Here is a 72,089-nt window from a genome sequence, read left to right as displayed (position 1 = left end):
GCGAAGTGCATCATAGTATTATCATAGTACAGTTTTGTTCTAAAAATCCTGTAACATTTTTTTAATTTCATAACACCTTGTTGCAAAAAAAAATCATGAAAAATAGAATTTTCAGAGTAACCTATTAAAATAAAATAAACAAGGGCTGTTTGTAAAACATGCATGCCCCCCATATGGGCTCTCCGTTGTAGTGACAGCCATTGTGTGAATATGTTTTTTGTCAATGTGACCTTGACCTTTGACCTAGTGACCTGAAAATCAATAGGGGTCATCTGCGAGTCATGATCAATGTACCTATGAAGTTTCATGATCCTAGGCCCAAGCGATCTTGAGTTATCATCCGGAAAACCACCTGGTGGACGGAGCGACAGACCAACAGACCGACCGACATGTGCAAAGCAATAAACCCCCTCTTCTTCGAAGGGGGGCATAAAAATGATTTATATGACCTTAGATATTATTTTTGCAATCATTTTTCATCAATTACAAATGTTTAAAAAAATTATTGTTTCATGCAACTCATGGTACCAGTTTTTTGTCAGAAAATTAATCACATTTTTTAAAAATGCATTACCCCTTGTTGCCAAAAAAATCATGAACAATATAATTTTCAAAGATATCCTTTAAACCAAAAGAAAATGCCTTCTTAAACCTTAAATATTATTCCTTCAAGCATTTCACATCAATAATTTATGTTTGAAAAAATCATTGGTTCATGCTTAATACTGTTTGATATACTGTAAATAATGTAACTACACATCCAAGTAGTGAGTCCATCAAACTATTGTGTCACACGTTCGGTTAGCGTGTGCTCTTTCTTATGAGTGACCGATTTGTTACTTTCACGTTGTTTCCCCAAGTGCGCAGGATAATGAAAGACTGTAAGTCAGAGCAACATTAACTGTAGAACTTTATTGACACAAACACACAGCAAGATGGCAATAGAGCAGAGGTCTTGAACAAATGCTATTAATTGTTAACAATACATATTTTACAACTGAAAGTATTCAATATCTAAAACATCAAACTTTAGGGAATAACTCGCTCTTAGCAAGAGGTAACTGAAGAATTTTAATATATAAAATAATCACCAAATATTTAGACTTGCATGTAGAATGAACAATTGTAATACATACAAAATACTGAACTTATATTACGTATACAAGTAAAGTAGAAATAAAATAAATGTCTTACCTGTAAGTCAGAGCAACATTAACTGTAGAACTTTATTGACACAAACACACAGCAAGATGGCAATAGAGCAGAGGTATTGAATCCATTCTGCGTTTGGCTTATATAGGAGTTGGTTGCCATCTGCTGTTGTTATGGTCACATTTGGTTTAGATTTGCTCTGACCCACAATTAGGTAATGGCAACAAAGTATGTTGTAACATCAAAAGGGAGCTTTGATTAAGATGCCAATAACAGGCTGTCATTTAAGATCTCAACATGAATAATTTGTTTGTGACTTAATTTATGTTATGTTATAATCTTTTACATGCATTGTTGACAATATTGGAATATTGAAAAAGTGTTACAGCAAAACTGTAGAAGGATGTAATGTTGATGCAATAATCTTTAACAAGCATTGTTGCTTATATTGGAAATATTGGAAAGGTATTTGATGATTCTCTTAACAATAAGTGATGTAAATATGTTGTATAATATTGCATTTACAACTAAGATTGTGTTACCCCTAAATATCATATTGCCAGAGATTGACAAGAAAACAGACATCAAGTGTAGCTGTACAAGATCATGAAACCCTACAACAATAAACAAATATACAAATGACATATACTATTAAACAAATATTGAAATGGTCAAATAACTATAAAACTATTACTATAAAATCTTCAAATATGCAAATGACTGCATATATAAATGCAAAACAATATAAAATCTTCAAATATGCAAATGACTGCATATATAAATGCAAAACACTGTGAAATCTTCCCCTGCGCTGTGAAACCAATGCTCCTGCATTGTAAACAAATCAAAGAAACTGTGAAGTATCAAGTTAAATGAACAATTTAAAATGATGACTATATGATGAGGTTAGGCAATATTTACAACAACATGAGAACAACATGAAAAAGAACATTCTAGACTGTAAAAAAGGTTATAAGTTAAGTAATTAACAAAGTGTTCTTACTCAAAATCTTGCACAATTGCAGCTCCATTTAAATGATTGTTACCAACAATGGAATGAACAGGAAAAAAAATCCCGTATAGACAACATTAGGCCTAATTTAGAGTTATTGTCTCTAGAATGGGTTGTAGAACCGTGCACTTAGTTCTTAGCACTTTATTCATGATGATCAGTCATTACTTTAAAATTAACCCACTGTAAAGACAAACTCAGGTTGAGGTTTAATATTGAACCAAGAAAGGTATGCCATCTTAACAAAAATGCAAGCTTCATCATTTTAAATGGAGGCAATGAATTGTTTAAATGGGACAATTAAATTTTAATTAGATTACTGTCATGTTACAAGATAACTCTATATTAAGAATCTTAAAGGATCAACATAAACCTAGGTTATAACCCAAACTTACTAACAAACTAATGACATAATGAGAAAAACTAAACACATACAAAAGGTGTGAAATGACAAAACACTACATATATCAACTATTCAGTTTCTTCTTTTCTGTCTTGGTAGGGCCCTACATGGAAATGCGAGAAATCTAACCTCTGATAATTTAAAAACAACCCCTTTATGATGATAAAACTACTAATTATTGACATCTCTTTCGTAAACACACGCCCAATCTTGAAAAAAAAGGTTCCCTATGTTATGTTTATTTTTGTATGTCTGGTATTTGGAAGTGTAGACATTCTTATAATGTCTAATGTCTGTCTAAAAGAGAAAAATACAACCTCAGAAAATGACTGGCAGATCCAGTGTGAAAGTCCTATCAGTTGTTCCACACAAACATGGTTTGTCACCTATGCATGTTGGAGTACATCTACCGTGAAGTTTAGGTAGAGTCACTGACAAAAGATAGCGACCTGACCGTTTTATATGCTGTAGAATTCTTGGAAGTTACAAGATCATAGATCATTTTTTTGTAACATAATATTCCGTAATTCTACAGTTAAATGGTCCTTACTATGATCATAATCATAGTACATGTAGACTGCAAATCCTAATACCAGACTACCATTATCAGAATGAAGTAAATTAAATGATCTTTTAAACTATGGTTAATAAATGTTAGGAACACCTACCATTAAACTGACAATATATTTGAAAAAAACTATCACTAAAATACAGGTAAACATAATATGTACACAAAAACTGTTTCTTTGTCCTTTTTTTATATAACATTTTTCCTGTTTTTTTTTATTGTTGTTTGAATTTAGGCTATATACAGTTTCAATTCATAATTTACTTTTTCTATCATAAATTTTTCTATTTTTGTGGAATTTTACATATTTTTAATAAATAAAATTTAACCCATTTTATCGGTTATTTATGCGATTGATTCTTTTGACAAATTTCCCAAAGTAAACCCTTAGTCGGTAAGATTTCTTAGTCAATTCGATGTAAAAACTGGGCCTACCTTGGTATCTTGCCATTCCCTAGAATGTGGAGGGAGATGTTTGGTCCGGGCTGTGGAGGTTGTCTGTGGTCGATTGTGGTTGTCTGAGCTGTGGTCTGGGTTGACTGCTGTGCTCGCCTCTGTGGAAGGCAGTGACTGGTCCCGCTGTAGACGGCTGTCTTTGATCCGAGCTGTGGTCGGCTGTCGCTGTCCCAGCTGTGGTCTGGTCCTCTGTTGCCCTTGTCAAGGATCTGAGTAGATATGGTCCTGGCACTGATGGAGTCCTCTTCATGGGATCGTCTGATTCTCACCACTGTCACACGTTCGGTTAGCATGTGCTCTTTCTTATGAGTGACCGATTTGTTACTTTCACGTTGTTTCCCCAAGTGCGCAGGATAATGAAAGACTGTAAGTCAGAGCAACATTAACTGTAGAACTTTATTGACACAAACACACAGCAAGATGGCAATAGAGCAGAGGTCTTGAACAAATGCTATTAATTGTTAACAATACATATTTTACAACTGAAAGTATTCAATATCTAAAACATCAAACTTTAGGGAATAACTCGCTTTTAGCAAGAGGTAACTGAAGAATTTTAATATATAAAATAATCACCAAATATTTAGACTTGCATGTAGAATGAACAATTGTAATACATACAAAATACTGAACTTATATTACGTATACAAGTAAAGTAGAAATAAAATAAATGTCTTACCTGTAAGTCAGAGCAACATTAACTGTAGAACTTTATTGACACAAAAACACAGCAAGATGGCAATAGAGCAGAGGTATTGAATCCATTCTGCGTTTGGCTTATATAGGAGTTGGTTGCCATCTGCTGTTGTTATGGTCACATTTGGTTTAGATTTGCTCTGACCCACAATTAGGTAATGACAACAAAGTATGTTGTAACATCAAAAGGGAGCTTTGATTAAGATGCCAATAACAGGCTGTCATTTAAGATCTCAACATGAATAATTTGTTTGTGACTTAATTTATGTTATGTTATAATCTTTTACATGCATTGTTGACAATATTGGAATATTGAAAAAGTGTTACAGCAAAACTGTAGAAGGATGTAATGTTGATGCAATAATCTTTAACAAGCATTGTTGCTTATATTGGAAATATTGGAAAGGTATTTGATGATTCTCTTAACAATAAGTGATGTAAATATGTTGTATAATATTGCATTTACAACTAAGATTGTGTTACCCCTAAATATCATATTGCCAGAGATTGACAAGAAAACAGACATCAAGTGTAGCTGTACAAGATCATGAAACCCTACAACAATAAACAAATATACAAATGACATATACTATTAAACAAATATTCAAATGGTCAAATAACTATAAAACTATTACTATAAAATCTTCAAATATGCAAATGACTGCATATATAAATGCAAAACAATATTAAATCTTCAAATATGCAAATGACTGCATATATAAATGCAAAACACTGTGAAAATTGCAACCGAAACACCTGGTGTGCCAAAGCACCAGCCGAAGTCAAATGCCTTCTGACTTGGTGCATTTTACTATTTATATTTGTATGCATTTGTATGTGTTTGAAAAAATGTATAATCTTTAATGACATCTTCTGACCATGCATGTCCTAGATTTAAAAATCCAGGCCCTGGTCTGACACATTGGTAACATTAATGTTAAACTGTTACCAGGCTTCTGAATTTAATTAGCCAGGTCACAGGAAAAGGGCAGTCTAATATGTATCCAATTAAACTATTTTTATCCCACTTTTACACCGAAATCGGTTGATTAAAGCCCCGTTGATTAAATTTCATCTATAATCAACGGCAAGGCTATAATCAATGGCACGAAATGACGTCATCAACTGCCGAACCGGGACTACTTTTTCCCACGCACCTCGTCGCCTGTATTTGCCAAGTTCATCAATAATAAAAACAATCTCAAATGTTTGTCAATCTTAATGGCCTTAAAACAAATAAAAGTAGCAAAAAAACGTGTTTTTTGTCATTTATTTTTATTAAAACCTCTAGTATTATGTAAATTTAACACTATGTTGCAAATAGGTTCTGTTGTTGTTGCTCCCCTTTGAAGAAGTCAGTTCGAGTTGCTCCCCTTTGACTATAGAACACAATCGTCTGCGAAATCGTAAACCCCTCAAAATGTCGGACGAATTTGACAAAGTCAATTTCTCATTAACTTGGGATGAATTAAATAATGAACATGAGCAACAAGCAACTGAAGTGGAATTAACACTAAGCCAGTTCCAGGAACAATATGGGTTTGATCCATCTATTTTGTTCACAAATGAAATTGAATTGACCATTGAAAATGAAACCAGCCCCAGTAGTAACGCACCATCCAGTAGCAATGTCTTCCCCCCAACTTTAGATCTGCATGAGAATAAAGAGTTCTTAGATGTTAACCTCACTGATGTTGGTGATTTCATTGTCCAAAATGAAAATAAAAAGACTGTATCGAAGACCTTGTCTGACATAAACAAATTTAAAAGGTTTCTTATGTCAAAAGCTGAATCAAAAGAAATCCACCACATAGAACCAACTCTTCTTGATGAGTATTTGGCCACTTTCCTGTTGTCCCTTAAAAAGTCAAATGGCACAGATTTTGAACCAAGCTCCCTCCGTGGCATCATTGCTAGTGTTGACAGGTACCTGAAACGACATCGCTATGGATGTTCAGTCATGACAGGGACTGGAGCCCAATTTGCACTCACAAGGGACACCTACAATGCAAAGAAAAAAAGTCTTAAGAAACAGGTAAAATTGAGATGAACGGTTATAACTAAAAGAAATTTGGCAAAAATAACATATTCAACAGAAAACGTATCATTTATGACAAAATTGGGAAAAAATCCCAAGTGTAGTCTGTTCGAAACTAATACCCTGTCGACATAAAGTTGCAGTTAATAAATAAAAGTCTGAAAGTCACATTAAAAGTAATACTGTAAGCCTACGAAAGATAGAATACTCAAAAAATAAATTTAAATTAAAAAATATAGTCGAAAAGTTAAATGAAACAGTATAATAAATATAAATCACCAATTTAGGGTATGGGAAACCGTCCTAGGGAGGCCCATCCGCTGAGTGATACCGACATCGATCTGCTCTGGGAGAAGGGGATCCTTGGCACGGAGTCTCCGAAAGCCTTGTTAAATACAGTCTGGTTGAACAACTGCCTTCATTTTGGCTTGCGAGGTACAACGGAGCAATACAATTTGCGGTAAGAAACATTTTTACACACAAACACACAAAATATGTATCAATTTTTCTCATTATTTGTTCACCCCATTCACTAAATACATCCGCTTCAACTTAAATGCTGTATTTCATTATTGTTCATATCTGACATTAAATTAAGATTCTTGTATTTTGTTAGGTGGGGAGACGTCCGCCTCCGTGTAGACTCGAATGGTGTCGAGTATCTCGAGTTAAACGAGCGGCAAACGAAAACGCGCACAGGAGAGAACATCGCTGACATAAGAAGTGTCTCCCAAGATGTTCGGCACTTCTGGACCAAGAAATCCCGTGTTAATTTACAAGCTGTACTCGAATATGCGTCCATCTGATTTTTCTTCAGATCAGCACCCTTTCTACCTGGCAACACGCACCATTGACACTGCATCCCAGTGGTTCTTGCGTCAACAATTGGGTGTCAACAAGCTGGGTCAGATGCTGAAGGCCATGGCAAAAGACGCCGGCTTTCCCGAGCACAAGAGAATAACCAACCACTCAGTTCGCAAATTCCTGGTCCAAAAACTTCGAAATGCAAACATTCCACCCACTGAAATCATGGCCATAACAGGGCACAAAAATGTTCAGTCCATAACCAATTATTCCACCATATCTGTTGAACAGCAGCAAAAGTGTTCCAACATTCTTGCTCAGTCCAGTAAATGTAACAAACAAACAGCTTCCTCTTGTTCACCTTCATGCACTGAAATTATGGTCGAAATGCAGCCTACACAACCACTGTCTACCGTTGAACAAGTTGATCTTGATTTTCGTGCCACCCAGTCACTTCACCAGCAAATGTCTTTCTCTCGTTCGAACAACTTTGCCTCACAATTCTTTGGTGCCACTTTCCACATTCAAAATTTTAATGTGAATAATTAGATTAAATCCAAGTTGTTATTGTTATTTCGTCACGAAATAACCACATATTACAACAAAGAAGCAAATGTTTTGCACCTCGTGTTCTAGTTGATAGTTTGAACATCGAAAGTGAATTGTGTGTGGTGTTAGGCTACGTTGTATACAAATGTAGTTCCTTGTATTGAACAACTAAATGTTATATTAATGTTATAAAACTTTTAGATTTGCAATTCAATATGAATAAAATTGTTATTAGTAATGCATGATTCTTTGTCACAGAACGATATTCTGATTATTTTAAATGACAATTTGATCAGCGGTTATTTTTGGAACGCGGAGTAATACACTGATCTTGGTTACACTACAGTCATTATCAAAGTACGACAAACACTCATGAAAACTAATTTTGTTAAAATAAAAAGGTTTACTGAATAAAAAAGTGGGATAAATAGAATAATAGGTTAGTGTTGATTATAGATCAGGTTTATCATGCTCGGCACGAAAACGAAAAAGCACTCGCCAAGGCTCGTGCTTTTTGTTTTCTAAGCCTCGCATGATAAACCTGATCTATAATCAACACTAACCTATTATTCTCTATGTCATTGTCAGAAACCGCTCTTATGCAAACAGCTTTCAAGCAACTGCAGGCTGAACTGGATCTAAACTGGCCACAATCGCCTCAATGTCTCTTTTACTGGGATATGGTTCATTTAACTTTAAAGGGATCTTTTCAAGTTTTGGTAAATTGACAAAAATTGAAAAAAGTTGTATCGGATTTGCAAATTTTCATTTTAGTTATGTTATTTTTAGGAAACAGTATTACTGAACATTTACCATGGTCTAATATAGCCATTATATGCATCTTTTAACAATTTAAAAATTAGAAAGCGTTGCAACGCGAAACGATTGAATAATTTGGAGAGTTATGTTGTTGTTGTTTAATTGTGTGAAACTACAAAGATTGCTTATACTAGTTTTAAAATACATCAACCATTTATACTTGCCAGAATAGTCCAGCAGGCTAATGCGTTTTTACTCCAGGACTAAGGGGTCACTGGTTCGAGCCCTGCTGCGGACTACTTTTTTTTAAAGTAACATTTAGTCTGGTATAACGGTATATCACCATTTGCATTATAAATAGTATAAAACTACCGCTATAACATGCGTGATCTCCTGGTATTCTATCGGAGATTTTCATTTCGCAATATGGTACTGAGATATTTGTATCATGCGATGGGGAATTCATTTCTGTGCATTTTGGTGAAACATACTTGATGTTTTTGTAAAACGCTGCAGTTATACGGGCAGAAAACCATATCACAACACGAAAATCGTAAATTTGACCCTTCGTTTTTAGTGCAAATTAACAACGTCATTTGAATAAATCTCATCCTCCAAAGTTAAAGGGGTGTTTACATATCGACGATAGAAAATTGTATTTCTTTGAACATGGTTTAAATGCAATATCTCTAGAACCAGTTGTCCGAATTAAATAACATTTTCACCAGACTAACAGAAATTTCGATGAGCACACACTGATACTATGGGCTTGTACAAAATCAAATGCGCGAGTTATGATATTTTGGTCCAAACGCAAATTTTCATGATATTTCCAAGTTATATGAACAATTGTACAGATAACCAAAATATTTGTATATCATTTTGTAGGCGCTATTTTGCCGAACATTTTGATATATGTGGTTGGAAATGTATTTTCTATTTCTTCGTGATACCAGTATTATACTCGCAAAACATAGTCAAAACAAGCAAATCGAGGTTGTCGCTTTAACGCGGCAAAACATATCGAGCTAATGTCGTCAAACCTTATAGTCATATTAACAATTTAATTTTCAAAATTCTTAGAATCCTGACTTGTTGAAGGTCATGATAAAAATAAATGGACCGGGGGGATTCCGACGTTTTTTTTCTCTGTTTCGTTCAATGTTTAAAAATCTCTTAGCATTAATTCCACATTAAAAACTGACCATTATGATTTTTAATATATAGATTATCTAAACATAATATTATGACAAATGTCATCTTATTTGTATTGTTTAAGTCCTGTGAGGATATAGATCTACATGATACATCGGCTCGGTAAACCTTAACATGTTTTCAGTCATGTACCCTTTAGAAGGTCGAAATAATGTGTCACTAACCTTCGCCACTTTCCTTTAATTTTTCCTTTAATCGAACTTTTTGGCTTCTTCTAAAGATATTTTATTGGCCCTGAAATTGTGCCACAAATACCCGAGGCCAACTTCTTCAAGTGCAGCCTCCATTGCTGCGCGCTTTAAGACTAGACGGGTCAATTGGGAATCCTCGACTAATTCCATATTTCCCGCCAATTTTACCACAGAACGGAGTGTAGTTTGCACATAACCAAGTTAAGAGCAGTCATAACGACCTGGTTTTCAGACAGAACGGTGATAACAATAATGCGCAGAACGAAATGCGAAAATCAGAAGACGATTTGTAATATCGACAGAACGGTTTATTAAATGCAGAAAACGAAAGTACTAATTGCATAAAACAAAGTGGTAGTTTTATTGAAGTATAAGTGCGTACAACCAATTTAAATCTGTACAGAACTAGTTGTATAATGCACAGTACAACACGTAATACTTACATAACAAATTTGCAGAAGTACAAAACAACAAGCTCTTTGCAAAGAATAACATGTTTTGTGTACATAACACAATAAGCTTTATACGGAATAGACTTATAAACACACAAAACAACATGCACAATATACAGGACGGTATTGTTTTTGTACAGAACAGTTTTTGATACGGACAAAATACAATGCGTTGGTCACTAGACAACTTGCTGTTTAGACACAACGATATTTGAACTGTACATAACGGTTTGAGATATGCAGACAACGGAAATTATAACATAAAGACAACTACATAACGGAGTGTGTATTGCACAGAACAAAGTGCGCTTTGTAGAGAACAACAATAAAATCGGATAAAACCAATTGAAATATGTACATAACAATTTGTATATTGCACAGCAAAACTTGTCATACATACATAACGCATTATCTAAAGCACATAACGATGTGTAATTTGCACACAACAAAAAGTTTTTTGTACAGAGCAAAGTTAATTCTGAACATAATACAATGATTATTGCACCAAACAAAATGCGAACTTTACAAGACGGAATTTTGTTTGTACAGAACGATAGATGAACTATATATAACACAATGCAGATTTCACTCTACAACTTGTTGCTTGTACCTAACGATATTCGAATCCCACGTAACGACCATAGACATGCAGAAAACGAAAATAAAAGTATATAGGCGAGACAGCTGAGGCGTTCCATACTGGGGGGCTTATATCCTACCTGTCATTTCTACTGGGGGGCAATTGTCCAAATGTTCATTTTTTCATTGGGGAGTTTTTGTCCTGGGGGGCTTATGTCCTACAATCAAATCTCCGAACAATGGTTTACTGCCTTTCTCAACAACATACATGTCCAAAATTTGTGTTTGCTTGTTCATATTTACTTTGCATTTCATCACCCCAGCTGGAACAATTACTTTCCTGCTGTATGGTTTTAGCTTCATGGTTGTTGGCATGAGGGGTTTCTTAGGAAACAATGTTTTAGCGTCATGCTGCATCATGCTGTGACATTACTGAGACACCAGACTCTGTGTCTAGTTCCATTTTAATGAATTTCCCATTAACTTCAGGAGTAACCCAGATTTTACTGCAACCTGTTTTTGGTCCAGGCTCATTAACCCTTTGCATGCTGGGAAATTTGTCGTCTGCTAAAATATCGTCTGCTGAATTTCTAAAATTAGCATTTTCTTCGATTTTTTTTAAAGAATATTATCAGAATAGCAAACAGTTTGGATCCTGATGAGACACCACATTCTGTGGCGTCTCATCTGGATCCAAACTGTTTGCAAAGGCCTTCATAATTCGGTTCCCGCACTGAAAGGGTTTATACAAAATAGTGTAAACTATCAGCAGTATCATACAAGTCTACTTGATGGATATTTGCCTTATCCTTCCTTGTACATGCTGCAACTATGCGACCCTTCTGTCGACAAATGTAGCAACTAGCATTTTTGAACCTACAATCAATGGCTGTATGGTTATTTCTGTTGCAATGGCAACACTTTAAATGTGTACCTTGTTTGGTAACATCTTTAACCACTGGCTTTGGTTTTTGAGTAGTTTTCAATTTCTCCTTTGGCCTGTTCATTTTACGCAGCTTGTTTACCTGCTCGAACTTGCCATGCAATTCTTTAACATCCTTATGTGCTGATTCCATTGAAAGTGCAATTGTCACTGCCTTGTCAAAAGTAAGCTCTGCCTCTGTTAACAACCTTTTCTGAATAGTTTCAGTCTTAAGCCCACACACACACACGTTTCTTAGGGCATCATTCAAGCTTCTCCCAAAATTACAATGTTCATCTAGTTTCCGCAAACTGACATTAAAATCTTTCAGTTTCATCAGGTTTCTGGTCCCGTTTGTAAAATCTAAAACTTTCTGCAATGGTCAATGGTTTCGGATTGTAATGATCAGACAAAAGTTAACACAACAATCAAGTCTTGTCTTTTGGAAGAGCAGGAGATGTCAAATGCAGAAGTATTTGATATGTACTGGATCCTATCAGAGCTAACAAAGCAGGTACCTTTTTATCAACTTGTGCATCATTTGCCAAGAAATACTGATCCAACCTTTCCTTGTAACAATTTCAAGACTCAGAACTATCGAACACATCTATCTTTCCGATTGCAAATGCTATTTTATTTATCCTTGTCACAAATATGTTAAGTTCTTGTATCAACTTAGCGTTCTTGGAAGACAGGAAGAGATCTTTGCAAGGGATGAAGTTCTCTGAATGAGTGTGACGTAACATCACGTTATACTAGGAAAAAGACTTAGTTATTCTGAACATTCGCAGCTTCAGTAAAAATGCAAAATGACTTATTTCTATATAAATAATTGGGATTATTTGTTTAAAAGAAATAATTCTTATTATTTTGATAACCCGGACAGTCGCTCCTACGTTATATGGAGACCCCGGATAATGGTTCCTACACTATCCATATCAGGGAGATTCAATCATAAATTCATTCATTGGGTTATGTGCCAATTTTGAGAATGGAATAAATCATAAAAGCCACATGAGAAGTTGAAATGTCGTTCTTTATTTAATTTGTATTTATGATATGATTCGCACCGTTCACTTTTGTGATCTTAAATCAACAATTACATTTATCTTATTGAGCAAAGAATATATTAATCATTGAAATACAATTTAATTTTTAAAACGTGTGTTTCTGGCAAATTATGTGGCAACGATCAAAAGGTCTAGATAATATGAAACAGCGTTTTCAATATTTCAATAAAAAACATATAATAAATAATTGTTATTACAACAATGGTAGTATCAATCGATTAATGACAACTTTGTCACCTATAATGTGCAAACCTCGCAAAACTATTACAGACTGGCATAACTTTAAAGTTAATTTAAGTAAACAATTTTTGGTCATAATAATCACATTTGACCCATTGACATTTGACATTACATGATTTCAAAATTGGCATTTCTAATACATGTATTATTAAAATAGTGTTGTTGTTGTCAAAAGCTCAACAGTTTAACATCTATTGATGCTGGTAAGCTCTGTCCCAATTATAGAGATAAACTGTCTTGTACGTAAATTGCAGTCATTTAAGGTTTGCTCTTCAAACTGCTCTTTGATACTTGTTACTTTGGCTATGTAAATAATTATGCTTCCTGTAAAAAAAAGACAAACATTTGTAATGCAAGCAATTACATAATCATTCAAAATTGCAATAATGTTAATTTAAATATTTTTTAGCTCCACTGGCCAGAGGCCAGCGGGGCTTACGTCATGGTCCTGTGTCCGTCGTGCGTGCGTCTGTGCGTGCGTCCGTGCGTGCGTTAACTTTTTTTTTTAAACATCTTCTTCTCCTAAACTACTGGTCCAATTCTGATGAAATTTCTCAGGAATGTTCCTGGGGTGAACCTCTTTCAAATTTGTTCAAATTATGCCCCTGGGGTCAAATTTGACCCCGCTTCGGGTGGTCAAAAAATTGGAAATTTGCTTATATAAGGCCTATTTTGTGAAAACTTTTAAAATCTTCTCGTCCATAATCATTGGGCCTAGGGCTACCAAATTTGGTATGTAGTGACATCTTATAGTCCTCTACCAAGTTTCTTCAATTTATGCCCCTGGTGTCAAATTTGACCCTGCCCTGGGGGGTCAGAAAAATGAAAATTTGCTTATATAAGGCCTATTTTGTGAAAACTTTAAAAATCTTCTCGTCCATAACCATTGGGTCTAGGGCTACAAAATTTGGTATGTAGTGACATCTTATAGTCCTCTTCCAAGTTTCTTCAAATTATGCCCCTGGGGTCAAATTTGACCCTGCCCCGTGGGGTCAACAAATTGAAAATTTGCTTATATAAGGCCTATTGTGTGAAAATTTTAAAAATCTTCTCATCCATAACAATTGGGCCTAGGGCTGCCAAATGTGGTATGTAGTAAAATTTTATAGTCCTCTACCAAGTTTCTTCAAATTATGCCCCTGGGGTCAAATTTGATCCTGTCCCAGGGGGGTCAAAAAATTGAAAATTTGCTTATATAAGGCCTATTTTGTGCAAACTTTAAAAATCTTCTTGTCCATAACCGTATGGCATAGGGCTTCCAAATTTGGTATGTAATGACATCTTATAGTCACCAGGTTTGTTCAAATTTAGCCCCTCGGATCAAATTTGATCGTTCCCAGCTTAAGGGGTCACACAATTGAACATATGCTTATATTGGGCCCATTTTGTGCAAACTTTAAAAATCTATTTGTCCATAACCATTGGGCCTATTTCTACCAAGTTCGGTATTTAGTGACATCTAATAGTTTTCTACCTAGTTTGTTCAAATTATGCCCCTGGGGACAAATTTGACCCTGCCCTGGGGGTCACAAAAATGAAAATGAACATATGCTTAAATAAGGCCTATTTTGTGCAAACTTTAAAAATCTTCTTGTTCATAATTATAGAGCCTAGGGCTACCAAATTTGGTGGGAAGTGATATCTAATAGTCCTCTACCAAAATTATTCCCCTGGGCTCAAATTTGACCCTGCCCCGAGGGTCACAAAACTGAACATATGACATTTACCAGGGGAGATTACTGCGGCCGTGTGTCTGTGACCAACAACAACAACAACATCTTGTAAACATGAGATAAAACCCTGTTATTCAGTGCCAATTTAGATCAGATGGTGACTGCTTACAAAGGAATTGAAGAAAGAAAAAAAGTTATGAATGATTTTCTTATAAACTGAAAAAAGTGGGTTTTATTTAAATATGTCGAAAGTGAACATATATCCGGATAAAAATATTTTGGATAAAATGTTAATTTCATGTCTTTTTTGTAGTGTTTAAACCAGTTTAATAATATCTTATTGATTTTTAAAACACAACTTCCATGAACATAATTATTTAAAGAAAAGTCAATATATGATACTGCATGGTAAACTCAAACTTTGTATCCAAGAGAAGGTGTTGGAATTAATGAAGTGCAATGTTCTTAACTATGGTATATGCTGCTTTTTAATAACTAATGATTCATTGTTTCATTTGTGAATCTTGACTCATGAATTGTGGATATGATTGTCAATTGCTCAATGATCCATAGATCTATATATTTTTGACCATTTTATAATTTTCTTAAAATAAGTTATGAATTGATCTTAGAAGTCAAATGTATTACTTAATTATATACATTTATAAATATAAAGAATAAATCTTTAGATTATCATAATATTCTCAGGCCTGTTGGTCTTAGGGCTGTGTGGGTTGTTAATTATATTCAGGGGTGGCGAAATCAAATGTCCGAGTTGCCAGAGTCGTACATTTGCTTGTCTGGGCAACTGATCTTTTTCAATTTAGTTGTCCCTGGACAACCAGTCGGGTCGAGGAATACAAAAAAATACATTGAATTAAAGCCGTAATTAATGTTTACAAAACCGGATGTTGACAAGCACTTACATTGTCAGTGCAATTTGCGGAGCAATAAAGCTAAAATACGGGCACTCTCCTGCGCAGTGATTTCCCTTATTCTATAAGAGACCGGGAGCGTGCTGCATTTTCAACATTCTGCCTGACTGTTAGACAGTGCACAGACTGTTTTTTTATATATTTTACAATCAAACATTCTATTATACATGATGGTTACGTCACTAAGTTATTGTCACAAAGATCGTTTGTTGACACATTGCCAATCAGATGGAAATAAAAGTATCGAACTAATATGATCAAAACACGGTCTACCTTATTACAGACGATCATTCTATACATAAATGGTGACGTCACTACCTTATTGTCAGTAAGACCGGAGTGTACACAATGACAGACAACTTTAACGGTAAAGATGGAACGTTTTTAAAAAAATCTTCCTCAACAGAGCAGAATAATAATAACACTAGCTTTGCAAGATTTCAAGTTTGAAAAAGTCTTTATATTGTTTTTAATATACTGCTATAATGAATGTACCATGGAAATACAACTATAACTAAAACAAGTAAATACTACTCATTTTAATTAATTCCACATTATTTAACATCAGGCTTGGCGAAATTGGAAAAAAATATGCCGGTTATCCGGACAGGCATTTCAGAAAATGTGCCGGTCTGGAGAAAATTTTGCCGGACCGAAAAAACTACATAAAAACGACATATTGGATGACGATCATCCAACGAAATATATATCATGGCATCTTATTGGTAAAACTATACTTAACTGACCAATTATATCCATTTAGCCATTAAAACAATGTAAACTGAAGTAACAAGAAGTATCGAAAATAAAATTGCGGTTAACAGACACTAACTTGTACAATGTAAACTGATAACATTTATGGAGACCAATGGCGAGTGCATGTTATAAAGATATCACTAGAACATTGTTTATATTTAATTAACAACCTTTTTAAAGCCATGTTACATAAAGAAATGCATTTTTTCATGACCTTATCTACTGGAAAAATATGTCAAAGCTATCAAGATCTTTTTTGTTAGAACGCAATTGCCGATATTGCGACTGAGTTTGAAGAAGGTGTTGTGTAACCAGTCGGATTTGCTAATTGTACGTAACAAACTTATTGCAAACATCAAAACAATGATGTAGAAAGGGGTTTCGACAGCGTGTGGCATGCAGGGCTTCTGTACAAATTGTTGAAATGCAACATTGACCCCACAAGCCTCATTGCGATTAAAGAACTCTATATGAACGCCAAAAGCTATGTTCTTACCCATGGAAGACGTTCTCATGAGTTCCCGGTTTTGCAAGGTACCCGCCAGGGTAGTAAAAGCTCACCGCTCATGTACCTAGTGTTCATCAATGGGCTTATCAAACAACTGGAGGATAGCGGGTTGGGTATGTGTATCTACAACATGAGCATCTGTTCGCAGACCATCGCAGACGATATGGTTTTAATATCCTACTAAAAAACGGGACTTGATAAAATGATGGATATATGCTATAAATACTCGAGAGTATGATGCTATGAATATAACGCAAGTAAATGTGCCGTCATCGTTTTTAATGAGCATATAAACACAGGAAACTCCGGCGTGTTTAGGCTCGGATGTGAAACAGTTAAAGAATCCGAAAGTTATTCACATTTGGGGATAACTGCCGACGTGTGGCTTTCGTCGCAAATGCTTATAGCAGACGCCTGCAACAAGCTTCGAGGTACATACCTGAGCATATGCAGCAGCGGCTTTAATCCATCATCACTCAGCCCAATCACCTTAAGAACAATTTATCAATCCGTGGTTGTTCCGAAAGCATTATACGGCTGTGAACTGTGGACTGTTATCGGTGCCAGCGATATGTTACGCCTTGAGCGCTCTCATCGGTTCTGTGTTAAATCTATGCAGCAATTTCATTCCTTAACGAATACTAACTTTGCATTAGCATCAATTAATGTAAACTCGATTGAGAATATCATTGACAGGAAAAAACTAGTGTTTTTTGGTCAATTATGTCGTTTACCAAACCAATACCTTGCCAAACAAGTGTTCCTTAACAGACTTGTACGATACCTGAATAACGACAAACAAACTAAAGGCTTCGTTCCGGAAATCTACAGACTGCTGTATAAATACCAACTGCAATCGTGTTTAGACGGGTATTTACAATCAGGTTTGTTCCCGTCTAAGCAAGCGTGGAAACAGATGCTCCAACGATCAGTATCCGCTCCGGAACATCACAGACAGTTGGAAAGTATCCGGGACGTGTGTCCCACATTGAACCTTGATGATGTTCTACACGTAGATAAGCCCTCATCCCTCTGGAAAATATCCCGGATTTCGCCTAAGCTATTGCCCTTAATAGCCACCCTGATGGCACAACTGGGAGGATTCCTCTCTAGATCATACCCAACAGTGTGCTCATTGTGTTGGATACACACGAAAAACAAACTACTTCATTCAGTGTGTTTTTGTTCGAGAAGGGAACTTTTACGTGAATCACTTTAGGATGCTGTCATTTACCAAAAGGGGTTTCAGTCTTTTATTAAATTAATACGAAAGACACCATTAGAACAAATCGTAACGTTGTTTGAAATGACGCTATCAACTACAGATGACAATCGCCTGAATAATCAATTAGCAATCCTATTGCTGAGACTAGTTTGTTAGTTTGTGAGTGTGCTAATTATGAAATCGCCTCTCTATTGTTGTTTATATGCATGTACATATATTAATATACACATATTATTATCTATTGTATACATTAATGATGTAAATACTTGTTGTAAATGTGTTAAGCTCTCCATGAATGGAGGAAATAAAGAATCTATCTATCTTCGAGTTTTCAACTTTGAAACAAATATGATTTGTTTGCATTCATTTCACATTTTGCCGGTTGCCGGGACCGACATTCTGGTTAAACCTGTCAGACCAAATGGAAATCTTCCGGTCAGGACCGGCGGACCGGCAATTTCGCCAATCCTGAACATTAATCAATTAATGCGTTTATAGTTTATATAAACAATAACGGACATGTGTAGTTCAGCAAAGGACAAGTTAAATTTCATAAATGGTTGTCCGTGGACAAGTATACTTTTTTGAGATTTCGCCACCCCTGATATTTTGAGATGATTCTTTACAAAGAAAGATGCTACTATTGTATTTGTTATAAATGTGTGAAAGGCTCTAAGAAGGAACCAGAGATTATAAACCCTTTACCAAACACTAACAGGATTTTACGGGTTTGTAGCTGACAACTTTATAAATAATTGTGATAAAAGGAGAAATGGCTCAAGATGAGCAATTTCTCCTTTTATCACAATTATTTCTACCCTACCTGATCATTTCCTTCATATTCCATTACAATTCAATTGTCGTCTGCAACCTCTTTCAAATTGGGAAAGTCCAAAATGTGTCGTTTGGTAAAGGGTTAAGGCATTTTGATTCCTATGGGTCTTGTGAATCTGTTTCAAATCAAATGCTTAGATTTGATCTTCAGCATCTAAAAATATGTGAAATAGAAAGAACAACAATATCTTTTGGCGAGATAAATGTACCTACGTTATAACCTGTGCAACAATTCCCGGGCTTTTTAGTCTGTTTAGTTAACACGGTAGTAACTTTTTCCATATATAAAAAAGCTCACCCTTCCAACTTTTAAGCGCCCAGAGGGACGAGGGATAGAAAGAGAAAGTCACATGCTTGAGTACATTTCAACCCATGCGCGTAAAAAAAACAGTGGAGCGATTCAGGGCCATTATGGCCCTCTTGTTTCCTTCCTTAGCCTTATACTTTAAGCTTACAAGGAACATAACCTGTGTTCTTAATTGTTTAATTCAGATGGAGTAACTGCTCTTTCTGTGAGTTCTGAATAAGATTGGCACAACTGCCTTTTTAAATGATATAAGTTGCACTCTGTGCATGCTTTTTAATAATACCAAATCTGACAAAATTAACAAGCTTGAGGTACATAATGTGTGGTATAGAATGTGATACAATTAAAAAATGTGAATTTGTGGCATTTTAAAACTGGCTGTCATTTTGTTGTTTATAAGAATTTCTGTAATGTTTGCAGATATTCATCAAAAACAACAATTTCCCATTTTTAGCCAGAAAATTACTCGTATATTTTCCCAATTCAAAGTGCCCTGGGGGGCAGGGGGCACTGACCATAAGTCAGTTCTCTTCAGTTATATAACATTTGTGACCTTTACCAACCATATACATGAATGAAATAGCTCCCCATGTTATCTAGTCTCATAACAGATTTAAGTGTCACCTTTTGACCACTCTAGTATCAGATTAAAGCAAACCCAGGGGCGTAGCTGGAGGACATGCTGGAGAATGTTTGGTTAAACTGCCGCGATATTTATGAGCTTTGCTCTGAAAAAAATGGGTTAACCCTTTGCATGCTGGGAAATTTGTCGTCTGCTAAAATTTTGTCTGCTGAATTTCTAAAATTAGCATTTTCTTAGATTTTTTTCAAAAAATACTATCAGAATAGCAAACAGTTTGGATCCTGATGAGACGCCATGTTCTGTGGCATCTCATCTGGATCCAAACTGTTTGCAAAGGCCTTCAAAATTCGGTTCCCGCACTGAAAGGGTTAATTGAATGTGTGTAAAGTATATCCTCCCAGTTTAGCCTGTGCAGTCAAAACGAAGTCTATTTCTTAGCAAACAACAAGTTGAGGCGAAAATCATTGTCCCTGATTAGCCTGTGCAGACTGCATAGTCTCATCTGGGACTATACTCTTTACTCACATGCATTAAAACTAGGTCCGAATTAATTGTTAGGAAAACCTTGTTATGACTCAACTCAAGAGGTCACATATATGATATAATGTAACTAAACCTTTGGCAGATTGTTTTTCTTAACAATAAGTAGACTTAGTTCAAATGTGGGTCCAAAAACTAGGTCACCAGGTCCAATCCTAAAAAAACATCATCATCACTTTAGCAATCCTTGAAAAAAACATCATTATCACTTTAGAAGCCACATTTATAATTCAATCTCGAAACATTTTCAGATTATGTTTATGTTGACCATATCCTGGCCGAGTTTAAACCTGTGTCACATGCATCAAAAAGAGGTTTTAATGTCTTAGAAAAACAATTGTTACCACTCTAGAGCCACATTTATCATTAAATATTGATAAAACATGATCAGAATGCTCCTCTTGATTATATCAATTCCTGTTTGGAATATGGGTCAAGTGAGGTAAATTACTACTGACCACCAGTTCAATTTCCTAGAGTTGGTGTGCCATAAAATCGGTTAAAGGGACATCATGGCTTTCTTGTTAGCAATAAGACTTATGACGAAAAGATCTGACTTGTCATTCCGTATAATTATTTATTAAACTCCACCAATTAACATTCAGTTTACTTCTTGGTGACTATTTTCACAAATATTTTCATTTGATTCAGAAAATTCTGTCTGTCTGTTTGTCTGTCATTCATTCATTCATTGTGTATGTCCCAAAAGTTTAACCTTGGTTAAAGTTTTGCAATAACTTTTGCATTATTGAAGATAGCAACTTATTATTTGGCATGCATGTGTATCTTATGGAGCTGCACATTTTGAGTGGTGACATGTCAAGGTTATCCTTCAAGGTCAAAGGTAAAATATATGGCTTCAAAGCAGCGCAATAGCCAGCATTGTGTTTCTGACAAACACATCTCTTGTTTTTATAAATATATTAATACCCTTTTTTATGCCCCCAGATTGAATGATTGGAGGTATATTGTTTTTGGCCTGTCTGTCTGTCATTGCATGTGTGTGTCAGTCCCAAAACTTTAACCTTGCTCATAAAATGAAAACTCTTGGGTCTATGTACTTTAATCTTCACATGTGCATGCATCTCATTGAGATCTACAATCAAACATGGTTTTAGGTCAAAAGTCAAGGTCACTGTGACCTTTACATTAAAAATTATAAGCTTGTTTCTAAAATGCTGCCGTGCAGCTTCAAAGCGCAGTAGGGGGCATTGTGTTTCACAAACACAGCTCTTGTTTCTTTTCTTTTTATGCCCCTGGATCGAATGATCGGGGTAAATTGTTTTTGGCCTGTCTGTCTGTCATTCTGTCTGTCTGTCATTCTGTCTGTCTGTCATTCTGTCCCAAAACTTTAACCTTGGTTAAAGTCAAGGTTAAAGTTTTGCAATAACTTTTGCAATATTGAAGATAGCAACTTGATAGTTGGCATGCATGTGTATCTCATGGAGCTGCACATTTTGAGTGGTGAAAGGTCAAGGTCAATGTCATCCTTCAAGGTCAAAGGTCAAATATATGGCTTCAAAGCGGCGTCAAAACTTTAACCTTGCTCATAAAATGAAAACTCTTGGGTCTATGTACTTTAAACTTCACATGTGCATGCATCTCATTGAGATCTACAATCAAACATGGTTTTAAGTCAAAAGTCAAGGTCACTGTGACCTTTACATTAAAAATTATAAGCTTGTTTCTTAAATGCTGCAGTGCAGCTTCAAAGCGCAGTAGGGGGCATTGTGTTTCACAAACACAGCTCTTGTTTCTTTTCTTTTTATGCCCCTGGATCGAATGATCGGGGTATATTGTTTTTGGCCTGTCTGTCTGTCATTCTGTCTGTCTGTCATTCTGTCTGTCTGTCATTCTGTCCCAAAACTTTAACCTTGGTTAAAGTCAAGGTTAAAGTTTTGCAATAACTTTTGCAATATTGAAGATAGCAACTTGATAGTTGGCATGCATGTGTATCTCATGGAGCTGCACATTTTGAGTGGTGAAAGGTCAAGGTCAATGTCATCCTTCAAGGTCAAAGGTCAAATATATGGCTTCAAAGCGGCGTCAAAACTTTAACCTTGCTCATAAAATGAAAACTCTTGGGTCTATGTACTTTAAACTTCACATGTGCATGCATCTCATTGAGATCTACAATCAAACATGGTTTTAGGTCAAAAGTCAAGGTCACTGTGACCTTTACATTAAAAATTATAAGCTTGTTTCTAAAATGCTGCCGTGCAGCTTCAAAGCGCAGTAGGGGGCATTGTGTTTCACAAACACAGCTCTTGTTTCTTTTCTTTTTATGCCCCTGGATCGAATGATCGGGGTATATTGTTTTTGGCCTGTCTGTCTGTCATTCTGTCTGTCTGTCATTCTGTCTGTCTGTCATTCTGTCCCAAAACTTTAACCTTGGTTAAAGTCAAGGTTAAAGTTTTGCAATAACTTTTGCAATATTGAAGATAGCAACTTGATAGTTGGCATGCATGCGTATCTCATGGAGCTGCACATTTTGAGTGGTGAAAGGTCAAGGTCAATGTCATCCTTCAAGGTCAAAGGTCAAATATATGGCTTCAAAGCGGCGTCAAAACTTTAACCTTGGTCATAACTTTTGCAATATTGAAGCAACTTTATATTTGGCATGCATGTGTATCTCATGGAGCTGCACATTTTGAGTGATGAAAGGTCAAGGTCATCTTTCAAGGTCAAAGGTAAAATTTATGGCTTCAAAGCGGCGCAATAGGGGCATTGTGTTTCTGACAAACACATCTCTTGTTTAAAGCATTTTTCAAGAACAAAAACACACATCAATTTCCCAATTTTAGTAAATTCTAAGTGATTTAACCTATTCCAAAGTAAGTGCATGATCATTAGCAAATAATTGTATGGCTACAATTGTATGAAGTCCAATGCTCAATCAAGAATGGAGACATGAGCTAGGTTGGTCTGAGGTGTACCAGGCTACACCACAATAAGCATGGCTACACCATGCAGCCAAATCAAATCAAGAGTGTAGACATAGGCTGGGGCGATCTGAGGTGAGCCAGCGGTCATGTCCACTTCAGGTGAGGCCACCTGCTAACAAGCGCACACTATCTAGAATAAACAGTTTAACACAGTCTGTACTGGATATCATACTTATTCTCTTAATGCTCCCTCCCTTATGAATGCCCCCCTTATGAATTATAAAATGCATGTGTGATCAAAATTATAGTGGGCCCCATTTTTCGTCTGTGAAGTAATTGAGCAGTGAATACATGTTTTTTTTACATGATATACCTATTTAAGTATTAAGTATTTAGGTAATTTGGCAGTAAAACAACAAAAAACACTTTTATACTACATGTACATTCTGGTTATTTGTCGACATTTATTAACTTGTTTTTTTTAAATGTGTTTTTTTGTGTAAATGAATGGGTCATGAAATATACTTTGCCTCTGTTACAGTATGGTCTGATGCCTGTTTAGCAGTCACTAACAGTTGTAACTAACATAACTGTAAGTAGAAATTTACTGTACACTTATGAACAGAGTCCTTGTACCAACTGTCAATATGATTGCATACTTAAAGCTTGGAGATTAAAATGTTTACCTGTGTAATATACTATACGTGTGTGGAATGAAAGAAATAAGCCATGCTCTGGGAAAATGGGGCTAAATGCATGTGTGTTTAGAGCATGATGTCCCAGGTTAGCCTGACTGCAGTCCGCAATGGGGCTAAATGCATGTGTGTTTAGTGCATGATGTCCCAGGTTAGCCTGACTGCAGTCCGCAATGGGGCTAAATGCATGTGTGTTTAGTGCATGATGTCCCAGGTTAGCCTGACTGCAATCCGCAATGGGGCTAAATGCATGTGTGTTTAGTGCATGATGTCCCAGGTTAGCCTGACTGCAGTCCGCAATGGGGCTAAATTTATAATGCATGTGTGTTTATTGCATGATGTCCCAGGTTAGCCTGACTGCAGTCCGCATTGGATAATCAGGCAAATATGCACCGCTTTAACTGAATTTTTCATTTACAGTTTTTTTCTAAATGCTTAACAAGAATTCAGTCCAGGCGGAAATTGTCCTCCCTAATTAGCCTGCATGGACTGCACGGGCAAATCTGGGACTACACTTTACACACATGCATTAAGCTCCATGTACCCACCGGGTTGCTCAAATAGATAAATAAAAAGCTTTGTTGTGAGATGCCCTATGTCCATTCCTGTTACATCTTGATTTAGAATACTGGTAATATGTGCTAGAGTGATATGGATTTCAATATAAGCCTTGCTTACCTTGTGTTTAAAGGGACTTGTTCTCAGATTTGAGAAATAAAAATAAAAACGAAAACTTCAGTTAATTTTTTTATACATTATATTCAAACAAGCACATTGAAACCATGGTAGGCCATTTATGATGGCACTATTTGTTTTTATGGCTTATCACCATTTTGGAAAAAAATCCATGAAATAACATGAACAAACAAGGTTGATCAGGGTTTTTTTTGGCCCGATTTTATAGCCGAAATTCGGCTATGTTCCCAATCCCAAAAAGTCTACTTTTTTCCCAAAATGTGGCAAAAAATTCCCAATTTCCCCCCCAAAAAAATGCATATTTTATCTCAATTGTAATTCAGTTACATCTAACAAAGTATTATATGATTTTGTTCTTTTAATTTGAATGATTATAAAGAGTTATATCAAATTTAGTATTTCCCTAATTTCCCTAATCTGTGGACTTTTTGTTTGGAATAAAAAGGCTAATGAATTTATTTTCACTATTTCATGAAAATGCCGATAAAATTCCCAATTCCAAAGCCATGGGCTATTTTCCCAAAAAGTGGAAAAAAAAACCTGTTGATCATGACTTAAACCATGGTTTACAAACTTAATTCATTAACCATTTTGAGCCTTGAAAAACTGTGGTGCCATATTTCACAAAACATGTTTTTTATTTATTTATGGAGTTACATCATTTCCTTATTTTATCAATGAAGGAAACTTCAATGATGTTTTCCAACTAACCACTGAAAGGGTCTTCATCCAGTTCAATAAGTGCAGTTTTTGTGTCGCCTGACTATATATATATATATATATATATATATATATATATATATATATATGGTCAGGGGACATATAGGTGTTACTTGTGTCGGCATCCGCAGTGTCACACTTTTCGAAAAAAGCTCATAACTTCGGTGTCCCTTCAGATATTGCTTTCATATTTAGTATTCATTTGTATCTGGACAACACCTTTCCATGTGCATACAATTTTTTACCCTTGTGACATTGACCTTAAACTTGAGGTCAGCGTTCAGGTTTTGAAATCTGCGACCGTGATTCAAAAAAGGCTCATAACTGCTGTGTCCCTTCAGATATTTCTTTCATATGTGGTATGCATGTGTATGGGCACAACACCTTTCCATGTGCATACAATTTCTGACCCCTGTGACCTTGAACTGGAGGTCAGCGATCAGGTTTCGAAATCTGCGACCGTGATTCGAAAAAGGCTCATAACTTCGGTGTCCCTTCAGATATTGCTTTCATATATGGTATGCATGTGTATCTGGACAACACCTTTCCATGCTCATACAATTTTTTACCCCTGTGACCTTGACCTTGTACTTGAGGTCAGCATTCAGGTTTTGAAATCTGCGACCATGATTCGAAAAAGGCTCATAACTACTGTGTCCCTTCAGATATTTCTTTCATATTTGGTATGCATGTGTAACTGGACAATACCTTTTCATGCGCATAAATGTTTTTACCTCTGTGACCTTGACCTTGAAATTGAGGTCAGCATTCAGGTTTTGAAATCTGCGATGGCGATTGGAAAAAGGCTCATCCCTACTGTGTCCTTTCAGATATTGCTTTTATATTTGGGAGGAATTTGTATCTGGACAACACTTTTCCATGCGCATACAATTTTTGAACTTGGGGTCCGCGTTCAGGTTTTAAAATCTGCAGCTGCGATTTGAAAAAGGCTCACAACTTCTGTGTCCCTTCAGATATTGCTTTGATATTTGGTATGCATGTGTATTTTGACATCACCTTCGATGCACATTCAATTTTTATTCCCCTCCCTGTTACCTTGACCTTGAACTTGAGGTCAGCATTCAGGTTTCGAAATCTGCGACGGCAATTCGAAAAAGGCTCATAACTACTGTGTCCCTTTAGATATTGCTTTCATATTTGGTATGCATGTGTATCTGGACAGCACCTTTCCATGCGCATACAATTTTTGACCCCTGTGACCTTGACCTTGAACTTGAGGTCAGCGTTCAGGTTTTGAAATCTGCACCTTTCCATGCGCATGAAATTTTTGGACTTTGGGTCCGCGTTTAGGTTTTGAAATATGCGACTGCGATTCATTAAAAACTCATAAAGTCTGTGCCCCTTCAGATATTGCTTTCATATTTGGTACGCATGTGTATCTGGAAAAGACCTATCCATGTGCATAAAAGTTTTGACCCCTGTGACCTTGACATTGAACTTTGGGTTCGTGATTAGATTTTGAAATCTGCTACTGCGACCCAAAGAAGGTTCATAACTACTACGTCTTGAGCTTAACTTTAACATTTTTAAGAATAATAATAAACGATTTGTTATTTGTGAACTTTGACAGTTATACAGATGATGGTCAACTAGAGACGTAACAGCCACCACAAACCTGTGTGGATAGCAGTTAAGAATTGAAGATAATTCACAAGTTATAGCACAAAGGACAGGGCATATTGTGTTTGGTCTGTCTGTGTGTTTTTGTCTGTTTGCTATTAGATTTACAATATTCATACACAGTTATTTAAGTCATTCATTAAAAAAATGTTGCTTATTCAATTTGTTACTAAATAGGACAAAAAATGTTAAAAGTTTGAATTTAACAACATTTAAAATTAATGTCCCATCCCTGATATAATAGTTAAAAATTAACACAGGTATGCTACCATCAGGCGAAACATCCAACATGCTGAGTTTTAGTTAGTTTTATCAATTGAACCCATTTGAGCAACATTTCATAGAAGCAGTGGCCAATAAGCGAAACAATTCTGCAACAATATTTGTGAAAGGCTGTTTCAAGGTGATAAAAACAAAAAAATAAAATAGAACACAACAAACTGGTACATATACTATGTAACTCATTTTACAACATAGATATACATATATAGTAACAGTGCACATAAAAAATTGTCTCCTTGTGGAATGGGGGCAATCCTCATTCTGCACCAATCCCCATCCACACTGTTTTGCCGCTGTGCCTGACCAAAATCCTGGGGAGATGCCTGGCAGCTTTTGCTTCCATTATTTTAGAGTTTTCTCCCTTTATTTGTTGCTTGGTGGGGGGGGGGGGGGGGGGGAATACATACACGTCTGGTTGTCTCATCATTGAGAGAGTTGGCCGCTGATAGAAGTAATGTCACTGTATCATATGGATTAGTATCGGGGAGGATGTGGCACTCTCGTAATAATGTGCACTCAGTCTTTGACAGGAGGCGACGGCATGAATGTTGCTGTCTATAACTATAAGACCACAGTGTCTGCAAGGGTGTCCGGGAGTTTGTACCCGTTTGTTCACTAGCACACGCACAGCTGACGAGGCTTCCGTTGTAAAATCATGATGTTTATCTTGTTGCATAGTCGTTTGATAAACAACCACATGCACGATTTGCAGTAATGACAACAATGGTATCACTTAGGTGAAAGCATTTTAATATAATACTAGTATTGCAAGTCAGTCGCATTCAAACATTGTCAAATAATAATTCATCTGTATAATAACATGTGATGAAATATACAACAACTAAGTCATCTAGATGAATTCAAGTCCAATTAATATCTGTTTTGATTTATTTATGTATAGTTATGTTTCCATATTTACAACATTTTTAAATTTACAAATGTATCTGTGTATAGGTAAGATAAGAAACAATGGTATTCCTTAAATGACTACATGACTGGACACTTTCTTTGCTGTCCACGTCCCGCTCTCCTATAAAAATAGCCTAAGGTGTCCATCTAAAACTATGCGCAGATTGTATCTTTCCTAAAAAAAACATGTAAATATATAAATATATATACATAGGATCTGGCATGAGCTGTCAATCATCAAACTATATTTTATGAAACGAGTTCAGGAATTTTATGAGTAAGCGAGCCTTTGGCGAGCTTATTTACGAATCTTCTGGACGACTTATAAATGAGCAAATTAAATCAATATTTAAGCAAACGTAATGATAAATCCCGAATGTTGTTTACATTTCGTGACGTCATTTGACGTTGAAACGTCATTTTAGCAAAATAACAAATATTACACATGTGTAAGATAAAAATATATGTAGTGGTTATATTTCATGGGAAACAGGGTATGGCATGTGATAAATTTATAATTGCCAGCAACATAATCCTAAAACAAACATGGCTGTGTGCACTTTTTGATTGGTCAATATTTTTGTCCTTACACGTGCTCATTGTTGATTGGCTGACTTGTTTACCTATTAAATCACATGGTAGAAAATGCTCTAAGTTACATTCTCACATTTGACCAGTTAGACAAGGCAAGGATGTATATAGTACTCTGATAACTGATCATTTTGGCATCTGTGATGTAACACTGAGACTGCCTGAAGGATAATGTTTTTTTACTTACAACTCACATTTTTGGTCTGAAACGCAATAACAAATGCGCAGTTAGGTATACATATGTGTGTTTTCTTTCTTATGTTTTGCAAAATATTTAAATCAACGTTCTATTTCCCCACTTAACTGGATTATTGCTAAGAAGAGACTTTCTTTAAACGTTAAATAGCATAAAAGCGACAGTTTTCTCCCTGATAAGGCCAGCATTTTTAATTTTTTTGTTTTACGGGAAATTTTTCAAAAAAATTGAGTCGGGGGGGATAAATAAAAATAAAAATAAAAGCATGAAAAGTGAGCAGTCTACCAAAAAAATAAAAATAAAACTGTCTAAACCGATAAAAAAAATTATTTTTGAAAATTTAAAATTCAGCCAATTTACCCTTATGTATACTTGCATTAACCTTTACGTGTTTTATATATATCTCATTACACTGTTGTAGAAGCTTTTTATAATAATAGTAAACATATTTTTATATATATTTATAGGTAAAAGCACCTTTCGCATGTATTATACTATATTGCTTTAATAGGGACTATTAGACACGCCAGGTGTGTAGTGTAGTATAGTGATTATTAAACTTTTGTTGAGTGTATATCATATGTATGTTTATAACAAATATAGCATGCATTTGACTTTAATAAAAAAAGACTTGAACACGTTTTACATTTTTTAATAGCTTTAACAACCAACTTTGTAACTTTCATCCATGGGTGGAATATGCACACTAAAAATACTCTTTAATATACAACAGACTTGCTTTAAATCATAGCTTTAACAACCAACTTTGTAACTTTCATCCATGGGTGGAATATGCACACTAAAAAATAATACGATAATTTGTATCAATCATGAGAAAAAAAAGAGCCAGTAACAGGAAAATGGACCTTAGGACGATTGCGACCGTTTTGGCTCCAAAAGAGCAGTCTGATCAGGATCCAAACATGAACTGATCTTGTTCCAAACTTTGGGTAGTGAAAGTTCTAGTACATAAAATGTGAATATTTCATTTAAGAAACCGAGAGTTATACAGTTTAATATGAAAACATGTGCTGCATTTCATTTTTTTATTCAGAGAGTTTATAGTGTTTATATATGTAAAGTGAACACAAAATATGTAACGTTCATATCCATTCATATCCATGATCAAGAAAACTATCAATATAATGATGGCTTAAACAACATACATATTATTTTTCACTATGTCCTTAATTAACAAAACAATAAAAACATGATGACTTACAAGGAACTCAATATAAGATACCATACAACAGTTTGTGTTGCAATCGTGCTTCCACCTTTATCTCCCACATATAAACATCTCTGAATTCGTAACATCTAAATTACAAAATTTGAAATACAAATCCAACAAGTGTTCCGCAGTGGGAGACATATGCCCTCAATCGAGGCCTTGACCGTGACCTTGACCTAGTGACCTTAAAATCAATAGGGGTCATCTGCCAGTCATAATCAATGTACCTATGAAATTTCATGATCCTAGGCCTAAGCATTCTTGAGATATCATCCTGAAACCATTTGGTGGACGGACGGACCGACCAACATGTGCAAAACAATATACCCCCTCTTCTTCGAAGGGGGGCATAATAATTATCAAAAATCATTTTTTGAAAACAACATGTTTGATGACAACAATACATCTCACAAAACAAAATCAATATCGAAATGTATTTAACGTTTGTATTTGTAAATGTCACTTTACACGAGTGCAAAAATTATCCTAGAAAATCCAGAGAGTAAAAGGTTGGACATTTATAATAATTGCATGCACATGTGTAATTATTTCACAATTGGTTTGATTGGTAACATGTTCTATTTTTAAATATTATGAATAATAAGAGAATATGGAAAAAAGATTTTAAGTAACAATGACCCCACTGGCCCAAAATGCAATTCATGGCTAGGTACCTGTTGTTGGCCGAAAACCTCAACTTTAATGTCTAAGTACAAAAAGTACAATATTAAAGGGGCATACTTCTGCTAAATGGCAGGTTTGATATATATTAAAGGCCTTGGAGTGTATCTTATCATGGTGATCTCGAAAACATGTATACAGTGTTAAGTATGCAATTCTAAATGTATGACTTTAGAAGAAACAAACATGTAACTGTTGCAGGCAGTACAAGTACAAAAAGAGGAATAATTGTGCAAAATTGGTTTTCAGAGTTAAAGAACTTGGTTAAACATTTCACACAATATCAACAAACATATGTGCGTTTCCATTCCATACCTGTAGTAGATACAGTGCTAAACATACAGAATTGTGCCCTGTACATGTACCACAAAATAACTATTGGGTAATATCTCTGTACATCCTAACCTTATAAGTAGGGTCCTTGCACTCAGCCCTTACCCTCAAATCTCTTTATAATTAAACAATAATCCATACAAAAAAGCAGGACAGAAGGACACACAGAAAGACTGAAAATTTGATTGCAATATTGCCCGTCATAGGCGGCATAACAAAAACTGATACAGTAGCACTTTGCTTAGCGTGGGCGCCAAATAGCAAATTCATGAGAACATGCTTAAACAATTAAGATTCATCAACAATACACTTAATACAATGCATTTAAAACATGACTATTATGAAATAATGCTTTTAAGAAATGCAAGTATATAACAATATTATCTGCTTTTTCAATATTTACAGATAAGAATAATTGTTTTATGACACATAATTAAAAAGTCTTATCATTTATTTTGGCCAAAAAACTACTTTGGCAAGATTAAAAACAAAGCAAATACATACTTATACTGCTTAGTATGACGAGATCCTTTTTGGTTATAAAGTAAACAAGTTGGTTCAAACAAAGCTTACTTGATATTGAAATGTTCTGCCACAACAAACTATTGGATTTATTATATTTAAGCAATCACTTTGACATCAATGATGAAAGGGACTTTTTCACTTTAATACCCTGGTAGCCTAATATATGTCAAAATATGTGTCAAATTACATGCTAGCATAACATGACAAATATGTATCTATTTTAAAACATGTATATTATAAAATGTTACACCACACAAAAAGTGTCAAAGAGAAATACAAGTATAAATATTGTCTGGAAAACAATTATTAATAGTTTAAAATCCTGATATGAAACAACTAATACAGTAACTGACTAGAAAGTAATTATACTGATATGGAACAATTAATACTGATTTGACTTCAGGGCTTGACTAGAAAATAATTTACACAACTAAATATGGAACAACTAATACAGTACAAAAAGAAGCAATGACTGAAAAATGAGTACTTTATATATGTCATAGTAGTAAAAAACAAACATGGAATTTGTCAGTATAATGACGGCACACAAATCCTACATCTATTTTAAAATTGTATTCTTGTTTTTTACTGGAGATTCGTATGTCCTATGTTTAAATTTATCAATTAATAAAGCTTTTAATGACAAACTTCAATACATGCCAAAATCTGAGAAAGGGCTCCTTTTATAATAATTCAAATTTAAGGACTTTCGTTGTTTCTTTGTTTTCAATGCTAAGCAAGTTTTTACAGGCTTCATTGCTTTGCATCCGACACAGATGGGCCGAACAATTCCAAACGCTTCCTTTAGTTTGTTAACATCAGCGTCATCAACCACCTCCGTGTCCCCACAATAAAAACAAATATCATCGAACTGCATTGTTTTCCCTGTTAAAATGAAAGAGCTAATTCTAAATATACAGAGAGGATTTGGAATAACAAAACAATAGTAATTTAAAGAAATACAATTTAAGAAGTTAAGCATTTATTTTGTTCATTCTTGATTATTTGATTATAAAAGACTTCACATGGAAATAATTGACTTGAACACAGATTTTAGGAAATTGACCAGGTTTTAGCTCATCTGACTCCAACCTAATGGGTGCAAGTGTAGCATTTTACATTGCCACTCACAGACCAAATCAAAATTAGTCTGCTACAATACTTTTTGGTTACATTTTATGCATTCGAATGATCCATTATTTAAGATTATATATATTAAGTATGCTGACCTGCATAATAAAATGACTCTATTGGGGAACTGCATGAGAGCCCTTCTTTGACGATGATCTTGTCTTTGTGGACGCCGGCGTGAAATAGAGGGTCTCCGCATATGTAAATTAGCTCTTCTTCGACCCGACATATGGACCTCTGCTCATCAGTCTTCAGCTTTGCTGCACTATACACAACCCTCCTCTTCCCACATTCTCTACACATCACGTTGCCCCTGACTTTCGCTGAATGCAAACATAAATTATTATTATTATTTAAACTAATGAATGTCATAAAATGTCATAATATGCACTGATTTTAATCATCGACTGTGTTGGGGGTTTAATGGTGCACAGATTATCCAGCAACACACTCTGTTCCGGTGACAAATAGTGATTCAGTAAGTGACAGCTTTGAAGAATTGTAAACAACATGTCGCTTCCCACATTCACAACATGTGATAAATGCTCCTGGCTTAAGAACCAAACTGTGATGGACTAGGAAACCCATCAAATGTAGAGTACTTGATATGAAAAAGACTAAAATTGACACCAAGATCAACTATAAACATTAACATTCGTTTAACAAATGAAACTTACTGCCAACAAGGACATTTTTGAATTTCTTGTCTCTGTCAGATGTGGTCTGAATCTCTGCTGCACTTGGTCGACCTGTGTCCTCTGTTTCTGTTCCATACTGAGTTCTGCGAAATCTGTATATTCACCATCCTTCATAATGGGATCTGGGACAAAGTGTAGGTCACTTAATAGATGTTCTGGTATTCTAGGTGGATTCATGTTGCAGTATGCACAGCTGCCAGAAGTACATTTCTTAATCTGAAATAACAAACAATAAAACAATTCTTAAAGGTTGAAGGAAATGCAATCAACTGCTCTCTCACTGTATTAATATATCAAAATGCACAATGTTCAAACCGTTCTAATTAAAATTGTGTACCGTGTCCTATCATAACATTGTATAACATAGCATTGTCTAAATGTCTGCACATAATAAAATCAAGAAACAATATTAATGCCAAATTTGCCGGTATGTTTCAGGTGTTTTATCTGTTTAAAAGTGTTTCACCCTCTTCACAAAGGCCTTAAGTATATATAACTACCAATGGCCTAATTGAAAACTTAATCTAGATGATGTTACTAAAACCTGAAACCTGATTTAAGGTCACCGTGGTGTAAGGATATGGTGTCCACCTAGCGACCGGGAGGTCATGGGTTCGATCCCCGCTGTGGGAGCGTTCTTTCGATCTCCCATATAGACACCTTGTACTGGTTCTAGGCCCAGGAAACGGACTTGAGAGCATTTTTAAAAAGTAGGAATTTCTTTCTATGCAATCGAGCTAAAATAAATAGGTTTTAACTAATACCTGAAACATGTAATGCCTTTTTCTGCTATGATCTTCAAGGAATGCTGTAAGACGTTTAGAGTTCCATGTCTTTGTATCATCCATTTTGACATCTGGATCAATGACATGTATCATGGAACTGATATTTTCCATTTCGTCAGCTGAAGCAGAGGTATGCACATGAACCTTTTCCAGAGACCATTTCAGTTTAGAAAATCTGTTCGTAACAACAGAGATGGGCTCATCCATAGCAGTTTTGTATGCTTTCTTCAATGAATTATTTCGCTCTGCAGCATTGCGCAAAGATTTTAGGGGAGACAAAGAATTAATCTGCATTTCAAACTCTGGACTCATCTTCCCTCTTTCAAGAGACACATTTTGCAGCCCAAGGTTGAGGGTGCTCATCACTCTCTCTGCTGGATTGTGGTAGCTTTGAGATGGAGCTGTTCGAGCTGCCACGATCATGTCAAGATCAAGTGCAATGAACTCACATAGTGTACTCATCTGTACACTTTTGTAGTTAGTACGGTGGTCAGGACCCCCATCAGTGTACCGTACAAGGATTGGCTTATCAACTTCAACCCCATCGTGACTAAAAAATTCATGCATAATTTTGACTGTTTCTGTGCTATGGCGAAGAGGAGAAGAACTTTGGAACACTTTGTCTTTCACCGTGACATGTACAGTTCCCATGTAAAAACTGTCTAGAGGCGATTCGGGAATATCCACTTGGAAACAGACTGAGGGAACAATGCCTGATACATGAAAGTCATGGTCCAATGCTACCACACTGTTTCCATTGGCAACTAAAGCACGGTGATGGGATCGCACACCGGTAGATACAGCATGGCCTGGCTCGCCAACAGGAACAATGGCCTTGTCATCTAGACACTGAAACTCACAATAATCACGCCAGGTCACGGCAAAGGTTTTCAAGTGGCGGAACAGTTGCCTGCAATATCCTGAATCAACATGCTGCACACGTAGAAGTCGCTGTTGTACAGCATATTTAATGTTGAATTTTCCAGTGTAGTAAGCAGCACTTTTTTTAAAAGGATTTTGCGGTTGGAAGTTCAGCCTGATCCAGGAACAGGATGGTACTGGGGTTCCAGGTGGGAGTTTTGCCTGAACTTGATCTCGTAACTCTTCAACAGATATAGCAAATGGCAGATACTGTGTGCTTGTATGTCTCCTTTCATGTACTGCAGAATTTTCATCCATGATTAGTTTCTGAAGGGCTTCCCAAAATGGATCATATTTTGGATCACATGTACTTCCATTATCTTTTCTCATGTCATATATCAGTTCACAATCCTCTGCTTCAAAGAGAAATTTCACAAACCGTTCATCAATTTCTTCTGTTTCGTTTGCACTAATCTCAAAGTTTGTAAGGTACCTGTACATGTCTCTAAGAACGACTGGCGCGATTTTTACCTTTTGGTACCTGTCAAAGAAGTCCTTCCTCATTCTTCTGGTAGAGTATTTCACAATGTCATCTTTGATTAGATTAACTATTCTAATATTCTCGCTGGGCACATTTTTGGATTTTGGCAATTCAGGGTCGGGTATCTTCCAAACAACTGTTGTGTTTCCTATGTAATTACCATGTGTGTAAGTGAAAACATTCACTGTGGACGAAAGCTCTATCTTACTTAACCACTTCCTTCTGTCCTCCTTGGACTTTGGTTCGAACTGTAATAGGTCCATCGGGATGTAGTCACAACATGCTTTTAGAGCTAAGTCTAAAGCAGAGTAGTCTTCCCTTACAGAATCTACTTTGTCACAGTTACTAGTGTCCAACTGTCGTTGAAATTTCTTATGGGTTCAGGTGATTGGTGGTTGTTATTAGAACACTTCTGCATGCCTGTCATGAATTTGTGATACTTACTGAGATCTGTGATTAAAAGGTCCATAATCTTTTTCAATCCTGCTGAAGATGGATTCTCAATCCATGGGAGCATTAGAATATCTGAAATACTCTCTATGTTTTCCTGTAGTTCTACTGTATTCAGCTGTAAAAAAGAAGTAAATCAAAATATTTTGCAACAAGATTAGTTAGTAAAACATCTATGCCCTTCAACCTGCAGCAAAGTATTCCATGTGACCTAGACCTTAGATCTCTTCATGTGAAAATCATTTTTTATAGGGGTCATCCTTTGTCATGTCTAACCAGCATACTAATAAATATGATCCTTATAACTTATTTCATTATACATTACAAGCCCCTGTGACTTTCACCTTTAATCTGATGACCTCAATTATAAGTGGCATCTTACTTTCCACCCAAGTTTATTACAACTTCACCAATATACACCAAATTGTCAAATACTTATTATATCAGTGGAAGCGAATTTCCAGTTTCAAGCACGTGTGACCTTGACTTTTAACTTGTTGACCTCAAAATTGATGTGCATATCTCTTCCTATCAAGTAATCAGGATACCATTATGGATGATTGTAGGTCAAAGCATTCTATATGTATAATGAAGAAACTGATATGAGCTTGTGTGACCTCGAAATTTGACCAGGTGACCTCCAAATCAATAGGCATCTTTACTTTCTCAGAAGTAACCATTATACAAATTTTCATGATCTTAGGTCGATGCATTCTCAAAATATCTTGCAGACACAAATTTACTATGACAAGTCCCTGTGACCTTGACCTTCCTCCCAAGTAGCAATTAAACCAATTCGCATTCTTGTACATGTATGTCAAAGCATTCTCTAGATATCATCCAGACACAAAAGGTCTACAAACCGACAGACCTACACATACAAAGCATCATACCCCTTCGAAGGGGGCATAATAATGTGACAAGCTTTTTAACAGAAAGGTAGGGTCATGACCCATATATTTATTAAATGTATCAACTTGCAATGCAAAATTTTGTCATACCAGTGAATCAATTTCATTTCTGGTAGTGAAATATTAAGTATTTGTTTAAAAATGTCCGACTGGATTTAAGAGCAAATAATTCTTTTTTTATTTTTATTTTTAAATCAAATAATAAATAAATTTGTCATGGACAATATTTGAGATCTCAAGTATGTAAATTTACTTTTAATTAATGTTTTATATCTTCAATAAGAAGATATTAAAATATGGTTATAAATTTACAAGTCATTCAAGTATTGTTTCTTACATAATCATGACATAGTCAGCATATTTCAAAACTAGCTTATGACACGTTTAATTAGTTTATACCTGGGGTATTTTCTTCTTCTGCTCTTTGAGTCTCCTGCAGCCAGTGAATGGCTGAAAGACGTCTGGTGGCGTTATTCCCCTTGTCTTTAGACGATCCCAGAAGGGATCAAAGTACCACAGACAATTAACCAACTTTCCAACCACCATTTTCCCTGTCGTGTCTGCCTGTTCCTGTGTGAAGCCCCATTGCTTTTCTTGAAATAGACGCACCAAACAGTTGAATAGCTTGTCCTTTTCGTTGTTTTCCACCCTGGATTTTAACATAAACATGACACATATTTAAAGCCACAGATTATTAAAAGCTTAAAAGTTAACAAGAGGTGTGTTTGTCAGAAACACAATGCCCCCGCCGCTTTGATTTAAATATTTTTGTTTCTGATTAATATATCCCTTCTAAAAACTATTACTGCCCTTGTAAAAATTATTTGTACTTGCCAAATGATAAATATAAATTATTTCCCTGTAAAGCTTGTTACTTCCCTTGTGTTTTTTTACCTTTGACCTTGAAGGATTACCTTGACCTTTCACCACTCAAAATGTGCAACTCCATGGGGTACACATGCCAAATATTAAGTTGCTATCTTAAATATTGCAAAATTTATGGCCAATGTTAAAGTTTTCAGACAGATGGACAGACAGACTGATGGACAGACAGTTCAACTGCTATATGCCACCCTACCACGGCATAAAAACTGAGAGGCGAGCATTATTAATTTTATACTTAAAATGTACAACAATAATTAATCAATACAAAACTTTTTTGACTTTAACAATTAAACTTCCAGAATCATATGAAAGCAATGCTTAAAATAGTGATATGATTTTCGCACAAATTTTATACTGTAACAATATATATATATATATATACACAATTTGTTATCAACAAAACAACATGCACAAATGTACAATTTTGTTTTCGAATGAATGGCGTGAAATAACACATTTACCTTAAACCCTAAACAATAAGCGTTTTATATTTAATTTGGGATGAAATGGTAGAATATAAAGATGGAAATTAATTCCAGGAAATATTGAAATGTTAATAACTTGAAGTACGCCCTCTTGTACTAAACTTCACACACAAAATCCAACAATTTACATGTATAAACATATCATGAAAATGTTGACCAACTACAAACCAAAGTGGAGGGCTTGATTTGTAACAGCGTCTAGATGTCATCATAATGTCAAAAACGTTGATGACAGGCGTGCATTCTTCCTCTAGCTCAACACTGACATCTTGAACTGTGATGCTTACAGTCCTTGATCTACAATATTAAGATATTAAACTTCACAAAACAATCATGTAAAAATATAGCAGACACGTGCAATAAAGAACTGTTAATGCCTGGGTCAATTTGTTACATCTGAATTAAGAAACACGGTATCTTATCGCAATGAGGGAATGGGGCGAATAGAAATCAGTTTAAAAAGCTCTAATTCAAGTTGTTATCCCCCGCCATAGGCGGAGGGATATTGTTTTGGCGTTGTTTGTCCGTCCGTCTTTCCGTCCGTCCGGAGCCATATCTTGGAAGTGCTTTGGCGGATTTCATTGAAACTTGGTATGAGTATATATATGGATAATAGGTAATCGTCGTGTCTGTGACAAAGTTCTAGTTTTATATTGTACTTTTTGTGGGGGAAGTTATAATCACAAGGTACCATGACCCATTAACAGGTACCAGTTTTTGTTTTGCCACAATAAATTTACCAAAAATGGTCAAAAGGTACCAGAAAGATGGTTAAAATGTTGATCTAAAAACTATTTATATATTTTATTAAAATATATGGAAAAAATGTTTTGTTTTAAGCTTAATAATGATAAATTAAATTGGCAGTGGCTAGTCGTATGGCCCTGTACGGGTAGACAAGAGGCTAGCCGTACGGTCCCATACGGGTAGACAAGAGGCTAGCCGTACGGCTCTGTTTGTATAGCCTTTCCTATGAAGATTGTCTAGCCGTATGGATCTGTTCATATAGCCTTTCCTATGGAGATTGTCTAGCAGTACGACTTATAAAGTATAGAATTGTCGTTCAGTGCTTTTAATCAGTAATAAGTTTGTTTAAGCTCATAGAAGTTAAAAAATTCTTCATCTGTTACAACTTCCTTTCATGTAATACGGTTGCTTATTTGATTCTTTAATTAGCCGACGTTCCTAAGTAAGGTGTGAACAAATGTTTTAATGAGTTGCGTCATCGATATCATGAAATTCAATGACGGCAGCCGTCAAAGGTAGTTCTCAGAAATTGAGTTACACAAATAATTTAATTCGGTTTATAATTTGATTCTTTAGTAATTAGCAGACATTCCTATGTTAGGCGTGAAAACTGTTTTCAGTGTTTGTGTACAGTTTTTACAAACGTATGATTCTGTAAATAATGTATAATCTAGATAAGAGGTATAGCTTTTCTTAAATGATTAAAATAATAAAAGTTTGAATATGTAAGTACGACATAAAATGAACATGGTGCTTATTTTCGGTATAGATTGAGAAAGTTGTACATTGATTCAAGCTTTTATACACCACAAACTCTGCGTTTGATCAAATTTAAGACAATTATCATTGTTTCCTTCGATTTGAGCTAATTATTACTGTATATATCGGTGGATTGAGTTAAGTTTGTATATGGTGTGATTTCTAGTGCATCGCGCATGGCAATTCTTTAAAGTGACCTGATTTAAGATATGAGCAACTTCATTTGTCATACATGCGAACAACAAAGACACGGATAAGCCTGTGTATTCACACTGTCTAATCAGCGTATTTTTTGCCACTGCATCATTACTATAGAAATTAGTACAAATTACAAATTTATTTGTTTGCATAGTCGACATTACTTGTCGTGAAATGCTGCCTCATATTGTGAAAATAGGGTATATAACTTTTATCAAGTGCTATTATCTAAAAGCTTCCTTTTATTTGTTTTGTTATAAACTTTTCTCATTGTGATATCGCAATTTTCATTGACTTAGTTAAGATTATTTACTATATATTTATTGTTTCATTTAATATTTGCATGTACAATGAGTATTTATATACTCCATAACTTTGATATCTATTGATTGTTGTAATTGTTGTTTGGCGAAATAAATTTACATTTTCATATCTCACTTGTTTACACCCTTTATATACTATGCACGAATCGGATTTCCAACCACGACGAAACATAAACCAGACTGCAAATTCCGTGACAACTACTACACGAGCCAGTCTAAAGGCTAGAAATTTCGGAATCTGCACGTAGATCAATAATTAATCCATATACTTATGTGTCATAACAGCTGTTTGGCTAGACAATCTCTGTAGGAACAGCTATACGAATAGACTAGCCTCTTGTCTACCCGTACGGGGCTGTACGGCTAGCCTCTTGTATACCCGTACGGGACCATACGACTAGCCACTGCCAATAAAAAAAGCGTGTTAAATTAGTTTATTTGCTACTATAGTGAAATAATGTCACTTCCAACAGCCTTGCTGTTGGGCTAGCTCTTTAGCGACGTAGTTAAAGTGTCGGACTACCACTCTGGAGGTCGTGGGTTTAATCCCCTGCTTGAGCTCAGTATTTTCACATTAATGGCGACGAGGCAAAAAAGAACTGTGAATGCGGGAATGGGTCTGAGCTGTTAAATGATTTCTGGGAGGGCCATGCGGATGCAAGACATGCTGTAGGGGGAGGAGTGTAGTGAAATAAGGTCACTTCCAACAGCCTTGCTGTTTGGCTAGCTCTTTAGCGCATAGTTCAAGTGTCAGACTACCACTCTGGAGGTCGTGGGTTCAATCCCCGGCTTGAGCTCAGTATTTTCACATTACTACTGTGTCAAGAAAAAATAATAAAAAATTTGGAATTCATAGGTTTGGATACTATACGCCTTTTCTGGTGACTTTGACCGACATATGAACATTCGGACCCAATGTCATTTTCTTCAGAAGCTGTGTTGCATATGTTTTTCTAAATGAAGAATATATATGGGTGGGTGGGGAATGGGATTATTGATGCAAGTACATGTGGTCCAGTACTCATGTTCATCATAAAGAAACGTAAAGTAGTACTTCTTGGACATTTTTGCGATGTTGATGTTTATCAATAAAAATATTACAGGATCTACATTTTAATAAATATGCATGTTTATTAAACCTATCCATAACTTTTCAACACATCGAATGTTATTGATGGCGACACCTCTGCATCGTCTGCAAAAACGCTAGTTATTTTTAAATTTGTATTACTTAATATGGGAATAATGTCAACGATTTTGTTCAGAAGATTTACTTTTCTTATTGAGATAGTTTCAGTTCCGTTTTTAATTATTTTAAATTTGAAATACGCTACGTCTGTCTCATTGTTGTTTAAATCCGCCATTTCCGAAATACAATATAAAAATCATTTGTTAAGTACTCACCGATTGGCTAATAGCGTGTGGTATTGGCTGCAATAGCCAATGAAAATCGCTGACGCTTTACATGTGGACTGCGCACAACGAAACAACCCGTATTATAAAAACAAATTGTGAACAACACTTTCGGCAAACTGCAAATTTTTATTTTTAGTTTAGGAAAAACTACCAGGTCGGCGGGTGATATGTAAATAAAAAAAACTAAAGTGACTTTTATTTTTATTTGTATTTGTCGAAAAATAGGGTTGGTCGCTCCTGTAAAACAGAAAATTAAAAAATGCTGGCCTAAGCCTCAGTGCAGTCTTTTAAAACTTTTCCAGGATTGTCATGTGGTGTTTAATTTTCATTGATATTATGTAGTCGAGATTTTATTTGATGAGTGTCATGAGAGCTTGACAATACCACGCTTGATATATATTGTGTTTCTTTGCCATGGTTTTGATTTTGCAACTCTTTTCAGAAATTACACAGTGGTCACCTTTTTTCAGATATTTCACAGTGGTCACTGCACCCACTCCCATTCCTACTGGACGTTTGAGCTTAGCTGATTAAAATGGTTGTTCAGGGTCTGGTCTTGTCAGTTATGAAATGGTCATGAACCTTCGCTTTGTTGACATTACAATCATACTACAGTTATAGGTTGACCTTTATATGACTGCACTAACTATTCAACCATTTAATCAGTATTTGTTATGTTAGGTCACAGTTAGGTCACAGTTGCTCCCATTTAAGGCATTGAACGTCGGTCTGTCAAAATTGTGGTTTTTAACACTACCAAGAACAGACTTTTCTATCAAACTTTTTTTAAGAACAAAATTGGTAAAAATAATATTGCAAAATAAGCCATGTTAAAAAAAATATTTTTTTCCAACAAATTACTGGGTACATGAAAACAAATAAACTTTAATACCCCAAAAATAAGTGCTAAAATAAGAGTTTTACTTAAGAAAGAAATTTAATAGCTTTTTCTGCATTTCAGGGGTGCTTATTAGGTACTTCACTTTCCCTGAAGACTGGATGTTATTTTGAATTGGAGACTTCCTTGAAACAAATATTCCATTAAAGCAGAAAGTATTGTCCCTGATGAGCCTGTGTGACTACCGTAATAATTCTATGTTTTCTTTTATTTTTCATGACTCTTAATTTTCGCACACACAAGTTTTCGTCCATATTTAATGTCTCTAAGTTTTCGGACAATATATTTAACAGCGCTATGTTACCAAATTTCAGTCCTGTTTTCGATATCTAATGACACTTCGATCATGGGGTTTTACAACCAGATTAACATCATAAAACATAGCAGGTGCATGCCTGAGGGCAACGGACCATTACATTTGCGTTGTGGGGTAAATAACCTTGTAAACCGGTATTAAAGAATGGTTTCGCCCGATATAATAAGCGTTATGACAATTACCAGGGGTAGTGGCAATTAACAATTCAATTATTTACCGCAGTGGTACTACACTTTCTCAGTTAAATAACTGTGACAAATACGAAACGCTTCAAAGTGTGATGCACCATATTGCATGTTTTACGAACAATGGAAGGTGTTTGACAACAACTATCGGAAATTAACAAACAAAGAATTCATAGTTTGCTTGTTTTTATTGCGTTAATTACAGGTTCATACTAGCGAGTATCGGTACATCACATGCTCATCTTTGAACTCGTTGGTCAAAGTACAGCCTTGTAGTATCTTTCTGTCAAATAAATTAAGGATTTAAAATTTCTTTAAATGCAGTGCAAACATTTATAACTGTTATTTATACTATACGGCATGGTATTTTACAAGCGCGTGCTATTACCGGTAGTCGTTGATACAATTTACGCTATTTTCGGACACTTCAATATTCAACTCTAAGTTTTCGGACATCTGTATTTTGTGAATATTTTTCGTATCTAAGTTTTCGGACATGAAAAAAAATAATTATTTTTAAGTGTCCGAAAACATAGAGTAATTACGGTAAACTAGGATGACACTTTACGCACATGCATGAAACCCAGTTTTCTTAAAGCAGAGGCTTAATTATTTAGGAGATGTTGTAGACAGGGTGTGAAATAGTATCCTTGTTGATGCAGCCATTTCTTTCACAGTAAACATCAAATGACATCAGCACATATATCAAAAGATCAATCACCTGTTAAATATGCTTATACAAATCAATACTGCAATATTAGACCTGTTAGACAGAGGGCAGGGCGATGGTCATTTATTTGGATTTTGTCATTCCAGGATATTGACATGGTCTGTGCTGTAGTGAAATAAGGTCACTTCCAACAGCCTTGCTGTTGGGCTAGCTCTTTAGCGACGTGATTAAAGTGTCGGACTACCACTCTGGAGGTCGTGGGTTCAATCCCCGGCTTGAGCTCAGTATTTTCACATTAATGGCGACGAGGCAAAAAAGAACTGTGAATGCGGGAATGGGTCTGAGCTGTTTAATGGTTTCTGGGAGGGCCATGCGAATGCAAGACATGCTGTAGCGGGCGTGTCTGGGCCTTGAAACATTAAAAGGGGGAGGAGTGTAGTGAAATAAGGTCACTTCCAACAGCCTTGCTGTTTGGCTAGCTCTTTAGCGACGTGGTTCAAGTGTCAGACTACCACTCTGGAGGTTGTGGGTTCAATCCCCGGCTTGAGCTCAGTATTTTCACATTAGTGCATATACATAATATTGAGCTAAATAATTCTAAGTCTGTAATAAATGGTACATGTATTCAACTCAGCTCAGCCCATAAATTGCTACTTGTATTTTGAAAATAACTGTATTGTAAATTTCTAGTCTGGTATCTGCATTTAAATGACTGAAATAATGCTCAAATGATGAAATATTTAACAAACAAACACAGAATAAAAGTTTTTTACTGGTAAAGTGAAGAATTGTTATTTTATTTTTTTCCGGAAATGCTGAATATTTGTTGCCAATTTGTTCATGAAAACAATATACACAATTTTAGGTTCTGCAACTTATACAAGTATTTGCTTTTTGCAAGAAATAACTTATCTTACCATTTGATGAATTGTCAATATCGGAGTGTCATTTCAGTTTACCTCATGGGTCTATTTAATTTAAAATATTTGAAAATGGCCAAGACCATATGCCAATGAATCTTTTGAATTTAGCCACCACTGTCATGTACCATAGTAAATTGTTAATTGGCTGATTGCCAGTTGTATAAATATCCAGAGTGCACAAGTTATCAGGTGGACATGGCTTTTGTCAAGCAGTCTCAGGGTCACACAACATTTTCATCTCCAAGCTTGATCTCACCAATAGTATTCTTTGTTTGATATTATGATTTATGGAACAGGGTCTCTGATAAGGTTGTAAACTATAATTATCCTCATTTAAATGGGAAAATGGGGCTTAAAGCAAAGTGTAGTCCTAGATTAGCCTTTGCAGTCTGCACAGGCTAAAAAGGGACAAAATTCTTGCTTAAATTGTATTTTAGGAAAGAGACTTTTTATGTCCCCCACTATAGTAGTGGGGGGCATATTGTTTTTGCCCTGTCTGTTGGTCTGTTGGTCTGTTGGTTGGTTGGTTGGTTGGTTTGCGCCAACTTTAACATTTTGCAATAACTTTTGATATATTGAATATAGCAACTTGATATTTGGCATGCATGTGTATCTCATGGAGCTGCACATTTTGAGTGGTGAAAGGTCAAGGTCATCCTTCAAGGTCAGAGGTCAAATATGTGGCCAAAATCGCTCATTTTATGAATACTTTGCAATATTGAAGATAGCAACTTGATATTTGGCATGCATGTGTATCTCATGGAGCTGCCCATTTTGAGTGGTGAAAGGTCAAGGTCAAGGTCATCCTCCAAGGTCAGAGGTCAAATATATGTGGCCCAAATCGCTTATTTTATGAATACTTTTGCAATATTGAAGATAGCAACTTGATATTTGGCATGCATGTGTAACTTATGGAGCTGCACATTTTTAGTGGTGAAAGGTCAAGGTCAAGGTCATCCTTCTAGGTCAAATATATAGGTCAAAATTGCTCATGTAATGTAACTTCTGCAATATTGAAGCTAGCAATTTTATATTTGACATGCATGTGTATCTCATGGAGCTGCACATTTTGAGTGGTGAAGGGTCACGGTCAAGGTCATCCTTCAAGGTCAAACGTCATATAGGGGGACATTGTGTTTCACAAACACATCTTGTTTTAAACAAAAATTTAAAATAAAAGTGGAAAGTGTTGTCCCTGAATAATGCCCAAACTAATCTGGGATAACACATTCAGCACATGAATTAAGACCAGTTTTCCCAGAGCGATGTCCATTAATGCATATCGATGTTGTACCACCAAGAGTTGTTAAAAAAACATTATGATAACTCTTTGATCTCAAAGATATTTCTTGTTTCTATACATTAAACTTTTTATTTTATTTTCAGGACACTTCCTCCCCCCCCTTTGCGCTCTGATGTGAATGATACTTTTGTGATGTGGATGCCACTCTTCTAAATTTTAACCAATTAGTACTGGGTTTGATACTGAAAATATACTGGTCTTGTACATTTGAGTCACTATTTTTTTAGCAACTGAAAGTTTCGAAAACCAATAATTAGAAACGGAATTCCAGTGGTTATTTGTTGACAGACTGTTCAAATGTCCGCCAGCTAATCTCAGTGATCCTTTGTAAGCGCCATCAAACCCATAGCAGACACCTGTTGCTGTGAAATGGTACCCACTTCAACACAATTATGTTAAAAGATGTTAATAAGTAAGGAAAACACCAGCTCTCCTAGGCTATGGTAATTTGATACAAAATAAATACACTTACTGGCCAGAAGTACTTATGTAATTAGCAGTTAACCCTGATGGTAGGGTCAAATCTCTTCTGGAGAGTTGATGGCTGGACTTTCACCTGGTCTCTGGGGTTGTTTGAGGTGATTGACTGCTAGAACAGCGGTCAGCCAGCTATAATCACAGCTATGTGCAAGTCATCATAAGGCAATGTTGGTGCACTCTGGTCCACATTGGGTTGTTGACATGGATTGAGTGAGTGGACAGTGAGTTTATATGAAAGCAACTTAACCCTTTGTATGCTGGGAAATTTGTCGTCTGCTAAAATGTTGTCTGCTAAATTTCTTAAAAAAGCATTTTCAGAATAGCAAACAGTTTGGATCCAGATGAGACGCCACATTCTGTGGTGTCTCATCTGGATCCAAACTGTTTGCAAAGGCCTTCAAAATTCGGTTCAAGCACTGAAAGAGTTAAGCCTTGCCGTTAGAAAACCCTGCTAAATATATGTGCCTAAAGTATTATAAGTCCCAAATTCAAAATTTTTCAATCGTTTCGCGTTACAACGCTTTATAATTTTCAGGTTTTTAAATCGTTAAAAGATGCATATAATTGATATTTAAGAGCATGGTAAATGTTCAGTATTACTATTTAAATGTGCTCACAAAAATAATCACTACAATGAAAATTTGCGAATCTGAAACAATTTCTTTTAATTTTGTCAATTAACAAAAATGTGAAAAAGCCCCCTTAACAGCAAAAAACGTATTTAATGTAACATTATCTTAAATGGCAGAAGGTGTATGAAAGTATTGTTTATTTCTCTGAATGTAGACAGTTCTCCAATGTTGGGTATAAGATAACATAAGCTGCCTGCTGTATGTAGTGGAATGTAAATGAAAGCAGTGGTCAAGTTTCAATCCACACAGGTCTTTGAACCTGAGATGTGCAAACATGAACTGTTGCATGACCCATGTGTAAACCTCCACATGCAGACTGTAGACTGGCACCTGGGGTAACACAAGTGTTCTCTTTCTGTAACCTTTTCCGTTTATATTCACAATATATGAGATGTTTGTAGTTCCTTAGTAAATCACATGAAAGGCTAAAACAGCATATTGCCATTTTTACTTTGCTTCTAAGAGGGAAAGGGTTACCATTTGTTAGCCATTTTAAAACATTTGTGTGCACAGGCTAATCAGGGACCACACTTTCAGCTTTAACTGGATTTTGGTTTAGATCAGAGGCTTCCTGTGAAGGAAACATTTCATAAAAGCAGAAAGATGATTCATCCCAGATCATTCCCAAAGCGCAGCTCCTATTATTATTTTTTTATGGTCCCGAAATATTCAGGGATCATATAGTTGCCAGTAACTGTTTGTCTTTTCTTACTTCCTTACTTCCTTCCGTCACACTTTTGTTACAGTTTCTCATAGCACCTTCAATACTTTACGGATCTCTTTCATAATTGGCAAGTAGGTACCTTGCATGGACCTCTACCTTTTGATGAGGTTTGAGGTCACTAGGGTCAAGGTCATTGAGGCTAATAATAGATTTTACCTTCACACTTTTGTTACAGTTTCTCATACCACCTTCAATACGTTACCGATCTCTTTCATATTTGGCATGTAGGTACCTTGCATGGACCTCTACCTTTTGATGAGGTTTGAGGTCACTGGGGTCAAGGTCAATGAGGCTAATAATAGATTTTTCCTTCACACTTTTGTTACAGTTTCTCATACCACCTTCAATACTTTACCGATCACTTTCATATTTGGCATGTAGGTACCTTGCATGGACCTCTACCTTTTGATGAGGTTTGAGAGCACTGGGGTCAAGGTCACAGAGGCTAATAATAGATTTTTCGTCACATTTTTGTTACAGTTTCTCATAGCACCTTCAATACTTTACCGATCACTTTCATATTTCACATGTAGGTACCTTGCATGGACCTACACCTTTTGATGAGGTTTGTGGTAACTGGGGTCAAGGTCACCAAGGCTTATAATAGATTTTTCCGTCACACTTTTGTTCCAATTTCTCATAGCACCTTCAATACTTTACCGATCTCTTTCATATTTGGCATGTAGGTACCTTGCATGGACCTCTACCTTTTGATGAGATTTGAGGTCCCTGGGGTCAAGGTCAAGGTCACTGAGGCCAATAATAGATTTTTCTGTCATGCTTTTGTTACAGTGTCTCATAGCACCTTCAATACTTTACAGATCTCTTTCATATTTGGCATGTAGGTACCTTGCATTGGCCTGTCACGTAATTATGTATCGTTCGTGGAAAACACACAGTAACAACCAAAGTTCATTTCTGTTTTCATCGAGATTTATTTCTGTTAAATAATTTCGAACACAACGTTTCTAATGTTCATGAAGTACAATTTTACAGCGTGGCGGCCTATTGGCCGCCACGTCAAGAAAGCGTGACTACTCTACTCGATTGTCAAACTAGCTCTCTAGACTGTCCATAAATATAGATATAAACAACGAAAGCTTTGATAATTGTTATGTGTACAATTGTGATTGGCTGTGTAACGTCACGTGTCTACATGTACAATTCTGATTGGCCGTTTGTTAAGTCACGTGTCTGCAACCTAAATATACGTATGCAACGGACACCTAACGAATACATACGGAAATGACCGAAGATTGACACATACGGTAAGCAAATATTCGTGTCCGGTAATTATAACCCGAGGCTAATGATTTGTTGATCCAGATGGCTGCCTATTTAAGATTGTATGAAATGTGGTACAAATTTCGATCATTATATAAATCCAACAATGCCCCAAATGTGCGTTTTGTGCGCGTTATGTTACAGGCCTCTACCTTTTGATGAGGTTTAAGGTCACTGGAGTCAAGGTCACCAAGGCTAATAAAAGATTTTTAGAGGTGGTTTTTAACACAAAGATTGACAAAGCGCATCATCGGGGAGCATCCATCAGTTTCACTGATATTCTTGTTTATAACAGAACAGTATTGGATTCAATTCAATTGTTATGGAATGTCTACTTTATTATTTGCTGGGTTTTTAACTTGATTTTCAACAAAAAATCTTTGCTTGAAGGCAAGTTGATGGGAAGATGGTTGATGGGCGAGAGGGAGTTACTATGTTGCGACAATTTGTGTTCAAGTTTGTTATTAACTCATATTCACTATATTTAGTCCCCAATCCTCAATAAAATTTACACAAATGTTTCTTGGATGCCATATGGTTCAACTTCTCTGAACAATAAGGCTGGCCACTATAGCTAAAAAAGATCATGAGTTATTGGCGTCGCACTGGAGTGTGGCAACTATGCATGTTATGTTTTTTTTTTCGCTTATGGGAGGAGAAGTTATTTTACAGATCAATGTATATATTTTTGCTTTAAGAATAACTTGCACAGTGGTGATTTTTTGTGTAAATTATTGTAAATAAGTACTGCATTTGTGCCTATTACATGAACATTTATTACAACATTTATTGCCAATAATGCAAAGCTAATTGTTTTGATTAATAACTGATCCACAACTGATCACAGGGAAAAGATCAAAGGGACTGGGCAAATACGCGAAACTTTCTGGTTTTGTATAAAAACAAATAATGTTTTGTATAAAAACAAAACACAAAATACATTTATTTTGTGGTTTTTCTAATTTGCTTATTTAGTGGAGAATCAATGTAGTACGATATTTGACGACCTATCGCGCAAGCAAGTTTATTGGAAGGCGTAGTGGTACAAAAAAGTACAATGTATTAGTTTATTAATAGACAATAACGATCTCTATACACAACTTCACCAAATAGCAGTACATAAGTGAATGTCAGCTGGAATAGCTCAGTTGGGAGATCGTTAGACTGAAATTGTTTACGCAACAGTCATCTAAAGGCCCCCGGTTCAATCCCGGGTTCCGACACTCACGGAACAGTTCGGCAGCTGACAATTTTTTCAGTCAGGTTAATAAATATAATAAAGCTTTATTTTATGTAGACATTTTAAAATCCATTTTACTACAATTGGACATTTTTATTTAAATTAATGGATGCAACGTGGTTACAACGTTAATTAAAATTTCTTACATCACTTAAATATCTTATAAAAAATACCTGTGTTTTTATATTAACAAATAAATGCAAACAACACATTTATTATCCATGTATTTTAATGGTTGTCTATCATAGGCCCTAAGTACTATCCCTACCACATATAGAGCGCGAAGCGCGACACGTATTATTGATTGTAACAATGAGTTGTGATAAAGGAAGCAGCCGCTTATCAAGGAGGAGCTGTGTCCCAGCAACCCGTTTCCCTAGAGTCAAGCACTCCTCAGAGTTTTTTATTAAGAAACTCATATAGAGCGCGACACATATTACAATCCCGGTGGTATGGGCCCTTTAGCATTATCTGACCATAATTACGTCCATAGTTATCTTTCTTAGAATTTGAGAAATTTGAAATCCTTGTTTGAAGTCCCAAATTTTCATCTGATTGTTCCCAGATTCTTTCCAAACTAACAGTGTCTTCATATCAATGAGCATTTTTGCCTCATTTAAAATGAGAAACATCGAGACAATAAGTCCAGAATTTTTTTAATTTAAATTTGACAAAATAAACAATTTCCACTTGTTTAAAAGATTTCACAAGTTTCGTCTCAATCTTTCCAAACTTGTTAAGTGTTTTTATATCAGTATTACTTGAACCCTATTGAAAATGATGAGTATTGGAGCAATAAATCTATTACGATCTTTTACTGAATTTCAAAGTATTGTGAAATGCAGCTTATTTATGCAATTTACAGTTGTCATTCAATTTTTTTTTCAAACTTTTACAGTGTTTTCATAACAATGAGTACTTAACCCCTATTGTAAATGAGCAACGTAAGAATAAGTTCAGAATCATCTCCCCTTGAAGTTGAGAAAAATATGAAATTACACTTACAAGATGAAGCAGATTTTTTAAAACCTACAAAGTTCTGTTCCATTAATGAAAACTGCACACGGATGCCAGTAAAAAAAGGAAACCAATGTAAATAAAATGAACTATGAAATATTTGGGGGTTACAACACAAAATCACAGATAATGATTATTTGGGAGTTATAACACAACATCATAAATAATGGTTATTTGAGGGTTATACCACAAAATCATAGATAATGGTTATACCAGTATCGTTTTCTATTTTGTTTAAAATAATCAGCCAATATATTTATATTAACAGTAGAAAAAAATCGTTCCATTGTTACTTCATTGAGTGCCTTTTACACTGAATTTCCCAACGCCCTTTGATGCTTTGCAGCAATACTTATCTTGTAAGTTAATGAGCCCAATATTCAGGCATGTCCTAGTATCAAACTGTAGGTGTGATCAAATTATATGTTACGTACTGTGCCCTTAGTATTTCTTCTGTCAAAGATCAATCTAAAAATGGCATGTAAACTGTTACCACACAGTAACTAGAGAACTATTTTTAACTAGAGTGTGTTTTTTAGCGAGGCTGTTTTCGGAGAAAACCCGAGCTATTGTCAAAGCCAGCTCGCCGTCCGCCGTCTGGCGTAGGCGTCGTGCTAAAACCTTAACATTGGCCATAACTTTTTAAATATTGAAGATAGCACCTTGATATTTGGCATGCATGTGTATCTCATGGAGCTGCACATTTTGAGTGGTAAAATTTCAAAGTGTACAAAGTTATCTGACCTGCCCACGTATATATTTTTGTAAAATAAATAAAAGCGGCACAGTTGGCGGTATTGTGTTTCTGACAAACACATTGTGGTAAAAGGTCAAAGTCATCCTTTACGGTCTATGGTAAAAAATACAGATTTAAGGGAAGAAATAAGCTTTAAAAAGGGAGAAAATTATTCAATATTGAACATAGCCACTTTATATATTTGGCAAGCATGTGTATCTCATGGAGCTGCACATTTTTGAGTGGTGAATCTACAGTCATGGTAGTGGCTTCTATTTATTTGCTTCTAAAAATAGAGATTTGTTACAGACCATTATTTTCAAGGGAAGTAATTTATATAATTATAAATCTCATATTATATATTTCCTTACCAAGAAGTGAAGTTCTTTTCACAGTTACTGTTAAGTGATAACCCAAATGATTGATTTGTTAAAGTTTTTTTTAAATGATATAATTATAATTTCATTACGTTACATTTCATTACATACCTGTGGACATAGATTCATGATCAACTCTGGCTATCAAAAAAGAAAAAAACAAACTCTGGCTATGATCTCTTTTAAACCACAGGCCTTGGTTGTTAGTGATGTCTTACATGGTCATAATTGACTGAGAGACCCCCCCCCCTCCCCCCCCCCCCCCCTGGTTGGATTGGAGAAAATTCAAGGGAAGTAAAAACCTTTAAAGGGAGATGATTTCTATACCTGCCAGATGATAAATATACATTTTATTTCAATGAAGGTCGGGAGGAGCTTTGTATTATAGCTGCAATTTTCAAGTATTTCATTGTAACCAAAAGATTTTTCAATTTTGGTGTGTCATTGGTCTTGTGTTGTGGGGAGAAAAGCCGGATTACCTGACCAATCAAACTTTGGGAACGGGAATTTGAACCCAGGTAGAGTGTACCAACCACTGCATTAGCCGGCCACAATTAAACTAGAATCAAACATTTATATGCTGCTTACTCATGTAAGAAGGAATGCCACTATAGGTTTGCAGATCAACAGGTGAAAGTTCAAGGTCACGGGGGCATGGAATATTTAAATATCTCTTAACAATTGTACATGTCGACACTTGGTTGCATTTCAGCTGCGTTTTGTGGGGCATATATGTTTTACGTAATGTGGTGGGTAGTTTGTAGAGAATTTGATTAATATTAAGTTCTGCAAATAGTCTGCACATACAAATGTAATGCTACAGAGATGCCCAGTGATTGCAGTGATTCACAAAAGCCTTTAGTAGCCAGTAACAATCAATTGATTGTAGACTTTTTGTGAGATTTAGTTACCAGTGTAATTGGGTGTGTGTCTAAATGTAATGTTACACATTTTTTGCAACATCATACTATGTCCAGAATCTGTCTGGATTATAACCTCACACAACCTCAATAGAAATTTGCATGAATGTTAATTTATATAATACTTTGTGTCACATCTTAGGAAAATGTGGCTACATTCAAGTTTAAGATAAAACTTAGTGGTCTTAAAGCCCAAAATACAGCACCTTTTGTTAACTGCTTAACAGCTAGAGTGCTCTTTGATTGAACAACAGTTTAATAATGTTAAATTACTTGACACAATTATTCACCTAGATGAGACAGTTTGTGGCCAGCAAGAAACTTGGGACTTAACTGTAAAGGTAAAACTTGGAGGTGAAAGGTCAAAATAAAGCTCTATAAATTTAACCTTGATTGTTAAGGATTTTATTTAAATTGGCAAAACTGTTCACCTATTTAAGATGGCTTGTAAGGCAGAAGAACCGTTTGACAACCTTCAAGGTTAAGTTTATATAATGAGGTAAAAGGTCAAAAGACAGCTAAGTGGGGCTTATTCACATTGCATAAAATGATTCTAAAATAACTTTGTGTTAATGTTAACCTATATATGAGTCATATGATTGTCTGGTACAATAAGTTGATAGTTATCAGCTAAGTCAAGGTCAAGTTACCTTGGGGTCAAAGGTAAGACAGTAGTGTTGTTTTTTTAAGAAATAAGGTTTTGTAGCACACATTTAATAATACTTGAGATGGTTATTTGCGCTAATTAGAGAAGGTTGCTCTACCTTGAAGTCCATATATGGAGATGGAAAGTCAAATTGCTGAATTGAGCCTTGTTCTGAAAAAACTGGGCTTAATGCATGTGCATAGTGTCATCCCAGAATAGCCTGTGAAGTCCGCACAGGCTAATCAGGGACGATACTTTCCGCCTTAACGGGATTTTTTTGTAGAAGAGACTTCATTTAAAAGAAAAATACCATAAAAGCGGAAAGTGTCACTTTACGCACAAGCATTATGCCCAGTTTTCTCAGTACGGGACACAATTGATTTTCAATGCTGGGTATCTCAGTCAGAGTGGCATGTGGGGCTGTTTATGGCTCTCAGTGAGCGCTCATGTTTTGAAAGATTACTTTGATGGTTAAGGTAATATATGAGCCTTGTTCTGGGAAAACAGAACTTAATGCTTAAATGCGTAAATTGTTGTCCCATATTAGCTTATGCAATCAAGAACGACACGTTTCACGTACATTTATTAAAAAAACATTTAACAAAAAAAAGCTGAAATTGTTGTCCCAGATTAGCCTGAACAGTCGGTACAGGCTGCAGATCATTGACAGCATTTTTTGCTTTTTAATCTGGGAAGACACTTGACGCACATGTATTCAAACGCACTGTTTTCCTAGAACAAGGTTTATATAAATATATATTTTATGCTGTTGGTGACCAGTCTATATATTGAAACCAATGGTCACTTGAGGCCACAGTGGTCACTTAAGGCCACTGGTCAGTAGGAAGTGAGGTAGTATCTATAGTATGTACTGACCAATTCATAATCTGGAGTAAACAATGCTGGGGAATTCTTGTGGGTTGAATTTGTATGGAAACATAAATGTAACAGTGTTTAATGAGTCATGCATGTATTTGTGTTTAGGGATTAAGTGATGTGAAAAAAAAAACTTTTTATTTTGTAAACTTAGAAGTGATACATTTATGTGCTCAAATGAATATTCTACATGGTACATGTATATGTAATAAGAAAAGTGCTAAGTGTTTTGGGTAGCTTTCTCTAGCGTAGAATTATTTATATTCCTTGGATTTATTTCCTGTATGTTAAAAGACAAGTCATTACTGATCTATTGGAATTTACAGTGCAAATAATATACAAATAAATATTTTGTTTCTGGATAATTTTAATTATAAATAACGGATTAACTCAAACCATTTCAAAATGGGTAAGTAGAGACAATTTATTATACTAATCATTAAGTTTTGTCTAACATTTTTTTAAATAAATTGACTTTCCATTTCCAATATGTTATTATTAAATCATCTGATCCCATAATAATAATGCTAATAAGTGATAGATTCAATAGATTCAATTTGATATAAGAAAGTTTTATACTTACTGTAATCTCCTATATAACGATTAAAAAATAAGTCTCTATGTAAAATGGAATAAAAGGATTTGCCAGTCAGTTCAATTACTACTCTTAAGAATGATATTTTTCTTAGATATAAATTAACCCCTTTATGCCTAGTAGACTCTCTCATCCTTCTTAATTAGATCAATTTATTTCCAAAATAAGGGATGTCTAGTATATTTATTTCTATATTTAGAATATAATCTTACAGAAATAATCCTTTAAGCAAACAGCGCAGACCCTGATGAGACGCCGCATCATGTGGCGTCTCATTTGGGTCTACGCTGTTTGCTAAGGCCTTTATTCAAGACGCAAGGCATAAATGGGTTAAGAATGATAATTTTCTAAAATATAAATTAACTTTGCTCTGGGTAAACAGGATGTAATGCATTTGCATCAAGTGTTAAGCATTGCAGTCTGCAAATTATAACTAGGGACGACACTTTCCCCCTAAACTTGATTTTCGCTAAAAAGACACAAACAATAAAATGATAGCAGAAAGTGTCAACCCTGTTTAGCATGTGTGGACTTAACAGGTTAATCCGGGTTGACTCTTAATGCAAATGAGTCGCGTTCTGAGAAAACTGGACATAATGCATGTGCGTAAAGTGTCGTCCCAGATTAGCCTGTGCAGTTTGCACACTTTCCACCTAAATTGGATTTTTGCTTAGAAGAGACTTCATTTAAACGAAACATGTCTTAAAAGCAGAAAGTGTCGTCCCTGATTAGCCTGTGCAGATTGCACAGGCTAATCTGGGACGACACTTTATGCACATGCATTATGCCCATTTTATCAGAACACAGCTCATATGAATTAAAACCAGTTTTCCTGGAGCAAGACTCAAATATGAAAATTAAAATAATTATCATCACCCAGACATTTGACTGTGTGTTTGTTTGTCTATGCAATACCCAGACATTTGACTGTGTGTTTGTTTGTCTATGCAATACCCATCATTTGACTGTGTGTTTGTTTGTCTATGCAATACCCATCATTTGACTGTGTGTTTGTTTGTCTATGCAATACCCATCATTTGACTGTGTGTTTGTTTGTCTATGCAATACCCATCATTTGGCTGTGTGTTTGTTTGTCTATGTAATACCCATCATTTGACTGTGTGTTTGTTTGTCTATGCAATACCCATCATTTGACAAAAGAGGCATTTATAGCAGCCATTCTATTTCTTTATAGATGATAATTATTTTGGGTCACTGTAACAGTGAACAGTTAGGCTAATCTGGGAGGACACTTTCCGCTTTTATATTTTTCCCTGTTAAACAAAGTCTAGTAGCCAATCCAGGTCAGTTGTAAAGTGCCATCCCTGATAAGCCTCATTGCAAATTTCACAGGCTAATCTGGGATAGCACTACGCACATGCATTTTACTCCTTTTTACGGAGCGATACTAGTAACTTTTAGTGCTGGGGAGGAATTTAATATTACTGTTGATTTATTCTTGGAAATAGTTATTTCAGTCTCCAGGAATATTGCTATTGTATGTGTTTATTATATAATTTGCAATCTGTCATACAAAAGAAAATTACTAGAACAGTAAAAAACATTTGTAGCAAGGTAATCAAGCTTATATTCATTGAAATTATGAGTAGCGTTTTGAGAAAACTGGGCATAATGCATGTGCATATAGTATCGTCCCAGATTAGCCTGTGCAGTTTGCACAGGCTTATCAGGGACAACACTTTCCGCCTAAATTGGATTTTTGCTTTGAAGAGACTTCATTTAAACAAAAAATGTCATAGAAGCGGAAAGTGTTGTCCCTGATTAGCCTGTGCAGACTGCACAGGCTAATCTGAATGACACTTTAACCCATTTATGCCTAGCGTCTAGAAAAAAAGGCCTTGGCAAACAGTGCAGACCCAGATGAGACGCTGCATGATGCGGCGTCTCATCAGGGTCTGCGATGTTTGCATAAAGGTATTTCTGTAAGAAGTATTCTAAATATAGAAATAAATATACTAGACATCCCTAATTTTGGAAATAAATTGATCCAATAGACCGTTCCAGAATTTAGTCATTACATAATTATCTCCCCTGAATTCTCTCCGCGTCCGCCATTGCACTGCAATCGGTAACATATATAAGAGAGCACCGATTATTCAACGGATGAATTTCTTTCTAAATTCTAAGGACGTCATTACATGGTCTTGGTTGTCTTGGAAAACTTACACATTGACACATTAAAAAAAGCATTAAATTAAATGCAATATTTTTCATTTTATTATTTGCATCTTTAAATCGTGTATGCCTTTGAATTCCAGTGTTTAATTGCCCCTTTGTTCTGCATAATCCGATTATCTCGTTTTGATCAGATATTGATTTGACTTATCGTTTTATTATCGTTTGATCCAGACTTAACTAACCACATGGTGTCATAAACCACACTGGGTGGCAGATGACAGTCTGGTCATTAAACACAATTGATGATGCCACCATGTCTCATCTTTCTGGTATTATTTAGCAGTCATTTGGTAAGATATAATTTACCTCCGACATACTTAACAGTTGCGTAAATTAGATATGTTACATATTTTACAAATTAAAAGCTATGTCCAATATAGAATATCAGAAATTGTACACCGTAAAGATACTTGCCCGTTTAATTAATGAAAAAATAAAGTATTTAAAAAATATAAAAATAAAACATTTAACGTATTTAGCGGGTATCGCTTAATTAAAACTACGTCATTCCGTATGAAGATTTGATGTTACGGCAATGCACGAACGATATCATAAAAACAAGAAATTACATTTGACACCAAACAGAGGTTAAAAAATATTTAAAAAAATATATATGTATATAAATATATGTGTGTTAAAATGCTAGATATGTGTCACTCATACTCATTAGTAACCAGTTTTCAATATACTTGAGTACACAGTTCAATTTGCATCATGTGAAGTTGTGTTTTTTCAGTTGTATGTTAATATTCCTCAATAGCGTCATTCTTTGTACAAAACCCATCAAATTAAAATTACATGTAAAAACCGTCATACACTTCGCTTTTAATAGGGCTTTGTAGTACGTTTATTTTCAAAGCACTCCTTACACTTTCTAACACTCATTTATTTATCACACTAGCGTACTCATGCCATTGATAATTATATTTTTATAATTAGATGTATTACTATTGTAATTTATTGAAGCTTTTCGGCACAAAAATATTACGGCTATAATGCAAAGAGCTCTTTGTTGTGTCAAATTGTCGGCCTTTCAGTCTGAAGATAATCTTTAATTTGATGCTTATGCCGCGTTTTTAAAGTTGCAAATAAATGTATAAATAAATTCGTTTGGCGCTTAATAATATATATTTTTGAAATATTATTTAGCTGTTTTTTTTCGGAGTTTTTTTTTGTGTGGATTAATTGACTAAACATTTGGTGTCGTTATCCATATGTTTTGCGTTACTTCAAAGACCTATAAAATACATTTTTTAGTATTTTTAGCTTTATAGCTGTTAAATGATTCAAAGATGAAAATATAGATATATCATATAGATCACATTCTCTCCATCTTCCGAATAATCACATAAAAGGTCGTCAAGATCAATATCACTCTCTCATGATAAAAAGCTCGTTTTTTAACGTGACAAAATTCCATCTAAAAAAAATAAATATAAATCCAAATCCCATTTTTTTATCTCTGATATCAGTAAGAACAAGAAAAATAATTGAAGGCGTATCAAAAATATCATACTTAATATAATATGTTATGATTTTGGAAAGTAGATTTTTACCAAATGAGACCAATTACAAACAATTAGCAGTAATTAATTGCGCGAGAATCTTTTATAAGTATTAATTAAAATATAATCTGCTTGATGTTGCGGCTATTAAAATCAACACAACAATACATGCGTGAATTGTTTGTGAAACGTTAAAAGTAACAAGTCTAATCAAAGACATAGTATGAGCGACTGAACCGACAAATTTTCGCCGATGATTACCACTTGATTACAGATAAAAAACAAATACACGAAAGCATTTTAAACATTTTATTTGTAACAATCGATCTCAACTTCAAACAATCATTTACACAACAAAAATGTGATAATCGCCTCACATTAATTCATTAAGTAATTTAGTTATCAGACAACAGTGAAGCGGGTATTCTCTACGTCTTTGGCTTTTGGAATCGCAGACTCGCACAAGTTAGCAGCAGTGCAATGGCGGACAGTCACGTGACTGACAATATGGCGGCGGTCAATTTATCGATTATGGAACGGTTTATTTAGAAGGATAGGAGAGTCCACTAGGCATAAATGGGTTAAGCACATGCATTAAACCCCATTTTCACAAAGCACGACTCATAATTATGTATTTTAGCGTTGCTCTGGGAAAACATGCTTTAATCATGTGTGTCAAGTGTTGTTACAAATTAGTCTGTCCAGTATGCACAGGCTATTCAGGGACAACACTTTCAGTCTGTCCAGTATGCACAGGCTGTTCAGGGACAACACTTTCAGTCTGTCCAGTATGCACAGGCTATTCAGGGACAACACTTTCAGTCTGTCCAGTATGCACAGGCTATTCAGGGACAACACTTTCAGTCTGTCAAGTATGCACAGGCTATTCAGGGACAACACTTTCAGTCTGTCCAGTATGCACAGGCTATTCAGGGACAACACTTTCAGTCTGTATGCACAGGCTATTCAGGGACAACACTTTCAGTCTGTCCAGTATGTACAGGCTATTCAGGGACAACACTTTCAGTCTGTCTGCACAGGCTGTTCAGGGACAACACTTTCAGTCTGTCCAGTATGCACAGGCTATTCAGGGACAACACTTTCAGTCTGTCCAGTATGCACAGGCTATTCAGGGACAACACTTTCAGTTTGTCTACACAGGCTATTCAGGGACAACACTTTCAGTCTGTATGCACAGGCTATTCAGGGACAACACTTTCAGTTTGTCTGCACAGGCTGTTCAGGGACAACACTTTCAGTCTGTATGCACAGGCTATTCAGGGACAACACTTTCAGTCTGTCCAGTATGCACAGGCTATTCAGGGACAACACTTTCAGTCTGTCCAGTATGCACAGGCTGTTCAGGGACAACAATTTCAGTCTGTCTGCACAGGCTATTCAGGGACAACACTTTCAGTCTGTCTGCACAGGCTGTTCACGGACAACACTTTCAGTCTGTCTGCACAGGCTATTCAGGGACAACACTTTCAGTCTGTCCAGTATGCACAGGCTATTCAGGGACAACACTTTCAGTCTGTATGCACAGGCTATTCAGGGACAACACTTTCAGTTTGTCTGCACGGGCTATTCAGGGTCAACACTTTCAGTCTGTCTGCACAGGCTGTTCAGGGACAACACTATCAGTCTGTCTGCACAGGCTGTTCAGGGACAACACTTTCAGTCTGTCTGCACAGGCTATTCAGGGACAACACTTTCAGTCTGTATGCACAGGCTATTCAGGGTCAACACTTTCAGTCTGTCTGCACAGGCTGTTCAGGGACAACACTTTCAGTCTGTCTGCACAGGCTGTTCAGGGACCACACTTTCAGTCTGTCTGCACAGGCTATTCAGGGACAACACTTTCAGTCTGTATGCACAGGCTATTCAGGGACAACACTTTCAGTCTGTCCAGTATGCACAGGCTATTCAGGGACAACACTTTCAGTCTGTCCAGTATGCACAGGCTATTCAGGGACAACACTTTCAGTCTTTATGCATAGGCTATTCTGGGACAACACTTTCAGTCTGTATGCACAGGCTATTCAGGGACAACACTTTCAGTCTGTATGCACAGGCTATTCTGGGACAACACTTTCAGTCTGTCCAGTATGCACAGGCTATTCAGGGACAACACTTTCAGTCTGTATGCACAGGGTATTCAGGGACAACACTTTCAGTCTGTCCAGTATGCACAGGCTGTTCAGGGACAACACTTTCAGTCTGTATGCACAGGCTATTCAGGGACAACACTTTCAGTCTGTCCAGTATGCACAGGCTATTCAGGGACAACACTTTCAGTCTGTCCAGTATGCACAGGCTATTCAGGGACAACACTTTCAGTCTGTCCAGTATGCACAGGCTGTTCAGGGACAACACTTTCAGTCTGTATGCACAGGCTTTTCAGGGACAACACTTTCAGTCTGTATGCACAGGCTATTCAGGGACAACACTTTCAATCTGTCCAGTATGCACAGGCTGTTCAGGGACAACACTTTCAGTCTGTCTGCACAGGCTATTCAGGGACAACACTTTCAGTCTGTATGCACAGGCTATTCAGGGACAACACTTTCAGTCTGTATGCACAGGCTATTCAGGGACAACACTTTCAGTCTGTCTGCACAGGCTATTCAGGGACAACACTTTAAGTCTGTATGCACAGGCTATTCAGGGACAACACTTTCAGTCTGTCCAGTATGCACAGGCTATTCAGGGACAACACTTTCAATCTGTATGCACAGGCTATTCAGGGACAACACTTTCAGTCTGTCCAGTATGCACAGGCTATTCAGGGACAACACTTTCAGTCTGTCTGCACAGGCTGTTCAGGGACAACACTTTCAGTCTGTCTGCACAGGCTATTCAGGGACAACACTTTCAGTCTGTCCAGTATGCACAGGCTATTCAGGGACAACACTTTCATTCTGTATGCACAGGCTATTCAGGGACAACACTTTCAGTCTGTCTGCACAGGCTATTCAGGGACAACACTTTCAGTTTGTATGCACAGGCTATTCAGGGACAACACTTTCAGTCTGTATGCACAGGCTATGCAGGGACAACACTTTCAGTCTGTATGCACAGGCTGTTCAGGGACAACACTTTCAGTCTGTCCAGTATGCACAGGCTATTCAGGGACAACACTTTCAGTCTGTCTGCACAGGCTATTCAGGGACAACACTTTCAGTCTGTATGCACAGGCTATTCAGGGACAACACTTTCAGTTTGTCTGCACAGGCTATTCAGGGACAACACTTTCAGTCTGTATGCACAGGCTGTTCAGGGACAACACTTTCAGTCTGTATGCACAGGCTATTCAGGGACAACACTTTCAGTCTGTCTGCACAGGCTATTCAGGGACATCACTTTCAGTCTGTCCAGTATGCACAGGCTATTCAGGGACAACACTTTCAGTCTGTCTGCACAGGCTATTCAGGGACAACACTTTCAGTCTGTCCAGTATGCACAGGCTATTCAGGGACAACACTTTCAGTCTGTATGCACAGGCTGTTCAGGGACAACACTTTCAGTCTGTATGCACAGGCTATTCAGGGACAACACTTTCAGTCTGTCCAGTATGCACAGGCTATTCAGGGACAACACTTTCAGTCTGTCTGCACAGGCTATTCAGGGACAACACTTTCAGTCTGTCCAGTATGCACAGGCTATTCAGGGACAACACTTTCAGTCTGTATGCACAGGCTATTCAGGGACAACACTTTCAGTCTGTCCAGTATGCACAGGCTATTCAGGGACAACACTTTCAGTCTGTCTGCACAGGCTATTCAGGGACAACACTTTCAGTCTGTCCAGTATGCACAGGCTGTTCAGGGACAACACTTTCAGTCTGTCCAGTATGCATAGGCTATTCAGGGACAACACTTTCAGTCTGTATGCACAGGCTATTCAGGGACAACACTTTCAGTCTGTCCAGTATGCACAGGCTATTCAGGGACAACACTTTCAGTCTGTCTGCACAGGCTATTCAGGGACAACACTTTCAGTCTGTCCAGTATGCACAGGCTATTCAGGGACAACACTTCAGTCTGTCCAGTATGCATAGGCTATTCAGGGACAACACTTTCAGTCTGTATGCACAGGCTATTCAGGGACAACACTTTCAGTCTGTCCAGTATGCACAGGCTATTCAGGGACAACACTTTTAGTCTGTCTGCACAGGCTATTCAGGGACAACACTTTCAGTCTGTCCAGTATGCACAGGCTATTCAGGGACAACACTTTCCATCCTGAACTGGAATTTTGAGAAGAAGAGACTTCTTTAACCCATTGATGCCTAGCATCCTGAAAAAAGGACATTACAAACAGCGTAAACCCAGATGAGACGCCGCATGATGCGGGGTCTCATCTGGGTCTGCGCTGTTTGCTAAATGGATTTTCAGTAATAAATATTCTAAATATAGATATAAGTATACCAGGCATCCCTAATTTTCGAAATAAATTGATCCAATTTTGAAGGATGGGAGAGTCCACTGGGCATAAATGGGTTAAATAAAAAAACACCATAAAAGCGATTAATGTTTTCCTTGATAAGCTTGTGCGGACTTAACAGGCCTATCTGTGACAAAAAATTATACACATATATTAAACCCTGAGTTATCACGGAATTTAAATCCTCAATTATTTTCTCTTACATATCCCCAGATAATTGAATTTGGGCGGACACTGCTCTGTAAAAAGGGGTTTAATGCATGTGCATAAAGTTTTATCACAGATTAGCCTGTGCAGTCTGCACAGGCTTATCAGGGGCAACACTTTCCACGTTTATGGTATTTTTCAGTTTCAGAAAGTGTCTAAATCTTACCAAAAATCCTGTTAAGATGGAAAGTGTTATCCCTGATTAGCCTGTGCAGAGGCATTGGCTAATCTGGGACGACACTTTACGCACATGCATTGCACCCCCTTTTCACTGAGCGAGGCCCATTTGTTTATTATGATATGTGATAAGTCAATACTAAAGGTCACAGAGCAGATACTCTGAGCTTACTCGCCATTTCCGTGGCCTTTCTGGGGTCCATCCAATTTTAATCAGAAAGAGTGCATTCACCAATTTCATTAAAACTACTACAACATACATATAGTATTTGAAAGATAGTAAATTCAAAGCAAGTCAAACTCAGGCCAAATGTTAATGCGTTCATTCTTCACTAGGTAGACTTTTACCAAAATATTTGAACTATCGTTTTAATATATGTAGGTGCCATTTTACAAGTTTGAAAACACATATGAAGTCTTATATTTTATTGTTAGTTTTGTAAAATGCCAAAAATATTGTCTCAATTTGACTGAGCTTATTGTGGATTTGATTGATTAATACTCGTGTATGCCGGTAATCGCATTCAGTTTTGAGATTTTCTGACTTTCAGCCCCAAAATAGCCTTGAAAAATCTGACTGAACTGTTGCCATGAAAATACTATAAGTCTTTAAATGTGGCCATCAGATACTAAATGTTGATTTTTATCCTATTACCAGATGAAAATCGATAGTATAACAATGATCGTATAAACATTAGCTTTATACTATCACTATTTTTAGATCAGATTTGGGTTTTTCCAAAAATTGGTGAATCTTTTTTTGTCAACTACGGAAAAACTAAATCGTCAAAAAATGCCATATTTGACAGTTATTCATGGAAAATTGTGAGGAAATAATAGGATAAATAGAATATTATGTGAGTTTTGGATACAGATCAAGTTTATCATGCTCGGCACGAACCATGTAAGCGCTCGGCAAGCCTCGCACTACATCGGTTCTAAGCCTTGCATGATAAACTTGATCTTCATCCAAAACTCACATAATATTCTCTATATGTATACATGTTGGAATGGGATATTAACCCATTTATGCCTAGTGGACTCTCCCATCCATCTAAATTGGATCAATTTATTTCCAAAATTAGGGATGTCTAGTATATTTATTTTTTATATTTAGAATATTTCTTACAGAAATACATTTAAGCAAACATCGCAGACCCTGATGAGATGCCGCATCATGCAGCCTCTCATCTGGGTCTACGCTGTTTGCAAAGTCCTTTTTTCTAGATGCTAGGCATAAATGGGTTAATGAAGCAAGTAAATACAATCCTATTAATAATTGTTACAAAACTGATCAAATATTGATGAAACCAAAAATAGACTAAAATATACAAAAAGTAGTACCAGAACATCATGGAAATCAGAATTTAATACATTTTTAGTTTCAGCAAAGGATCTCTCCCATTAACCTATTGCATGCTGGGAAATTTGTCGTCTGCTAAAATGTCGTCTGCTAAATTTCTAAAATTAGCATTTTCTTCATTTTTTTTCAAAGAATACTATCAGAATAGCAAACGGTTTGGATCCTGATGAGACGCCACGTTCTGTGGCGTCTCATCTGGATCCAAACTGTTTGCAAAGGCCTTCAAAATTCGGTTCCCGCACTGAAAGGGTTAAAGATCCAAATTTATATACAGCATCCCTATAAGCCAACAAATGCAGATTTATAAGGTCTTTCTGGACCAATAATTTTTTAGGAAGTCATTGCCCTTTGATTATTTTAATGACAAGTTATAATGGAATTTTCTTTTCTATGAGATCAAAGAAAATTATAATCTGAATTTTATGAAACCTTATGCTAAAAATTCACTTAGAAAAAACATTTGGAAATTTTCAAGTTTCATGGTTTGATAATTCTCACAGGCTAATTGTCTCTAAGTTAATATGAAATTCTTTTTATAAGACATTTCACTTGTTTGTGGGACTCCTGGGTTCTCTTGTACTTGTATTGAAAATGCCATGACAATGTATATGTACTTCGCTTATAGGGCAACTTAGCAAATATAGTCAAATCAAATTCCATGTCACTGATTGACCTATGAGTTATTGAGTATTCAATAATAATTTGTTTGTGCATGTGATATGGGCTACTAATGATACAAACTACAAAACTTCTATCCCCGCATAGGCTTTTATATATATAAACATATGTGCTATATCTGACAAATGACCCTCAGAAATAGAATTTCAATTGAGGTGTTTGTGAGGGTGCTAACTGTTCACATTCCATATTTTATGATGATTCCTTCTGCACCTGAGGCTGCATTATTTAAGAACCCAGAGTGTGTCCCACTCTCCATACTCATTAACTTAACCCATTTATGCCCAGTGGACTATCCCATCCTACTAAATTGGAACAATCTATTTCCAAAATTAGGGATGTCTAGTATATGTATTTCTATATTTAGAATATTTCTTACAGAAATTCCTTTAAGCAAACAGCGAAGACCCTGATGAGACGCCGCATCATGTGGCATCTCATCTGGGTCTACACTGTTTGCCAAGGCTTTTTTCTAGACGCTAGGCATAAATGGGTTAATAGACTCAAAAAAGTTGGGATTAATTTTAAATTATTTTTTTAATTTCAAACTATTTATTTGTTAATTAAATGCAATTTAATTGTGGTATGGTTTTGTGTATTTGGGACAAGTTGGAGTACCTGCCTGTCCAATATGGTGACCGCTATTCAAGCTCACATGCAGTGGGAGGGTTTTAACTTTTTTAGTGCTGGAACCGAATTGCAAAGGCCTTTGCAAATAGTTTGGATCCAGATGAGACGCCACAGAACATGGCGTCTCATCAGGATCCAAACTGTTTGCTATTCTGATAGTATTCTTTGAAAATTTTTTGAAGAAAATGTTAATTTTAGAAATTTAGCAGATGATATTTTAGCAGACGACAAATTTCCCAGCATGCAAAGGGTTTTAGTGTGGGGAAAATGCCCTTTTCCCCATGCATTGAGAACACACTATTAGAGCACAACATTGTATTGGCATTCAACTGCAAGCATGAACACTCCTCTCAAGTAGCTCTCCTTTTCATTATATTTCATTTTATTATACACCTGTTTTATGTTCCCAAAAAATACAAGTTGTATCAATCAGTAAAATACAACTGCACAGAAATAATTCCCGTATTATGTTACTCACTTGTTTTCCAATTCCGTATTAGCTAGCATTCTAGCCAGACTACTTTTAAAGACATCACTTTGAATGCAGAAAATTATAAGAGCATTTTTGGTTAATTATGAACGCTTAAACTCATTTTTTTAACTTAAATGATTCAAATTTGTATATAATAAAAGGTGGATTGTTACAAGTGTTTGTATCAGTCTTTTGGCTTGCACTATTTTGTATCACACTCTAGGCTCCGCCTCTCGTGAGATACATCATCACACATTAGACACTCGACTGACACAAACACATGGAACAATTGACTAGCGCATTATTCCGTATGTACAAACAGGATACAAAATACTGTGAATTTGCAGTTGGCACAGGCTAATCATTCCTTTCCCTTTAAAGGTATTTTCCTGGGTGAAAAGTGTTGTCCTTTACTAGGCTGCACAGACTGCACAGGCTAATCTTGGATGCCATACATTTTATGCACATGGATTGAGCCCTGTTTTCAAAGAGCATGGCTTAAACTGTTTTTATGAAGTTCTTTAATGTAGAGATAATTATTAATCATCTAGATGACAAGTTTGTCGGCTGTAAAACCTATACAATAAATACATTGATACAATCATGTTGTTTTTAGCTCACCTGAGCTAAAGAATCTCATGAAACTGGGTCCAATGAGGTCAAAAAGTCGATTACATTGTAAATAAAAGAAAAAGCATGTGAGCACTCTAGAGACCACATTTATTGTCCAATCTTCAAGAGAGGTGGTTAGAGTATTTTTTATCAACACTTCCTTGGCCGAATGCAAAAATGGTTGATATGGTATCTAAAAACCTGGCAAAACATTTGCCCCTAGGGCATATGATATCTGTACCAGTTTAAAACTGGGTCATGGGGTATCAAAAATTTAGGTCGCAAGAAAATCTTGTGAATATGTCACTTCATTAAATTTTATAAAAAAGTAGATCACTAAGTCAAATTAAAATGAAAACTTTTGTGAAGATGCTATAGGCCAAATTTATTGGCAAATCTTCATAAACTTTGTGAGAATATTTGTCCAAATGTTATCTCTGGTGAGTTTTTAAATAGGGCATGTCGGGTCAAAATAAGGTCACTTAGGTCTAATTAAAGAAACGTTTATTTTACTCTTTAGAGGCCTCATTTTTATCCCAAACTTCATGAAACTTGATAAGAACATTTTTCATGTGAGCATTAGCGCACACTAATGTCACAAACCATATTTTGCAAATCAGTATGTGCTTAGAAGCCTTAGGGACAGTATGGAAAGACAACCACTGCCTGTTACAGTACACGACAAATGCTATGAGCGTCTGCTAGGAAAGATAACACCACATTTGCCTGTTTATAGTACACCACTGGTACACTGCAGAGGGTTTATATGACTATTAGGATTTAACAACTTGTAAGACGAGATTGGCCAGTGTAGTGTTTATCATGGAAATCTGTACATATTGGCTGCTTTCAGGGAAAAAGGTGCTTAATGCATGTCAAATAAGATTAGCCTGTGCATACTTATTAGCCTGTGCAATGCGCACAAGCTTATCAAGGACGACATTTCTGATTGTATGTTTTTTGTTTAAAGAGAGTCTCTGGTACTGGGATGACAATTAATGCATATGCATTAAGCCCTTTTTTCCCAAAATGAAGCTTAAATTATATTTTTAGCTCACCTGAGCACAATGTGCTCATTGTGAGCTTTTGTGATCGCCTTTTGTCCGTCGTCTGTTGTGTGTCGTGCGTCGTGCGCCATCAACATTTGTGTTGTGAACACTCCAGAGGCCACATTTATTGTATGATCTTCATGAAACTTGGTCAGAATATTTGTCCCAATGATACCTCGACTGAGTTTGAAACTGGGTTATGCTGGGTCAAAAACTAGGTCACTAGGTCAAAAAAAAGAAAAACCTTGTGAACACTGTATAAGTCACATTTGATGCCCAATCTTCATGTAACTTTGTCAAAATGTTTGACTAAATGATATGTTGGTTTAGTTTAAAAATGGTTCCGGTCCGTTGAAAAACATGGACGCCATAGCAGGGGGCGGGGCAGTATTCCTTATATGGCTTTAGAGAAACCGTGTGAACACTCTAGAAGTCACAATTTTTGCCCAATCATCATGAAACTTGGTCAAAACATTGGTTTCATTGATATCTCGGACGAGTTAAAAAATGGTCCAGATTGGTGAAAAATTATGGATGCCAGGGGGCAGGGCAGATTTCTCTGTATATATATTTAGTGAAAACATGTGAACACTCTAGAAGTCACAGTTTTGGTCCAATCTTCATGAAATTTGGTCAGAACATGTGTTTTCTGGATAGGACTGTTGAGTTTGAAAATGGATCTGATCTGTAAAAAAGCATGGCCGCCAGGGGGGGGGGCATTTTCCTTATACTTATATAGTAAAAAAAAGCTTGTGAACTCTCTAGAAGTCACATTTTTAGCTCACCTAAGCACAACATGCTCATGGTAAGCTTTTGTGATCGCCTTTTGTCCGTCGTGCGTCGTCCGTCGTCAACAAATTGCCTTGTGAAAACTCTAGAGGCCACATTTATTGTCTGATCTTCATGAAATTTGGTCAGAACATTTGTCCCATCGATACCTCGACTGAGTTTAAAACTGGGTAATGCTGGGTCAAAAACTAGGTCGGTCACTTGGTCAAAAGAAGAAAAACCTTGTGAACACTCTAGAAGTCACAATTTTTGCCCAATCGTCATGAAACTTGGTGAAACATTGGTTTCATTGGTATCTCAGATGGGTTCGAAAATGGTCCAGATTGGTGAAAAAACATCGCCACCAGGGGGCGGGCAGTTTTTCTAATATGGCTATAGTAAAACCTTGTTAAAACTCTAGAGGCCACATTTATTTCCAATCTTCATGAAATTTGGTAAGAAGATTTGTCTGTATGATATCTTGGATGAGTTAAAAAAATGGTTACTTTTCCTTGAAAAACATGGCTGCCAAGAGGCAGGGCATTTTTCCTTATATGGCTATATTTGGTTATAGTAAAATCTTGTGAACATTCTAGAGGCCACATTTATTGTCCAATCTTCATAAAATTTGGTCAGAAGATTGGTCTTTATGATATCTTGGATGAGTTTGAAAATGGTTACGTTTGCTTGAAAAACATGGCTGCCAAGGGGCGGGGCATTTTTCCTTATATAGCTATATATGGCTATAGTAAAATCTTGTTAACACTCTAGAGGCCACATTCATTTCCGATCTTCATGAAACTTGGTCAGAAGATTCATCCCAATAATATCTTGGATAAGTTAGGAAACGATGCCGGTTGGTTGAAAAACATGGCCGCCACGGGGCGGGGCATTGTTAGCTCACCTGAGCACAACGTGAGCATGGTGAACTTTTGTGATCAACTTTTGTCTGTCGTGCGACCTCTGTCGTGCCTTATGCATTGTCAACATTTTGCCTTGTGAACACTCTAGAGACCACATTTATTGTCTGATCTTCATGAAATTTGGTCAGAACATTTGTCCCATTGATACCTTGACTGAGTTCGAAACTGAGTCATACTGGGTCAAAAACTAGGTCACTAGGTCAAAAAAAAGAAAAACCTTGTGAACACTGTAGTTGTCATATTTGATGCCCAATCTTCATGTAACTTTGTCAAAATGTTTGTCTAAATGATATGTTTGTTGAGTTCAAAAATGGTTCCGGTCTGTTGAAAAACATGGCCACCAGGGGGCGGGGCAGTATTCCTTATATGGCTATAAAGAAACCTTGTGAACACTCTAGAAGTCACAATTTTTGCCCAATCATCATGAAACTTGGTGAAACATTGGTTTCATTGATATCAAGGACAAGTTTGAAAATGGTCCAGATTGGGGAAAAAACATGGCCGCCAGGGAGCGGGGCAGTTTTCCTTATATGGCTATAGTAAAACCTTGTTAACACTGTAGAGACCACATTTATTGTCCAATCTTCATGAAATTTGGTCAGAAGATTGGTCTCACATGAAATTTGGTCAGAAGATTGGTCTAAATGATATCTTGGATGAGTTCAAAAATGGCTACGTTTGCTTGAAAAACATGGCTGCCAAGGGGCGGGGCATTTTTCCTTATATGGCTATATATAGCTATAGTAAAACCTTGTGAACACTCTAGAGGCCACATTTATTGTCCAATCTTCATGAAATTTGTTGAGAAGATTGTTCTCAATGATATCTTGGATGAGTTTGAAATGGTTACATTTGCTTGAAAAACATGGCTGCCAAGGGGCGGGGCATTTTTCCTTATATGGCTATTATTATGGCTATAGTAAAATCTTGTTAACAATCGAGAGTCCACATTTATTGTCCAATCTTCATGAAACTCGGTCAGAAGATTCATCCCAATAATATCTTGGACGAGTTCAGAAATGATTCTCATTGGTTAAAAAACATTGCCGTCATGGGGCGGGGCATTTTTCCTTATGTGGCTTTAGTTAAACCTTGTTAACACTCTAGAGGCCACTTTTATTTTCCTATCTTCATGAAACTTGGTCAGAAGATATATCCCATTGATATCTTGGATGAGTTCGAAAATGGTTTCGGTT

At 36.1% G+C, this 72,089-nt stretch overlaps 2 protein-coding genes and 1 pseudogene across 2 annotated transcripts; 1 reads left to right on the top strand and 2 right to left on the bottom strand.

Annotated features, from left to right (window-relative positions):
* Positions 1-6,064: 6,064 nt before the first annotated feature.
* Positions 6,065-7,195, top strand: LOC127856091 (uncharacterized protein KIAA1958-like). Its single transcript, XM_052392083.1, has 3 exons — positions 6,065-6,322; positions 6,613-6,785; positions 6,942-7,195. The coding sequence occupies exons 1-3, from the start codon at positions 6,065-6,067 to the stop codon at positions 7,129-7,131; spliced, it is 621 nt and encodes a 206-aa protein (XP_052248043.1). The 3' UTR covers positions 7,132-7,195.
* A 22,523-nt stretch (positions 7,196-29,718) lies between these two features.
* Positions 29,719-35,617, bottom strand: LOC127856088 (uncharacterized; annotated as a pseudogene).
* A 1-nt stretch (position 35,618) lies between these two features.
* On the bottom strand, positions 35,619-38,315 carry LOC127856092 (uncharacterized). Its single transcript, XM_052392084.1, has 2 exons — positions 37,629-38,315; positions 35,619-36,436 (listed from the first exon to the last, which is right to left on the bottom strand). The coding sequence occupies exons 1-2, from the start codon at positions 37,896-37,898 to the stop codon at positions 36,197-36,199; spliced, it is 510 nt and encodes a 169-aa protein (XP_052248044.1). The 5' UTR covers positions 37,899-38,315; the 3' UTR covers positions 35,619-36,196.
* Positions 38,316-72,089: the final 33,774 nt, after the last annotated feature.

Source organism: Dreissena polymorpha, chromosome 13 (genome assembly GCF_020536995.1).
Source record: "Dreissena polymorpha isolate Duluth1 chromosome 13, UMN_Dpol_1.0, whole genome shotgun sequence".
In the NCBI taxonomy this organism is placed as follows: domain Eukaryota; kingdom Metazoa; phylum Mollusca; class Bivalvia; order Myida; family Dreissenidae; genus Dreissena; species Dreissena polymorpha.
The sequence above is the reverse complement of the archived record's forward strand: the minus strand, read 5'-3'. Positions and strand labels throughout refer to the sequence as shown.

What these genes read in the sequence shown, in the direction of transcription:
- LOC127856091 (XM_052392083.1), top strand. Translation starts at nt 6,065, where the DNA reads ATGTCAAAAGCTGAATCAAAAGAAATCCACCACATAGAACCAACTCTT. An exon ending in AAAAAAGTCTTAAGAAACAG is followed by an intron (nt 6,323 to 6,612) that starts GTAAAATTGAGA and finishes TCACCAATTTAG; the next exon opens with GGTATGGGAAACCGTCCTAG. An exon ending in ACGGAGCAATACAATTTGCG is followed by an intron (nt 6,786 to 6,941) that starts GTAAGAAACATT and finishes GTATTTTGTTAG; the next exon opens with GTGGGGAGACGTCCGCCTCC.
- LOC127856092 (XM_052392084.1), bottom strand. Translation starts at nt 37,898, where the DNA reads ATGTTTATGTTAAAATCCAGGGTGGAAAACAACGAAAAGGACAAGCTA. An exon ending in AGAAGAAGAAAATACCCCAG is followed by an intron (nt 36,437 to 37,628) that starts GTATAAACTAAT and finishes TCTTTTTTACAG; the next exon opens with CTGAATACAGTAGAACTACA.